General features: G+C 37.0%; 4 protein-coding genes and 1 pseudogene across 4 annotated transcripts; 1 reads left to right on the top strand and 4 right to left on the bottom strand.

Moving 5' to 3' along the window:
- Window positions 1–3,701: 3,701 nt before the first annotated feature.
- On the bottom strand, window positions 3,702–4,663 carry LOC118525953 (olfactory receptor 4F6-like; annotated as a pseudogene).
- Window positions 4,664–10,430: 5,767 nt separating this feature from the next.
- On the bottom strand, window positions 10,431–11,347 carry LOC118525945 (olfactory receptor 4K14-like). The gene is given in 2 exon segments (XM_036076877.1): window positions 10,431–11,140; window positions 11,143–11,347. Coding segments are annotated over 2 exon segments (912 nt in total). The 5' UTR covers window positions 11,345–11,347.
- A 20,181-nt stretch (window positions 11,348–31,528) lies between these two features.
- On the top strand, window positions 31,529–32,558 carry LOC118555063 (olfactory receptor 4K15). Its single transcript, XM_036122919.2, has one exon. It carries the CDS (start codon window positions 31,584–31,586, stop codon window positions 32,556–32,558), a length of 975 nt encoding a protein of 324 aa, XP_035978812.2. The 5' UTR covers window positions 31,529–31,583.
- Window positions 32,559–42,133: 9,575 nt separating this feature from the next.
- On the bottom strand, window positions 42,134–51,681 carry LOC144378897 (olfactory receptor 11G2-like). The gene is given in 3 exon segments (XM_078054327.1): window positions 42,134–42,962; window positions 42,964–43,111; window positions 51,666–51,681. Coding segments are annotated over 3 exon segments (993 nt in total).
- A 3,449-nt stretch (window positions 51,682–55,130) lies between these two features.
- On the bottom strand, window positions 55,131–62,789 carry OR4K13 (olfactory receptor family 4 subfamily K member 13). The gene is made up of 2 exons (XM_036082553.1): window positions 61,870–62,789; window positions 55,131–55,176 (listed from the first exon to the last, which is right to left on the bottom strand). The coding sequence occupies exons 1-2, from the start codon at window positions 62,784–62,786 to the stop codon at window positions 55,131–55,133; spliced, it is 963 nt and encodes a 320-aa protein (XP_035938446.1). The 5' UTR covers window positions 62,787–62,789.
- Window positions 62,790–72,089: the final 9,300 nt, after the last annotated feature.

Genomic DNA, 72,089 nt, shown 5'->3' with positions numbered 1-72,089 from the left:
ATTTGAAGATTTTTTTTTCTGCTTCTCCCTCTCCCTCTGCCCCTCCCCCTGCTCATGCTCTCTTGTGTGCTCGTGCAAATAAATAAATAAATACAATCTTTAAAAAAAATAAAGTTTCTTTTGTATATCTTTCCCTTTCTTTTACTTGAGCCAACATATAGTGTGACATTCGAAGTGAGTTTCTTACAGCTTATACTTGTTTATTTTATCCATTCTGGCAATCTCTGCCTTTTAATTGGTATATTAATTAAGATCATCTATATTTAATGATATGCTTGGGCTTAACTCTGATTTTTATTTTCAATTGTTGTATTTCCCACTTGACCTCAGATTGAACACTGATAAGCAATAAATCTGTCCTACTTTGTTTACTGTCTTGCTTTTGTTTTGTTTTGTGCTACTGTTAACATGGCCTCCATAATACTGTCTCCTTTACTTGCTATTTTTAATTTTTTGAAATTTATTTTTATATTGTTTTGGTATAAAATTTGATAACTTATTTTGTCTTCCTGTAATGTGCTTAGTTACCTCACACACACACACACACACACACACACACACACACAAATGGGCTTCCATTTTTGGGTTGCCGGTTCCATTATATTTTCTGACTCCTACCTATTGCTGATGAGAAAAATCAACAAAGTATTCCACAATTTTTGTTTCTCTATCTCCACCATTAAAAATGTTTAATTTATCAGAGAATTAATCCTTCCATACTATTTTTTCATGTGTACTCTCATTTTTAGGTCTTAAATCTATAATACAATGTATTAAATTCTAAACAACAGTATAGCCGAAGGGTCTTCAAACAGCTCTTAATTGCATGGAGAATCCTCTAGATATCTCAGGAAGTGCTTGTACATACAACATCTTATAAAAGTTTGCATACTTAAAATCATTTTCTTTAACCCTGATATATTTGAAAGATATATTGGCTATACATTAATTTTTTTTCAATTTAAATTCAATTAGCCAACATATAGTATATCATTAGTTTCAGAGGTAGAGTTCAATAATTCATCAGTTGTATATAACACCCACTGCTCATTACATCACGTGCTCTCCTTAATGTGCATCACCCAGGTATCCCATCCCCCCACCCACCTCCCCTCCAGCAACCCTCAGTTTGTTTCCTAGAGCAAAGCGTCTCTCATGGTTTTTCTCCCTCTCTTATGACATATATTAATTTTTATATCACATTTTATTTCCTTGAGTCTTTTGGAAATGTAGCTCCATTGTCACCTTCTTTGTATACTACTATCAAGAAGTCAGATGCCAACCTGATTTGCTCTCCTGTTTAGGTTGTTCAGTTATTTTGATGGGAGGCTCAGAAGATACTATATTTTAAATATATAATAATTTTTCTAGGCTATGCCTTGGAATTAAGCATCTTATACCAATTTTCCCAAGTTCACTGTTATTTCATTATGTAGATTCTAGCCTTTTATTTGACAAATTAATAAAAGTTTGAAATGTTAATTCTGTTATATTGTCTCACTTTCAAATTATACAAATATTGAGTATCACTTGCCTGGTTCTATACAACTTTCTGAAAAAATTTTATCTCCATCTTAAATTAGGTTTCATTTTCTTGGTTCTTTGAATCCTTATATCCTGTACCCTTCATTGTATTTCGGCCATTCTGATCTTCTTTAGGTATCTAGGAGCTGGTTCCTTATTTATCTATTGATGTCCAGCAAAACTATCTTTAGAGCAAACTAACAATTCTAACCAGTGTCCCTCATACCCCGTTTCTTCATAGTAAGACAAACCTTAAACAAATTTTAACAGCTGCAGCTTGGGTGATTTCACAATGCTTCATACTGCAACATATAATAGTATGATTTTGGAGTTACACTGAGTGAAGTATTTTATTCCCTGAACAACCCAGGAGCATAAGGGAACATCTGTATGATTCCAAAATTTCAAGCAAGTAACAATTTGCCTGGCTCCGTTCTGTAAAGCCTCTCGTGGTTATTTTTTTTGTTTTTTCCTGCTTTTTGGAAAAGGAATTTGTGGGTTATTTTTTTTTTTTCATCATTATAAGTGTACTTTTTAATCCCCATCCCCTATGTCACCCATCTCTCATCCACCTCCCCTCTGGTAACCATCAGTTTGTTCTCTATAGTTAAGAGTCTATTTCTTGGTTTGTCTCTTTTTTTTTTTCCTTTTGCTCATTTGTTTTGTTTCTTAAATTCCATATATAAGTGAGATCATATGGTATTTGTGTTTCTCTGACTTATTTTACTTAGCATTATACTCTCTAGCTCTGTCCACATTGTTGCGACTAGCAAGATTTCATTCCTTTTGATGGCCAAATAATATTCCCTTGTAATATACACATCTTCTTTACCCATTCATCTATCAAATGACACCTGGACCGCTTTGATAGTTTGGCTAATGTAAATTATAATTTTGTCTTGTCCAAATTTTTTCTGAGTTTCAGTTGGCTCTTACTCTTTATTTCTAAATTTTTAGTCATTTTCAGTCAAAGATTTTGAATTTCTATTTCATATATCCTTATACATCTTGTGCTGCAGATCTAATGACATTTCATTTATGATGCAATATTATTATATATTTTTCTCTGCTTCATGGCTGGAATCAATATCAGCTTGTATCTGGGTTCCAAAAGAAACAGATTTTAACAGAAAATTAAACTGACATTACAGGTTGCCTCATAAATAACTCTCACAAAATTTTCAAAATGGGGAATTGTGCCTAAAAAGACTTAAGATGTTTAGCCTCAGAAGGAATATTTTCCTTAAAGCTAGAAGATATATCATCATGTTTAATTTTCAACCATGAAAAGAGGAGACATTATGGAAGATATTTCATTCTGCACAATCGTAGATTATTAACAAGAAATATAATATGAAATACATAGGGAAGCAAATTCCATCTCACTGTAAGAAAAAAAATTTCAACAAGTAAAGTTTTTCAAAAGGCATTGTTTTGATTTGTGGGGTGATGAACAGTTAGGCCCACAAGTCTAAAAGCAGAGGCTTTATGCTTGAGCTTGGAGTGGTGTTCAGTAATGCACTGTATCCATGGTCGAGCAATACTACATAGGAGTTCCTTCTTTTTAATTTAACATTTTCTAAATGCCATCATAGTTCTACTCTCTTTAATGAATATAATTTCTTAATTCATATCTTTTTACTGTCACTACACATTTAAAGGAAATAGTTAAAAGCAAAGTTGAGAGGAAAAAGATATAACTTTGCCCACTTAGAAACCAGCTATAATTTTAACTATTTCTTCATCCACTGGATTGTTTTCTGCATATGTGAATGAGACAATATTTAATCTATGACAAAAATTATATTCATGTAACTGAGTGTATCTATTAAATAAAGGAAAAAAGTTAACAGCACCTTGAATTAACTTAACAAGCCTAATTTGCTTGCCAAAAATAACTTATAAGAACCAATCATTCTCTTTACATGAGAATATTTTTCAACTCAGTGACAGAGAAAAGTATCAGCTACACCAGTAGCTCTGCAAATGTGCCTTGAAATTCTTAAAACTTTACAAGATTCCATAGACTAGTCAATATATAAGCCACACAAAAAGTGTACTTTCAGGATATTAAAATCTTAAAAAATACAAGATAGCCTTAAATATATATATATAAATATATATTCCATTAACATGGAATAAACTATCCAAGAACTTTGAGCTGCTGACAGAACCCTTTAATACTTGTGCATACTACTTGTTTTCTCCTGAGTTATTTTGAAGATCATCCTCAAACTCCATCTTTTCATTGCCATCTTCATGTCCTTATCCCTCAATGTATAGATAATAGGATTCAGAATAGGTGTAATCTTAAAATCCAAAATGGCAAGAAGTTTATCCACTGACATGGTGGGAAATAGCCACACACAAACAAAGATGCATGGTCCAAAGAACAAAATCAGCATAGTGATGTGAGCTGAAAGAGCAGAAAAGGCCTAGACAAGCCACCTGAGGAATGTTTTCATATAGTGACCAGGATGAAGGTATAGGAGATAAGCAATAGGAAGAAGGTGCCCATGGAAATGAACCCATTGATGGCAATAACCACAAATTCCATTCTGTAGGTGTCTGTGCAGGCACGTTTGATAAACCAAGGAAGTTCACAGTAAAAGGTATCTATCTCATTGAGACCACAAAAAGGCAAATGGACAACAAAAGCTAACTGGGCCACTGAATGAATGAAGCCAATAGCCCAAGCACCAGACAGAAGCAAAATGCATATCTGCGGGTTCAAGATAGTCAGATAGTGGAGGGGCTTACATATGGCCACATATAGGTTCAAGGCCATGGAGATGAGCAGCACCATCTCAGATCCACCCAGGACATGAAGGACAAATATCTGGATGACATATCCCTGAAAGGATATGGTTTTGTGCCCAGAGAACAAGTCATGAATCATCTTAGGAACGATTAAGGTAGAAAAACATAAATCAATAAATGAGAGACTGGCTAAGAGGAAGTACATGGGGGAATGTAAATGAGGGTCTAAGGTCACTGTAAACACAACAAGAAGGTTTCCCAGAATGATTGTTACATAAAACACAGGAGAGAAAGCAAGGAGAAAATGCTGCACTGGTCTGTACATAGAAAGTCCCAGGAATACAAATTAAGACTCTTCAGAGTAATTTGCATCATACATTGGCTTTGTCTAATGATACCTAAAGGACCAAAACCAAAATAAGAAACAAAGAATTGATCAAAAATTATATTTAAAAACACTTTTAAGCTTAAAAGCCACCTGAGGAACATTTCCATACAGTGACCAGGATGGAGATACAGGAGATAAGCATTTTAACATTTAACCTCTATTAAATCTGATTTTAGGAAGAAATCATCATTAACAGCCATAAGGTGTTTTTAAAAAATAATGTGTTAACTTATCCAGTCAGCTAATATACTTAATGATCATAACTAATATTCCTAATGAGCACCTACCATTTGCCTAGTACTATATCAAGTTCTGAGGTAAAACACTAATCCTGACTGCAGGAGGTTTACAGGCTAATGGTGGAACTAGACATTAATAGCTTTAAATACAGATAGAACTCTGATAACTGAGTTAAAGAAATGAACTAGGGAGAATGTGTTTCTTAAGAAGAACCATAAAACTGCAAGTGTCACTTCCTAGGTCAAGATCCTCTGGGCCCTCCTAATGAAGGAGGGAGCAATACCAGAAAACCCAATGGTTGGACATACATTTCTTTCTATGAAAGTCTCCCTAACATTTTCTTCTTCAAATTGCCTGTGAGATCAAGGAGGAAGACAGAAATGAAAAAAATTATCTCCCCATGTATAGGAATGGAATTTGACTTCAAATGGAAATCCTTAAATTTGGGGGCTCCCCTTTGAGAATTTAGCATTTAGAAATTACATTAAAAGATTCTTTACACAAAATAATTTGATTTAAAAGCTATTTAAATATTGATGTTAAAGAAAAACATTGATACCTCACAGAGAATTAAAAGAGGAAGCAGCTGATCTCTTAATGACTGCAGGTAAGAAGAAATGTTTAAGAGGCCTTCAACTTCACAGCAACTTTTCAGTGACTGACTCTTCTGTCCATAAACAACACATTTTATGAGGTCACAGTTTTGATTTAATATATCCTCATGATGTATTTCTGAGAATGCATCCTGGTCCATTAAGAGAGACTTCTCACGTAAGCAAATCCTTCTAACGAAGCCTTAATAGCAACTACTCCTGCAGATGGATAATGTCAACAACTATCCAGTGATTCTCAGTCATGATTGTGAATTAGAATTACCTGAAGCTGCTTAGTGTAAAAAGCACATTTCTGGGATTCATTCCCAGAATTCTAATTCAGCAAAGCAATGATGGATTCACGATCTTTGCATTCTGAAAGCATCCCAGGTGATTTTAATGCAGGCAGTCTTCAAATTACACTTCGAAAAACACTGTATTCTGTATTTTAATTACCTTATTTCAAAATAGGAAAATGAGTTTCATAAACACTTCCTCAAAATTCAAAGAAGTTCCTCCATTTAAAATCTATGGCTGCCTGTGCACTGACAATGACAAATTCCCTACAAAAGCCCATAGTTTGGGGAAAATTGGTGACTTTGCTCACTCAAGTTTCATTAACATATCAAGGAGGCATGTTTATCCACTCCAGACAACTAAACTTCAGCAATTTCTGCACCTAAGTGATGGTGCAAGAGTCCACAACCATCCTCATGGATCTGGCCAAAGGAAGACAGAGAGTTGAGCAGAGATTGGGGATGAGACAAGAGCCATGGATACTTCTAAAAAGTCAGAAACACTTGTGGGATCTAGCATCCATTTCAGCATTTACTATAGGACTGGTTCTGTGCTAAACATGCTGTGTGTGTATGTGTGTTATAATAGGACAAATACAGAATCCTCAGAAATGGGAGAAAAACTGAAATAAGGGAAGCCTTACGTAACCATCAGGACTGGATTAAGTCTCCCTCTCCTATGCTCTCAGGGATCATGTTTATCTCAATCATAGCTCTCACTTGACAGCATATTTTGTGACCATTTCCTTGCTTTTATTCCACTACACAGAGAATGTGTGTTCTTAAATACTCTATGTCCACTACTAGCTCTGTTCATCATGTCATCTGAAATACAGCAGGTGCTTGACATTTATTAATTGAACAAATGTATAAACAGTATTAACACATCTTGATAAAAATGGCTATGTCTAAAGTCTAAAAAGTCAAAAATCAGTATTACACCAATAAAAACTAAGGAAATTAATCCTAAGGTAGACAGATTTACTTTTAAATTCTCTTTCTTTCTATGTTTTTTTTCCCCATGTTACAGGCACTATGGAAGCACTGCAGAATATAAAAGGGCTATGATGGGATTCTCCTCCCAAAAGAAGGAAGTCTCAGATGAAATGGAAGACACTAAAACACTAGCCCCGTCTCTGAGTCTTGTTCTCATTAACTCTCTGGAAGCCCTCAATTTTGGCATTTTCATTAGAATGACCTGTAAAACAGTACTAATCACCCCCTCACTGAAACAACCACAGCTTATTTTCCCATTTTTGGGACCAGACTGACCACAACTGCTGTCTGACCCACACAACTCTGAAATCACTGCCATGTCCCTGACAGATGGTTGCCCAAGGTTAGGACTCATTCCCTATTTGTATGTACTGTGAAAAGATCACCACAATACAGGCCCCAACTACATGGCCAGGAGGACGGAGGGCTATACCAGAAGCCTATCCAGAGAACACTCAAGATGGCCATTATGTGGGCCCACCAAGCACGTGCCTTGCAGCAACATCCCACAAAGTGGGGGCACTGCACGAGGAGAACACGTGGGGCATGATCTTCCACAGCGAGACCCTGAACTAAGACGCGATCCGGATCTTCTCCACGACCCGGCGCCGCCTCTACCCCCGCGTGCTGATGGCCCACCTACCTGATGGAGATCCAGTGTCCCCGACAAGTGGCTGGTGACAGCTACGGAATCCTCATCTGGAAGCAGGGCATGTCTCCCAGGAGTCCCCGCTGGCAAGCACACCCACGTTTGTCAGGAAGGCCTCTCCGCCCTTCAAGGAGTCCACGCCCACCTGCCGTCTCACACAGGCAGCCAGGCTTGCCCCCAGTGTGTTTTCCACCAGTGGACGACCCTGCCCCGAGGCCCTCTGGACAACATCAGCCGTCCCTGCCAGGTGGCGCAAAAAACATACAAGCACAGAGGCCGGAAGGCAGGCAAGCCAGCGCCGCACCACCTCCCGAACACTGTTGGCAGCTCTCCCAGCAGCCCCCGCGGCCCTGGCCAGGACTCCCTGCTGCGCATGCGCATCGCCCACCCCAGGCTCCACCACAGCCTGGAGCCCTTGCATGTTCAGCACACCTGGGGCGGTGCACACACAGTGATGCTCCGCCAGACAGGTTTCTGGGGCCCACTCCCTGCCTTAGCTCAACATTGACACTTGATGCTGTTTCTTTTGATGTTTAGTTCAAGATTTCAGAGGCAGCAGAAATGCCCTCCCAGCTGGGCCTTATTTGGCTGGAGGGCGGGGGCAGGGGTCGGGATAACCAACACTTTTTTTTCCCATTTCTTCAGAGGGAAACTCAAATGTCCCCGCAAAGGTTTAAAATAAAGGCATTAAGAGGAAAACAGGAAATAGACTCCCATAGAAATGATATCCATTTATAACAGGATTTAACCGATAAAAACACAATATATATTTTCCTCCTTTTTTTATTTCAATGTATTCTAGGATGTTTATAAATAATAATTTTAACCTTCAGATTTTAAGCCTTCTTTTGCTCTCTTCAACAATTTAAGAGAAGAGTAAGGTGTCATGTTCCTAAAAGCTATTTTGGTATCCACTCTTTGTTTTAATTGAACTATAATTGACATACAGTATTCTATTAGTTTCAGGTATACATCAGAGTGATTCAATATTTTTATAAATTACGAAATGATCCCCTCAGGAAGTCTAGTTACTGTTAACTTACAAAGTTATTACTATATTATTGACTATATTCCCTATGGTGTGCATCACATCCCTGAGACTTGTTTTATACTGGAAGTTTGTATCTCTTAATACCCCTCACCTACTTTGCCTAGCCCCCACCCTCCTCCCATCTGACAACCACCAGTTTGTTCTGTGTGTCAAGTCTGTTTCTCCTTTGTTTCTTTCTTTTTTAGATTTCACATATAAGTGAAATCATACAGTATTTGTCTTTCTCTGACTTATTTCACTTACTGTAACACCCTCTGGGTCCATCCATTTTGTTCTAAAATGTACCATTTCATTCTTTTTTAATGGCTAAATAATATTCCATTATATATATATAATATATATGTGTGTGTGTATATATATATATATATAATATACATATAAAATTATATATATACACATCACTTCTTTATTCATCTCCCTTGGACACAGGTTACTTCCCTATATTGGCTATTGTAAATAATGCTGCAGTGAAAATAGAGTGGAGCTTTTAAGTTCTTTAAATGTTCACATATATGGGTGTAATTGGTCATAAAATTTGACAACTCCAAAGTCTATAAAATCAAAACATAGTATTATTACAGTAGCAAGCAAGAGGACTCCTGAGAAATTTATCCCAAGGCAGTTTTAAATCTGTATTCTTTTAGTGTTTATGAAAATGTATGAGATTACAGTCATAAGAGAAGCCAAAAGTAACCAGGAGCATGCTTCTCCTTATTGAAAACATTGTCCAAAATTATTGAAAGTTTCATCCAGTTACTCAAGTAATCCAATCATTGCCCAATTCTCTCCTTCTGTTTGATGTTTCAGAATCAACATATAAGAAAATTGAATTCTTTGACCATTAGTTTAGTTAATACAAAAGTTAAATCTTGCTTATGATTATCTTTTTAGCATCCAAAGACATTTAAAAACTCAGCATAAGATCTGACTCTGTGGTACTCAAACACACTTCCTAATAGATGACTCCGCAAGGGACAAAATCAACTCAGTAAGAAACAATGTAGATGTAGTGTTTATTTAAAGTCTGTTGGTTAAAATTTATTAATTTCCTATTCCAATGCATTTTAAATAATAACACAATAGCTTAATTTACACCATGAAATATTGAGCCATAAAATACAGATTTCTCTCATGTGAAAAATAAATAACGGATTTTCACTGGCATACATTCAGTTTTTCAATAAAAAGTTTAAGCATAGTACACATTCCCAAGAGAAAGTATACTTTTTAAGTCAATAGGATCTTGAAATAGTGTCTTTTTCCTCCTCTCAGACTTTGAAAACCAGGAGAAAGATTCACAGGGCATTTTATTCTCACACTTGCTTCCTTCTGCTGAATGTCTCATATCTTGAATGGTTACGAACTGACAGCTCTTGCTGTATTGAACTACGATTGGGAAATTAAAATTCATTTTCTATAAATATTGTAGACAAAATAAACTAAGAAGAGGAACCTGGTTTAACAAAGACAGAAAGAAAATTGCCAAGTCCATTCCAAAGTGAATGTGTGAGTTGAATGTGTATGTACATGTATGTCTGTTTACATAAAGTTATATTACATAGTAATTACTATACGATTATACTAATATTACATTAAAATGCAGTTATATTATACTTATAAATTATATTTATAATATAAAATGATATAATAAAATTATAATTATTGTAATATAATATAAATCTTAGAGTATAAGGTAGTGATACTATAAAGTTATATGATAAAATTTTATTTAAAGTATAAAATTATATAGAATAAAACTATATACATGATTTTTTTTATAATCCACAACTATTTCTCTGCACTATAACACAATACAAATTATATCAATAAAACTTCAGAATGAAATCTTTGAGCAGAATCCTACTAAAGAAATGATATCCCCTGAATGAATAAGAACATGTAGGTCTATGGAAAGCTGGAATTCAGTGAGAAGTCACATGTTGGTTAGTTTCTTCACAGCTGTTTTCATCTCTTTATTTCTCAATGTGTAGATAAGGGGGTTCAAGAGTGGAGTAAAAATGGTATAAAACACAGACAGGAGCTTGTCCACAGAGAACCGACTGAAAGGCCACACGTAAATGAAAATGCAGGGCCCAAAGAAGAGTGTGACTACCATGATGTGTGCAGAGCAAGTAGAGAGTGCTTTGGATACCCCACCAGCAGCACGCTGTTGGACAGTGATGAGGATAACAGTGTAAGAGACCAAGAGGAGCAGAAAACAGCTCATGGAGAGCAACCCACTGTCTGAGATCATAAGTACACCTAAGACATAGGTGTCCATGCAGGCAAGCTTGATCACAAGAGGATGGTCACAGAAGAAGCTGTCCACCTCATTGGGACCACAGTAAGGTAAATTCACAGTAAAGGCGACTTGACTGATGGAGTACACAAATCCAATGACCCATGAAACCAACACCAGCCCCATGCAAGTCTGCCGGCTCATCATGGTCATGTAATGCAAAGGTTTGCATATAGTCACATATCTGTCATAGGCCGTGGAAACCAGAAGTACCATCTCAGCCCCACCAATAAAGTGCAGGAAGAAGATCTGAGCCATACATCCCCCAAAGGAGATGAGCTTTCAATCACTAAGAAAGTCCCTGATCATCTTGGGGGTGGCAAACGAGGCTAGCCATATGTCTAAGAAAGATTTCCCAGCAGGAAGTACATAGGAGAGGAGGGCAAGTGGGGGTCAGAAATTACAGTGACCACAATGATGAGGTTACCCAGCACAGTGGCCACATAGATCCCAGAGAAAAGTATAAAGAAAAAATGCTGGAGATGTTGTGAAGTGCAGAGTCCATACAGCACATATACTGACACCAAGGAATAATTCTGCAGCTCCATTATCTCAAGTTTCAGATTGTGTTCTGAATCTATATAAAGAAAAGAGGGAGACATGTAAGTCAACTACCAGACATATGAAAGTGATCACCCAAATTTTATCTGAATATAATTTTAATTTGTAAGACATAATATAGAACACAATACAGAGATGATTAAAGCCAAGCACAACAACAGAGTTTGCTTGTCTCCCATGTTAAAGCTGCTTAGAATCTTCCTTTTTAAATTTTTTTAAAATCCATTTTATTAAGATAAAAAGTACCTACCTGCCAAAATTCACACATTTTAAGTGTAAAACACAATGTTTCTGAACAAATTTATGGAGTTATGCAGCCATCTCCACAACCATTGCTTTGATATCTTGACACTCAAGACACTTTCTGGGACTTGTGGTAGTAGTGGAACTATCTTTTCCTTCCATATTCATTTGCTCATTCACAAGCTCACTCATCCAGACCATGGTTATGTAACACCAGCAGTTTCCCATTCTCACTTAACTCAGTTAATAAAGCAGTCAGTATAAAGGGAAATAAATCAATTAACCTAAGGCTCATACAGTTCCCCCGAATCCACATTTTATTACTGCTCTTGTCATCTCTCTTAATCAGTTGGGTTTGGGATTAAAAAGCCAATGATCCAATTCCTTTGTAGATTTATTGTGTATAAACTGACTACTTATGACAGGATTTTAGAATGGCTTCAATGAAAGAAATATTTTTCAAGATCTTTAAACAAGGACCAGAGCATAAAACCTATGCTGCAATAAATGGGCGGGAGGGGTAGCTTTCACAGTGTTCGTGAGTACTGATAAGTTCAGCATTTGATTAAGAATATAGTTCTGAGCTTCCAGATGAACTGGGATGGGATGGATAGGTCTCACTATCAGTTTATCGTGAGAACTGAGGTGGTACCCCAGTCTTCTCACTAAGAGGAAGATATTGTATAAACATTTTTATAAAGACATTGAACAGAATTCTTCATGAGTAATTTCACAAAAGATAGAACTGTCCTTTGTATGAACTTTTACTATGTTGGCCCTTTACAAAATTGAAGATTATAACATGAAATAATAGTTTGGTAAGGCTTCTTACAGGGAGCTAAAGTTACATATTCCACATCTGAAATATGCTAATGATGTGAACATGATACAGTGATAGAATTTAAAAATCTAGAGGAATTCATGGTTATTATATCTGTTTTAGTCCACTTGAATAGCACCCAGGCTCAACCAGGTTTTTGTAAGGATAACAGGGACTCAGATTCTTTTGTTCCTCTTGAAGTTTTCTTTTATTTTTCTGAATATTTTTTTTATTATGTTATGTTAGTCACCATACAGTACATCATTAGTTTTTGATGTAGTGATCCATGGTTCATTATTTGCGTATAATACCCAGTGCTCATTACAACACATTTTCTAAATGGGTTTTCTGTTTCTTTCTTTGTTGCAAGACTTTTTAGGAATAGGTGCTACCCCTCTTTAGAAATGGGATTATATATCTGAAGTGAAACACTGCTGTGGACATGATGGAAATAATCACAATTCAGGATCTCTTCACAAGTTTTGTTTGATGACACTGACACCAGCTAACATACGTATTATAGACCATAATGGCTGTTTTTTTATTGGTATACATTTGCTCCGTGGCCATGAAAATTTTCACATGTAAACCTAAAACATAACTGGATTTCATTTAGTGTTTTCTAGAGATTAAGTAGAAAGTCAAAACAAATGGAAAACTCAGGAAACAAAAACAAGAAATGTTTAATTTACTATTGAATTAAAGATACTCTAAAGTTAGATATTGGTGACAGATGCACAATTCTGTAAATATACTAAAAACTACTGAATTATATACCGGAAATGAGTGAACTCTATGGATGCTAAAAGAAGTGGAATAAATGAACTTAAATAGGGCTCTGATTTCAGAGAACACTTTATCATTTACAAAGGCATTTTAAGGATTATTAAATGTTAAATTTATATTCAGAAACAAATGAGGTTGATTTTGTATACCTACAAATGCTACTTAGGAAACAAATACAACAATGACAAAATTTTATTGAATACTCTAATGAAAGTGAGTAACAGAATGCCTGTATGGGTACAAAATGGTGGTAACTATATTGCTTGTTTATTTTCATGATTACATGGCTGACTGGGAACTGTGGGTGCCTACCATCGTGCAAGAGTATTGTACGACATTATCATTAACCCAGGACATGATCAAAATTCAAAACTCAAAGTACAGTTTCTACTGAATGCTTATCACTTTCACATCAACATAAAGTCAAAAAAATTATAAGTTAAACCATCATAAGTGGTGGACAATCTGTGTATCTATTTCCCAAGTTTACTTATTTTTAAGTAGAAATAATTGGCTATTCCACCGTTTGGCTATTATGGACATTGCTGCGAATGGGAAGAAATCAGAGAGGGAGACAAACCATGAGAGACTCTGGACTCCAGGAAACAAACTGAATGGTTACAGAAGGGAGGGGTGTGGGGGGATGGGGTGACTGGGTGATGGGTATTTTTTTTGAAAGATTTTATTTATTTATTTGACAGAGGGAGACACAGCTAGAGAGGGAACACAAGCAGGGGGAGTGGGAGAGGGAGAAGCAAGCTTCCTGCAGAGCAGGGAGCCCTATGCAGGGCTCGATCCCAGGACCCTGGGATCACAACCTGAGCCAAAGGCAGACACTTAATGACTGAGCCACCCAGGCGCCCCTGGGTGATGGGTATTAAGGAGGGCACGTGTTGGGATGAGCACTGGGTGTTATACGTAACTAATGAATCCTTGAACACAAAAACAAAAACTTATGATGTACTATATGTTAGTTAACTGAACATAATGAAAAATAAAAAATAAATAAAATTTTTAAAAAATTAAAAAAATAATTGGTTATAATGAATTCTTCATTATTCACAGAAAAAGTTTAAAAGTTCCATGTGTACCTAAAATATGCCAATGCATAAAGTGACAAAAATTATTTGATGACCAAATCTGAAATCTATCCTTTCGTATTTCTTGGAAACCAGAAGAGGGAAAGTAAAATTTGTGTATATCTAATAATAAAGATTAAAAAATCTATTATCAGTATTTCATTTGCTAGCCAAAAGTTTTCTTATGTACTTCTCCCCGTGATTTGCATCATGAGAAAGGCATTGTAACAGGAAGAGTAAACGTATTCTAACAAAGAAGAAAAGAACTGCTTAACAAAAAACAGAAGGCTTGTAACTGTCCTCATTCTGGATTCAGTATTTCAGTTATAAGACATAAGTTAGTGGCTATATGCATAGAAATTAACTCTGAATGCTAAATCCTAGTGCAAACGGAGTTTCAGATACAGACACACAGTCATTTTAAACCATGATAATGCTTATTAGCTAAGGTTTCTTAGAAATTCACACTTTATGGTTCATTCGTACAATGTCAAATAAGATAATGATCTTTTAAATTTGACTTTTTATATCTTTTTATACAGTGTCAAAAACTTTAAAAATACACAATAAACATTAATGCAGTCATGACATTTTTGATAGCATTTTTTTTCCTTTTAACTCTGCCTTGCTGGTGAAAATTGGGGGGGTACTGATAGCTCTCTTGAAAAATCAAGTCATTTTGCTGCTCTGATCCTCAGTATTCTCAACTTGGGGGGGGGCTATGGCACAAGGGGAAAATGAAGAGGAGGAGGAATGAGAACAGCAGCAGGAGGAGGAGGGAAATTAGAATTTATGAGTGGCTATTTGACTTGCAATTCTTTGTACTGCCAGAGATACATTCTTCCACTTTCAAATTCTTCACCATTGGATCTACTTGGGTTTTGGGTGATCAGCCATAGCCTATCACATTAAGTTTGACCAAAAAAAAATCTTAAAGTCATAAAGTTAAAAAAAAAAAAAAAAAGACTGATAAATCTGACTACATACTTTTCCACAGAGGTTTTGTTGTTTTAAAAGCCTATTATAAAATTAAAAATAAAACTAGGTGAAAAGCAGTACTATTCATAGGGGTTACATCTTTAATTTGTAGAGAACTCTTTGAAGCCAATAAGTAAGTGCCCAACAAGGCAGTAGAACAATAAAGTGATAAAGAAAAACATCTTAAAAGCAGAAAGACAAAAGAAGTCCCTAACTTAAAAGGGAAGACCCATAAGGCTAACTGGAGATTTCTCAAAAGAGTTGGCAAGCCAGAAGGGAGTGGCATGGCATATTCAAAGTACTGAATGGGAAAAATCTGTAGCCAAGAACACTCTATCCAGCAAGGCTGTCATTCAGAATAGAAGGAGAGATAAGGAATATCCCAGACAAACAAAAACTAAAGGAGTTCGTGACCACCAAGCCAGCTCTGCAAGAAATAGTAAAAGGAACTCTTTGAGTGGGAAGGAGAGACCAACAGTGACAAAGACTAGAAAGAAACAACAGAAAATCTCCAGAAACAATGACAGAACAATAAAATGGAACTAAATACATATCTATCAATAATTACTCTGAATATAAATGAACTAAGTGCTCCAATCAAAAGACACCATAGGGTGTCAGAGTGGATGAAAAATATGACCCATCTATATGCTGCCTTCAAGAGACTAATTTTAGACCTAAAGACACCTACAGAGTGAAAGTGAGGTGATGGAGAAATGTTTATAATGCAAATGGATGTCAAAAGAAAGCCAGAGTAGCAATACTTATATCAGACAAACTAGACTTGAAAAAAAGACTGCAAACAAGACATGAAGAAGGGCACTATATCACAATAAAGGGGACTATCCCAATAGAGGATGTATCAATTGTAAATATTTATGCCCCCAACATGGGTGCACCCAAATGTATAAAACAATTAAGAACAAACATAAAGGAACTCATTGATAATAACACAATTATATGGGGAACTTTAATACTCCTCTTCCATCAATGGACAGATCATCTAAGTAGAAAATCAACAAGGCAACAATGGCTTTGAATGACACACTGGACCAGATGGACTTAAGAGATACATATTCAGAAGATTCCATCCTATAGCAGAATACACATTCTTTTTAAGTGCATATGGGATATTCACCAAAATAGATCACACACTAGGTCACAAATCAGGCCTCAATAAGTACAAAAATATTGAGATCATACCATGCATATTTTCAGACCACAATAGTATGAAACTTGAAGTCAATTACAAGAAAATATTTGGAAAGACCACAAATACATGGAGGTTAACATGCTACTAAACAATGAACAGTTCAACCAGGAAATCAAAGAAGAAATTTAAAAATACATGAAAACTAATGAAAATGGAAATACGATGGTCCAAAACCTTTGGAATGCAGCAAAAGTGGTCTACCTTCAGAAACAAGAAAAATCCCAAATAAACAACCTAACTTTACACCTAAGGTGATAGAAAAAGAACAATAAATGAAGCCTAGAGCTAGCAGAAGGAAGGAAATAATAAAGATGAGAGCAGAAATAAATGACATAGAAACTACACTAACAATCAAACAGATCAATGGAACCAGGATCTGGTTCTTTGAAAAAAATAATAAAATTGATAAACCCCTAGCCAGATTTATCAAAAAAAAAAGAGAAAGGACCCAAATAAATAAAACCACAAATGAGAGAGGAGAAATCACAACCAACACCAGAGAAATACAATTATAAGAGAATATTATGAAAAAATATATGCTAACAAATTTGATTACCTGGAAGTGGGTAAATACCCAAAAATATATAAATTACCAAAACTCAAACAGGAAGAAATAGAAAACTTGAACAGACTGGTAACCAGCAAAGAAATTGAATCAATAATCAAAAATCTCCCAACAGGGGTGCCTGGGTGGCTCAGTCGTTAAGCATCTGTCTCTGGCTCAGGTCATGTTTCCAGAGTCCTGGGATCGAGCCCCACATCAGGCTTCCTGCTCAGCGGGAAGCCTGCTTCTCCCTCTCCCACTCCCCCTGCTTGTGTTCCCTCTCTCTCTCCCTCTCTCTCTGTCAAATAAATAAAATCTTAAAAAAAAAAAAAATCTCCCAACAAACAAAGGTCCAGGACCACATGGTTTCACAGGGGAATAAACGTTTACAGAAGAGTTAACAGTTTCTCTCCTGAAACTATTCCAAAAAAAAAAAAAAAATTAGAAACGGAAGGAAAACATCCAAATTCATTCTATGAGGTCAGCATTAGCCTGATACCAAAACAAGATAAAGACACCACTAAGAAAGAACTACAGGGCAACATCTGTCGTGAACATGGATGTAAAAATTCTCCATGAGGGGTGCCTGGGTGGCTCAGTCTTTTTTTTTTTTAAAGATTTTTTTTTTTTTTTTTTGAGAGAGAGAGAGAGAGAGAGAAACAGCATGACAGGGGAGAGGGTCAGAGGGAGAAGCAGGATCCCCGCGGAGCCGGGAGCCCGATGTGGGACTCAATCCCAGCACTCCGGGACCATGACCTGAGCCGAAGGCAGTCGCTCAACCGAGCCACCCAGGCGCCCTGGGTGGCTCAGTCTTTAAGCGTCTGCCTTCGGCTCAGGTCATGATCCCAGGATCCTGGGATCAGCCCCGCATTGGGCTCCCTGCTCCGCGGGAAGCCTGCTTCTCCCTCTCCCACTCCCCCTGCTTGTGTTCCCTCTCTCGCTGTGTCTCTCTGTCAAATAAATAAAATCTTAAAAAAAAAAAATTCTCCATGAAATACTAGCAAACCAAATCCAACAGTACATTTAAAAAATCATTCACCATGATCAAGTGGGATTTATTCCTGGGATGGAAAAGTGATTCAATATTTGCAAATCAATCAACCTGATAAACCATATTAAAGAAAGGATAAGAAACATATGACTCTTTCAGTTCCTGAGGGAGCTCTGTCAGCCCGTGATCCCATCGCCCGCTCCCCACTGCCCCGCGATTTTCGCACGGGCTTAGAGGCAAGGGACAACAAAAAATGGCAGAGCGGAGCCAGACCGTGCCTGAGGCAGAATAAAATGTTTCACAGAGTTCAAAATTGCTAGAGATCCAGCCATCCTCTGCCAGACAGCAGAAAGGAGAAAAGAAGAGGCAATGATATGGGAAATGATGATGCCATCAGAGGGAATGTGAGCAAATATATGGTGCTTCCGTCTGGATACTGTGGACAGTCCAAGAAAGGACATCTTATCTTCCATACTTGCTTTGAAAGTGGAGATGGAAGAAAAGAATAGCAGTAACTCTCTGAACAGAAAAGCGACCACTTTTTGGAAGGTAGGACGTGCGGAAAAGTGAATCCCAGGCGATATTCAGGAAGATAGGCGGCGGGGGAGGGGACCTCTGTCAGCCTACCAGCAAGTGATAGAGCAGCAGAGCACAAAATTTAGAAGTCGGCTCCGCTGAGGGACCTCGCTCCAGTGGCTAAGCGGGGGGGGGGGGGGGGGGGGGTGTGGAACCCTCACGGGACAGTGTGGCCTCAGGACCCTCAGGGTCACAGAAAGACCGGGGGTGCCTGAGTGTGGCAGAGCTCCCAGGTATCACATTGGGGAAGCTGGCTGTAGAGACGGAGCTGAGGAGTGGGCTCTCAGCTTGGGGTTGCCATAAATCGTGATCCACGGCACAGTCGAGCCACTGCTCCTCCAGCAGAGACCCAACAAGCAGCAGATCCGGGGAGACTCCCCTTTCTCCCCCAGGAGGAGCAGCAAGGGAGCACACTGTAGTGATCTGCTGGGTTTGGAGACTCCACACGGGGTCGTGTGCCAGAGATAGAAATGCTCTGCCACAGGCCGGGTGAGCACGGAGTGCAGCCGGAGACCAGGGAGACAGGAGCGATTGACTGCTTTTCTCTGGAGGTTCACTGAGGAGTGGGGACCCAAGTTCTCGGCTCCTCCAGTGGGGATTGGGAGGCCACCATTTACACTCTCATCCTCCAAAGCTGTACAGAAATCTTGCAGGGAACAAAAGCTCCTGAGAGCAAACCGGAGCAGATTACTTAGCCCCTACTGCAAGGACAGGGCAATTCCGTCTCAGGCAAAGACATTTGGGAACCACGGCAACAGGCCCCTCCCCCAGAAGATCAGCAAGAACAGCCAGCCAAGACCAAGTTTACCAATCAAGGAGAACAGGAGAACTCCAGCGCTAGGGGAATACTGCACATAGAATTCATGGCTTTTTTACCATGATTCTTTAGTCTTTCAAAGTTAATTTTTTTTAACTGTCTTTTTTTTTTTTGAATTTTTCTTTTTCCCTTTTTCAACCAACATCTTATCAATCCCTTCTTTTAAAAAAATTTTTTTATTTTTCATTTTTAGAGTCATATTCTATCCCTTCATAGTAGTTACCCTTATTTTTGGCATATATATAAGTTGTTCTCTCTTTAAAATTTTGAGATACAGTTTCTTCTAACAGGATCAAAATATACCCTAATTCTCTAGTGTATGGCTTTGTTCTAGTCTCCTGCCTGATCACATTCTCTCCCTTTTTTTCTTTTTTTTTAAAAACCTCTTCTTTCTTTTTTCAACCAACTTCTTACCAATTCCTTTTATAAAATTTTTTATAATTTTCATCTTCATAGTCATATTCCATTCCTTCATCATATTAACCCTTATTTTTGTACATATATAAGTTTTTCTTTCTTTAAAATTTTGGGAGGCACTTTCTTCTACAGACCAAAATACACCCAAAATCTAGTGTGTGGCACTGATCTATTCACCAGCCTGATCATATTTGATCATATTGTTTTTTTGTTTTGTTCTCTTTTTGTTTGTTTTTATCTTTTTCTTTTTCTTTTTTCTTTCTTTCCCTTTCTTTTTCCCCAGTTTCAGGTCTTTTCTGATTTATTTAGAGTATATTTTCTGGGGACGTTGTTACCCTGTTAGCATTTTGTTCTCTCATTCATCTATTCTCCTCTGGACAAAAAGACAAGATGGAAAAAATCACCTCAAAAAAAAGAACAAGAGGCAGTACCGACTGCCAGAACCTACTCAATACGGACATTAGTAAGATGTCAGAACTAGAGTTCAGAATGATGATTTTAAAGATACTAGTTGGGCTTGAAAAAAGCATGGAAGTTATTAGAGAAACCTTTTCTGGAGAAATAAAAGAACTAACATCTAACCAAGTTGAAATCAAAAAGGCTATTAATGAGGTGCAATAAAAAATGGGGGTGCTAACTGCTACAGAAAATTAGGCAGAAAAGAGAATTAGTGATATAGAAGACCAAATGATGGAAAATCAAGAAGCTGAGAAAAAGAGAGATAAACAACTACTGGATCACGAGGGCAGAATTCGAGAGATAAGCAATACCATAAGATGAAACAACAGAATAACTGGGATCCCAGAAGAAGAAGAAAGAGAGAGAGGGGCAGAAGGTATATTGGAGCAAATAATAGCAGAGAACTTCCCTAATTTGGGGAAGGAAACAGGCATCAAAATCCAGGAGGCACAGAGAACCCCTCTCAAAATCAATAAAAACAGGTCAACACCCTGACATCTAACAGTAAAACTTACGAGTCTCACAGACAAAGAGAAAATCCTGAAAGCAGCTCGGGACAAGAGATCTGTAACCTACAATGGTAGAAACATTAGATTGGCAACAGACCTATCCACAGAGACCTGGCAGGCCAGAAAGGACTGGCATGATATCTTCAGAGCACTAAATGAGAAAAATATGCAGCCAAGAATACTATACCCAGCTAGGCTGTCATTGAAAATAGAAGGAGAGATAAAAAGCTTCCAGGGCAAACAAAAACTAAAGGAATTTGCAAACACGAAACCAGCCCTACAAGAAATCTTGAAAGGGGTCCTCTAAGCAAAGAGAGAGCCTAAAAGCAACACAGACCAGAAAGGAACATAGACAATATACAGTAACAGTCACCTTACAGGCAATACAATGGCACTAAATTCATATCTTTCCATAGTTACCCTGAATGTAAATGGGCTAAATGCCCCAATCAAAAGACACAGGCTATCAGATTGAATTAAAAAACAAAACCCATCTATATGCTGTCTGCAAGAGACTCATTTTAGACCCAAAGACACCCCCAGATTGAAAGTCAGGGGGTGGAAAACCATTTACCATGCTAAGGGACACCAAAAGAAAGCTGGGGTGGCAATCCTTATAGCAGACAAATTAGATTTTAAACCAAAGACTGTAATAAGAGATGAGGAAGGACACTATATCCTCCTTAAAGGGTCTATACAATAAGAAGATCTAACAATTGTAAATATCTATGCCCCTAACATGGGAGCAGCCAATTATATAAGCCAATTAATAACAAAAGCAAAGAAACGCATTGACAACAATACAATAATACTGGGGACTTTAACACCCCCCTCACTGAAATGGACAGATCATCTAAGCAAGAGATCAACAAGGAAATAAAGACTTTAAATGACACACTGGACCAAATGAACTTCACAGATATATTCAGAGCATTCCATCCAAAAGCAACGGAATACACATTCTTCTCCAGTGCCCATGGAACATTCTCCAGAATAGATCACATCCTAGGTCACAAATCAGGTCTCAACCGGTACCAAAAGATTGGAATCATTCCCTGCCTATTTTCAGACCACAGTGCTTTGAAACTAGAACTCAATCACAAGAGGAAAGTCGGAAAGAACTCAAATACATGGAGGCTAAAGAACATCCTACTAAAGAATGAATGAGTCAACCAGGAAATTAAAGAAGAATTTTAAAAATTCATGGAAACAAATGAAAAGGAAAACACAACTGTTCAAAATCTTTGGGATGCACAAAGGCAGTCCTAAGAGGAGGGTATACAGCAATACAAACCTTTCTCAAGAAACAAGAAAGGTCTCAAATACACAACCTAACCCTACACCTAAAGGAGCTGGAGAAAGAACAGCCAATAAAGCCTAAACCCAGCAGGAGAAGAGAAATAATAAAGATCAGAGCAGAAATCAATGAAATAGAAACTAAAAGAACAGTAGAACAGATCAACGAAACTAGGAGCTGGTTCTTTGAAAGAATTAACAAGATGGATAACCCCCTGGCCAGACTTATCAAAAAGAAAAGAGAAATGACCCAAATAAATAAAAACATGAATGAAAAAGGAGAGATCACAACCAACACCAAAGAAACACAAACAAGTATAAGAACATATTATATGCAAATATATGCCAGCAAATTAGATAACCTAGAAGAAACTCATGCATTCCTAGAGATGTATCAACTACCAAAACTGAACCAGGAAGAAATAGAAAACCTGAACAGACCTATAACCACTAAGGAAATTGAAGCAGTCATCAAAAATCTCCCAAGAAACAAAAGCCCAGGGCCAGATGGCTTCCCAGGGGAATTCTACCGAACATTTAAAGAAGAATTAATACCTATTCTTCTGAAACTGTTCCAAAAAATAGAAATGGAAGGAAAATTTCCAAACTCCTTTTATGTGGCCACCATTACCAAAACCAGACAAAGACCCCATCAAAAAGGAGAATGACAGACCAATATCCTTGATGACCATGGATGAAAAAATTCTCACCAAAATACTAGCCAATAGGATCCAACAGTACATTAAGAGGATTCTTCACCACAACCAAGTGGGATTTATCCCTGGGCTGCAAGGTTGGCTCAACATCCGCAAATCAATCAATGTGATACAATACATTAATAAAAGAAAGAACAAGAACCATATGATCCTCTCAATAGATGCAGAAAAAGCATTCGACAAAGTACAGCATCCTTTCTTGATCAAAATTTTTCAGAGTATAGGGATAGAGGGTACATACCTCAATATCATAAAAGCCATCTATGAAAAACCCACAGCGAATATCATTCTCAATGGGGAAAAATGAGAGCCTTCCCCCTAAGGTCAGGAACATGGCAGGGATGTCCACTATCACCACTGCTCTTCAACATAGTATAGGAGTCCTAGCCTCAGCAATCAGACAACAAAAAGAAATAAAAGGCATCCAAATCGGCAAGGAAGAAGTCAAACTCTCACTCTTTGCAGATGATACGATACTTTATGTGGAAAATCCAAAAGACGCCACCCCAAAACTGCTAGAACTCATACAGGAATTCAGTAAAGTGGCAGAATATAAAATCAATGCACAGAAATCAGTGGCATTCCCATACACCAACAACAAGACAGAAGAAAGAGAAATTAAGGAGTCGATCCCATTTATACTTGCACCCAAAACCATAAGATACCTAGGAATAAATCTAACCAAAGAGGCAAAGGATCTGTACTCAGAAAACTATAAAATACTCATGGAAGAAATTGAGGAAAACACAAAGAAATGGAAAAACTTCCCGTGCTCATGGATTGGAAGAACAAATATTGTGAAGATGTCAATGCTACCCAGAACAATCTACACATTCAATGCAATCCCAACCAAAATACCATCAACTTTTTTCAAAGAAATGGAACAAATAATCCAAAAACTTGTATGGAACCAGAAAAGACCCTGAATAGCCAGAGGAATGTTGAAAAAGAGAAACAAAGCTGGTGGCATCACCATTCCGGACTTCAAGCTCTATTACAAAGCTGTCATCATCAAGACAGTATGATACTGGCACAAAAACAGACACATAGATCAATGGAACAGAATAGAGAGCCCAGAAATGGACCCTCAACTCTATGGTCAACTCATCTTTGACAAAGCAGGAAAGAATGTCCAATGGAAAAAAGACAGTCTCTTCAACAAATGGTGTTGGGAAAATTGGACAGCCACATGCAGAAGAATGAAACTGGACCATTTCCTTACACCACACACAAAAATAGACTCCAAATGGTTGAAAGATCTAAATGTGAGACAGGAGTCCATCAAAATCCTCTAGAAGAACACAGGCAGCAACCTCTTTGACCTCAGCCGCAGCAACTTCTTCCTAGAAACATCGCCAAAGGCAACGGAAGCAAGGGCAAAAATGAACTATTGGGACTTCATCAAGATAAAAAGCTTTTGCACAGCAAAAGAAACATTCAAGAAAACCAAAAGACAACCGACAGAATGGGAGAAGATATTTGCAAATGACTTTTCAGATAAAGGGCTAGTATCCAAAATCTATAGAATGTATTAAACTCAATACCCAAAGAACAAATGATCCAATCAAGAAATGGGCAGAAGACATGAACAGACATTTTTCCAAAGAAGACATCCAAATGGCCAACAGACACGTTAAAAAGTGCTCAACATCGCTCGGCATCAGGGAAATCCAAATCAAAACCTCAATGAGATATCACCTCACACCAGTCAGAATAGCTAATATTAACAAGTCAGGAAACGACAGATGTTGGAGGGGACGCAGAGAAAGGAGAACCCTCCTACACTGTTGGTGGGAATGCAAGCTGGTGCAGCTACTCTGGAAAACAGTATGGAGGTTCCTCAAAAAGTTGAAAATAGAGCTACCATACGACCCAGCAATTGCACTACTGTGTATTTACCCCAAAGATACAAATGTAGGGATCCGAAGGGGTACGTGCACCCCGAAGTTATAGCAGCAATGTCCACAATAGCCAAACTGTGGAAAGAGCCAAGATGTCCATGGACAGATGAATGGCTAAAGAAGAAGTGGTATATATATACAGTGGAATATTATGCAGCCATCAAAAGGAATGAGATCTTGCCATTTGCAACAATGTGGATGGAACTGGAGGGTGTTATGCTGAGCGAAATAAGTCAATCAGGGAAAGACTTGTATCATATGACCTCACTGATATGAGGAATTCTTAATCCCAGGAAACAAATTGAGGGTTGCTGGAGTGGTGGGGGATGGGAGGGATGCGGTGGCTGGGTGATAGACATTGGGGAGGGTATGTGCTATGGTGAGCACTGTGAATTGTGCAAGACTATTGGATCACAGATCTGTACCTCTGAAACAAATAATACAATATATGTTAAAAAAAAAAAAAAAGAAGAAGATAGCAGGAGGGGAAGAATGAAGTAGGGGAAATCGGAGGGGAGACAAACCATGAGAGACGATAGACTCTGAAAAACAAACTGAGAGTTCTAGAGGGGAGGGGGGTGGGGGAATGGGTTAGCCTGGTGATGGGTATTAAAGATGGCACATACTGAATGGAGCACTGGGTGTTATATGCAAACAATGAATCATGGAACACTACATCAAAAACTAATGATGTGGGGCGCCTGGCTGGCTCAGTCGTTAAGCATCTGCCTTCAACTCAGGTCATGGTCCCAGGGTTTTGGGATGGAGCCCCACATCGGACTCCCTGCTTGGCGGGAAGCCTGCTTCTCCCTCTCCCACTCCCCCTGCTTTTGTTCCCCCTCTCACTGTGTCTCTCTCTGTCAAATAAATAAAATCTTTAAAAAAAAAAAAACTAATGATGTAATGTATGGTGATTAACATAACAATAAAAAATTTAAAGAAAACAAGAAGATATGTCCCCAAACTGGAAAGTACAATCTGAGTCAAGAAACTAGTTCTTTAAGAATTCATTCAACCTATTTAACAATTTAGGATGTTGATTTAGCTGATCTCTAGTGTTCATATCAACATCAAAATTCTATGTGAGAATAAGAAGAAAATTTTCTTTATCCTTTTATATTCTGTTCTTAAATACAAAATAACCTCAGGGAAGGAGAACATCAGAATTTCACCCAACAGCAAATATTTTTCCTAAAAATTTCAACTAAAAAATTTCAAATTTTTGGAGATGACTTTAAGTCGCTTCACTAGAACCTACTCTGTAGGATATAGTGCTTCTACTGTAACATGGCTCTCACTGCCCTACACTAGAAACTTTGCCTTGGAAACTAAGCACTTCTAGAACTATAAAAACACCAAGACGTTTGCACTGCTATGTATCATGCAAAGGCACAAATATCTTCTCATCAATTTTTGACTCTCCTGGGACCTAAATTGTGCTAAAGCTCTCCTGAAGCAGAAATGAACAACCAACAAATTCATTCATTGCTTTTGTTGTTTCCACCATGTTACATTTTTCTCCAACAGGACAAAACATTTCCATTAGTCCTGCTCCTTTCTCCATTTGTAAAATCCTCAAGGTAATGCACTGTAACTCTTGTGCACAAACTCTCTAACATAATTAGCCCTAATGAAGGTGATTTCTACTATCACAACTCTCTTCTATCACCAGTACTACACTGCAATCCAGTGATGTCAAATCACTAATTAGCTTCTAACAATTTTAATGGCTTTTCTTCAATCTATGTGTTGAGGATACTTCAAGGTATAAATGATGGAGATTAAAGTCTGGAAAGACATGGGTTCACCAACATTTGCACCCCACCCAATGGATCCTGAAGAATATTGCTTCTCCCAGTTGGTACAATATAAGGCTAGGGACAAGAAGCGCACTGTTGTTCTGCAGCCTCCTAATTTGGTCACAACAGAGAACAGAGAACGACAATTTCCCTCACCCTTTCAATTAATCTTCTATGTCCATTTTGGACATATTCTATGTCCATTTTGCCATTAGCTGCCCAAATATCTAAGTCTGAGAAGTGACTGATGGCCATATTTTTTTGCTAAAAGCAGGATGGGTTTAGCCTTTTAATTGAATATACTTTTATTTCAGTACAACCTTTTATACTTCTGTCACTGAATTAACTTTTGTGGACGGGTCATGCTTTCAAAAGCCAGAGAATTAGAGAATATTAGAATTAGGAAGGAGACTTCTTCCCTCTTTTTTTGAAGAGACACAGAGCACCTTGAAGGGTATGTGATTTGCCTAAAATTGTGACATTATTTATTGAGAGGCAGAATTTGAACAGATATTTTTTATAACTCAGGCTACAATTTCTTTGAACATTATCTGTTGATTTGGACTTCAGGCTATTTTAAACCTTATAATTAGAATGCTCTTTGCTAATTCATGACTAGAAAATACAAGTAACATGAAAATCCAAATATCTTGCTTGATATATATTCTTTTTGTGAGAAAAGAAAAAAAGAGGATAGCCCATATATGATTACTATCTTTTACAATCTTATTAATACTATGGTAAATTCTTTATATTGCTATTACACAAAATGTTTGATTCAATTATTTAATGATCATACATAACACATCTCTGAGAAGCAAGGAACAAAGTTATCTACACTTTGAGATGAAGGGAAGAAAAAGCCTAAATATTCCCTAAACATGGTTTTGATAAAATGATACAATATTCCAATACCTCTCTTTACAGACCCCAAATCACATAACAATTACTATCCTACTAAGTGATACTTCCTAAAAAATATTCTTGCTGATCTTTAAAAGAAAACTTAAATGAAACTGCTGTAGATTGTTGCTGAAACTTCCCCTTATGAACAATGTTAAAACTCTGAAGAATTTCATCCATATTTCTGGACTTGTCGGATGAGGCTAAGTTGAAAAAAAGCATTTTCCTAATATATGTGGGTAAATATGCTATACTTGAAGCTGCAGTGGAGACTAAGAAATGATCCTCTTCATGTGATCCTAAGTTGCAGATGATTGGTATTGATTTCTAGAGGTCTCTGAAAGTTATTTGTAATCATCTAGTTTACTGCTATTGAAAACAGAAGCAAGATAGCTACAGTTAGGCTGAATTCTTTGCAAAACTGTGAAACAGGAAATTTTGCTTTAGCATGTCTTCCTTTTTGTCTACTCCTTTGTCTCCTTAGATTCCTGAGGGATCCAAGTACTCCCCCAGCTACTCCGGACCTAAATTCAAATACTGCATTCAGCCTTCTCTCACCTCTATGAAGACAGTCCATCCTGGCTATGGACACCCATCCTCAGTCTACTCCCTTCTTATTTAAAAGTAAACTTTATGATTAATCTCTACAGAGCAAGGTCTATTTTCTTAGGAGATGTGGAAGTAACAACTAAATACCTGCTAAGCGTTAATGACTACAAATTATAGGATATATCACACACCCCATTTCATCTTAGGTGAGTGAAAGCACTTTGTCAGTATCCTTACAAAGACCACACACTAGCATTTGTCTCCAGTGAGTGTTACATCTTTGATCCAGATTTAGAGAGGGAGGGTAAAGGGAGTGGCAATGCTGGAAAACTTGTGAAAGATGCATCTTTGATCTGAGAAAGATTGCTGGCCTCTTGTAAACAATACTTCTACTTACTTGATTTAAATCCACCAGTCATAATATCCAAGACAGTAGTAGTAGGAAAAGATTTATTTGACAGAATTTCAAAAAGGAGGGACCTGAGGGTCACCTAGTACAACCTTGTATGCATGCATTAATTTACTTTCAAATACTACAAGAAATGAAAGATTGGTCTTTGCAAGAACACATCTACTAATTAGAAACTCATTCCTGGATGAATCAGGTCATACATACTACCTTTGAGCATATAAAATTATCAGAAAATACTCTGATTTGAAACAATACATTTATTTTATTATTTTTAAAGATTTTTTATTTATTTGACAGAGAGAGAGAGTGAGAGAGCACAAGTAAGGGGAGAAGCAGAGGGAGAGGGAGAAGCAGGCTCCCCGCTAAAGAGGGATCCCGACTTGGGGATCAATCCCTGGACCCGGGGACCATGACCTGAGCTGAAGGCAGATGCTTAACCAACTTAGCCACCCAGGCGCCCCTACTTTTTTTTTTAATTTATTTTTTGAGAGAGACAGTGTTTCTGAGTGGGTAGAGGGGGAAAGGAGAGGGAGAGAGAGAGAATCCTCAAGCAGATTTTGCAGTGAACGTGGAGCCCCATGTGGGGCTTGACCCCACAACCCTGAGATCATGACCTGAGCCAAAACCAAGAGTCAGACGCTTAACTGACTGAGCCACCCCGGCCTCCCTAACATAGATTTAAAAATTTTAATAGCTTTACTTTTTCACTATTTTACAGCAGTTTTATTTGGTGTAAAAAGACAGCCTATTTCATTTAATATATGTGCTGCCAAAGCGAGCACACCTATTTCATTTAAAAGGAATGTGCTAGCCAGTGAAGGAAAATGAGGACTCACCAACTTCACTAAATAAAAAAGGGATGAATATCAGTCAGTGATCTCTCAGGAGGCAAGTTACAAACCTAACTGTTCTATCACCAGTGCACAGCTCAGTGCCCTGAGAAGGTGGGCATGTACTTACTTACAGATCAAATCACCTTAAAAAGAATGCATTTATATCAGAACTAAAGAATTTCTATTTAGAGTACACTTATTTAGAGTTTCTGTTGCTCATCGTGTTAGTTTCCTATATTAAGAATCCCAGCTCTTGACTAAATCAATTTGCCTACTACTTTCCTCCATGGAAAACAGGGTCTTTTCTTTTTCCGAGCCCCCCAAGAAGCCACTGACATGGAAGCATAGAGCTTTGCAGAAGATTTATTGGGAGGATGATTCCTGTGGTGATTTTCTCACAAAAGTGGATTATGTGTTTTATTCCTAAGGTACCAGAAAGTCTTCTCTGCCACCCCTTTCTGCTGTTTCTCTAGAAGGTCTCCCTGAGAGACTCATTCCCTGTGCTTAATATTAGGCTTTGCTGTTTCTGACAGGATACATAAGAACTCCTATCAGTTGGTCTTGTTGGGTATCATTTCCTTGCCTGCTTCTAGCCATTCATTACAGTATTTGTGTCAAGGAGTCTAAGAGTCAGGGTATTTCCCAGGGAGGACAGGCCATGCTGTGAACCTAGAGTTAACTTAAAAACAGGCTACCAAGAAATGAGGAGGAAGGGAGAAACACACTGAGGAGAATATGGTGGCTCCTCCAAGACAAACTTACTCCATTGTATAATTTTACCTCCAGCCTGTTCTGACTTCAGACTCTGCTGTTAGTCTCTTCTGAAAATCCTAGAGCCATAGTTTTGATATAATTGGTAGTGATATGTGAATCAATTCTTTGGGGGAATTTTCTGGAGAACTGGAGATTTGAAATATAGGGGTGAGTCCCTGAATTTGGTTCCTGGGAGTTAAAATTATTCATCACATGCCCTGTCTTTATGTGTAAATCCTCCAATGAAACTCAAGGAAACACTAGGCAACTTGTAATTAGATTTAAGAAGACATTAATATCAAAAAACTGCAGATAACTAGAAATCAGTAAAATAAAAGACACGCTCTTCCAAAGACCTGATTTAGATGTAGAAAGAGATATTTGTTTACATTTCACATTTTATTTTTCTTATTCACTATACAATGTTTCCAAGTTCTAGATAGATTTTAAAAGTATAGATAACATAAAAGGGAGAAAGTGTTGATAAAATAGAATGTAGAATAACTGCGTAAAAAAGAAGAAACATTGTTTTTTCATGGTCTGGACTTCTTATTATGAATACTACTGTACAATATAACTATAATTTTTAAAAGCCCCACCAAATTAAATGAAATGTCAGTCATAATTCAATAATACATCTATGGCTATTAGCAACAATACTGAGCTTAATGAAGCTTAACATCAGGGAATAATTGAAAAGAACAAATGCACTAGATTCCTTCATAAAACAGAACCCCAGGAAGAGATGAGTCACAACTCTAGGAAGAGTTCCAATAAGCTCTAGGTCTTTGGGTTTTGCTAGGTTTGTATTTTAGTTCATTCAATTTTAACTGAATAGAGAAGGGAATAAGACCTAATCACTCAAGGCAATGATTTTGCCTATGAGCTCTCACACAATGTAATGGTGTCTCTTTAACTCCTCGTTTATTTTTTATTAATAAATAAAATATGCACAAAAGTACACATGGCAGATCTTGCACATCTTGCAAGTTTTCACAAAGCAAACACTTCCATGTACCTATCAACCACATCAAGAAACAGAACATTACCAGCACTTCAGAAGCCCTTCCTGTCACCTTCCTTCCCTATTCCTCTTCCAGGATAACCACTCCAGGAGCTTTTTTAATATCAGTGATTGGTGTAGCCTATCTTTGAACTTTATTTAAATAGGTTCATACAGTATACACATTTTTGTGTTTAACTTTTGGGGTCAACATTGTGAAATTGTCTTCCTCTGTGTTAGCCATTCAAAAAATTGTTATATAATTTATTGTAGAAAAAATGATTCAGATTTTGTCTCTGTAATTTCTTAGACTGGATTTCTATAATGTCAAGAAAACATTTCAGATTTTCAATTTCATTTGTAAAGTAAGTAGATGACATTCCTCAAATTCATATAACTGGATATACCAATGTCAAACATCTCCTCAAAACTCTCCCCTCCATCCCTCTTTATTATTATTATGCTGCCTAAATAATTTTTAATGATGCATGAAAATTCAGATACATAAATATAAGTAGAAATTAGAATCTCTAAGGAAGGAAGTGGGACAGGGAAATGAAACCCATGCTCACTGATTGATCTCTGTCTGTCTCCTATTCAGGTAACAAGATAAGTTCCTTCCAAAGTCAATGAATGAGACAAACCATTCCTGGGTGACCGAGTTTGTGTTACTGGGACTCTCTAATTCCCAGGAGCTCCAACCTTTCTTGTTTCTCATATTTTCACTACTTTACTTAGCAATATTGCTGGGAAACTTTCTTATCATCCTCACTGTAACCTCAGATTCCCGCCTACATACCCCCATGTACTTTCTGCTTGCGAACCTCTCTTTTATAGATATATGTGTTGCCTCTTTTGCTACCCCCAAAATGATTGCAGACTTTCTGGTGGAGCACAAGACTATTTCTTTTAATGCCTGCCTGGCCCAGATTTTCTGTGTTCACCTTTTCACTGGCAGTGAAATGGTGCTCCTTGTATCCATGGCTTATGACCGTAATGTTGCTATATGCAAACCTCTCCACTACATGACAGTAATGAGTAGCCGTGTGTGTATTATTTTCGTTCTCATCTCCTGGCTTGTGGGTTTCATCCATACTACTAGCCAGTTGGCATTTACTGTTAACTTGCCTTTTTGTGGCCCAAATCAGGTGAACAGTTTTTTCTGTGACCTCCCTCTAGTGACCAAGCTGGCCTGCATAGACACTTATGTTGTCAGCCTACTTATAGTTGCAGACAGTGGCTTTCTTTCTATGAGCTCCTTTCTCCTCTTGGTTGTCTCCTACACTGTGATACTTATCACTGTTAGGAACCGCTCGTCTGCTAGCATGGCAAAGGCCTGCTCCACACTGACTGCTCATATCACTGTGGTCACACTGTTCTTTGGACCATGCATCTTCATCTATGTGTGGCCCTTCAGCGGTTATTCTGTTGACAAAGTCCTTGCTGTGTTTTACACCATCTTTACTCCCATCTTAAACCCGGTTATCTACACTCTAAGGAACAAAGAAGTGAAGGCAGCTATGTCAAAACTGAAGAGTCGGTATCTGAAGCCTGGCCAGGTTTCTTCAGTCATAAGAAATGTTCTTTTCTGGGAAAAAAAGTAAACTTACACAACTGTGACTACTGTAGCCTTGACTCTAAACAATTACAAATGGAATCACTATGATGTAAAAGTAGATCATTTTGACCAGTGGGAAGGGTAATTATAATAATAAAAGCCAAAGAATGGACCTTACTGATATTTAGATTCTCTTCCTTTATTATGTGCTTTTTTGTTTCTATTTCCTACTTTTTATTTAAAATTTTTTAATATACAGCCTTTGAATACATTGAGAAATGGCATTTACTCATGTATATTAAATAAACTGTACCTCTTCCTCTCAAAACAGTACTGCTCAGATGCCAATTATGGAGTAATAGGTAAATTTCTCTATACAATAGAGAAAGTAGATCTATTTACATATACATGACACACTTAGATAAGACTGCATTTCACACAGTACTAGGTAACTGACAACACATGAAGACAATTCTATGATTGGTGTTAATGGTACAGTAACATGTAAAATAGCAAGGCTATACAGCAAAGCCATTTATAGTCAACACTTTCACAAATCCTTCTTCAATACTGCTGCCTAATACATATTATTCATGGAAAACAACTTGCTGAATAAATTTATTCACCAAAGTATGTTGTATTTAGTTGGAATAATTTTTGTTTATTTTTATAAAAAAAGATTGCATTTATTTATTTGAGAGACAGAGAGTTGAGCATGAGCAGAGGGAAAGGCAGAGGGAGAGAGAAAGGGAGAAGCAGAATCTCTGCTGAGCAGGGAGCCCAATGCAGGGCTCGATCCCAGGCCCCCAGTATCATGACCTGAGCCAAAGGCAAATGCCTAACTGACTGAGGCCCCAGGCACCCTTTAACTTCTGTTTAATACTGATAAAATAATCTGGAGAATTTCATAAATAAGTTATAATTCTTTACCACTTGTCATCATTATTATGGGGGTCTGAAAGCTAATATAAAACACTCTCGTTCCCCATAGGTCTTCATAATTCCTGTCTTCTCAGATAAGGTAGTTTTACATATTAAATGTTGGTAGAAATAATAATTTTCCTATGTGGACTTAGTTAAAATTTTATTTTTATATTGCATAATGCAGGTTCAGAAAATGACAGAACCCTATTTCAAGAACCTTGGGGTAGCCATGAACTTACTCCCTCATGACCACTTATGAAAATGAGATTTTCTAAGAATCCTCACTATAGGTTATTTTAGGCTTTTACTCTTTCATTGTATTCAAGTTTTTCCTATATTTTTCTAGTGTGTTCTAGTTTCACAATCTGTTATAACGTTACCTGTTTTCTAGACTCCAATCCTTAGAATCTCTTAAAGGAATTCTCTAATTGTTATTACTGAAAGAGAAAATAAGTTCTCATTTTGAGCCAGAGAGTACCAATTTATTATGGACCTAAAGGCAAAAGCAATTCTAAGAGGAGATTTACAGGGATACAGGGCTACATATAGAAATAAGAAAAATGTCAAACAAACAATCTAACCTTACATCTAAAGGAAGAACAGTGACAAAGACCAAAGTGAGCAGAATAAAGGAAATAATAAAGATTAGAGTGGAAATAAATGAAATAGAGACAAAAAAATAGGAAGGTTCAATGAAACCAAGAGCTAGTTCTTTGAAAAGATAATTAAAATTGACAAATATATAGCCAGATAATCAAGAAGAGAGGACACAAATAAATAAAATCAGAAATGAAAGAGCAGTATCAACTGATACTACAGAAATACAAAGGATTATAAGAGAATATTATGAAAAATTGTATGCCAACAAATTGGACGAACTAGAATAAATGGATAAATTCCCAAAAAACATATATCTAACATTCTAAAAACATCTTCCAAAGATGAATCAGGAAGAAATTGTAAACCTAAACAAACCAATTAGTAACAAAACTGAAACAACAACCCAAAAATTCCCAACAAATAAAAGCCCAGGACTGGATGGATTCACAGGGAAATTCTAACAAATATTTATAGAACAGTTAATACTGAGGTGCCTGGGTGCCTGAGTCAGTTAAGCGTCCAACTTGATTTTGGCTCAGGTCATGATCTCAGGGTTGTGAGACGGAGCCCAGCAAGGGCTGCGCTCCATGCTGCACATGGGAAATGCTTAAGATTCTCTTTTCCCCTCTCCCTCTGCCCCTCTTCCTCTCTAAAACAAGATAATAAAAGAATAAGGAACAGTTAATACATGATACATTGCATCAACAAGAGAAATGATAAAAACCCTACGATCATTTCAATAGATGGAGAAAAAGCATTTGACAAAGTACAACATCCATTCATGATCAAAACCCTCAACAAAGTAGGTTTAGAGGAAACATACTTCAACATAATAAAGGCCATATATGAAAAACCCACACCTAACATCATACTCAATGGTAAAAACCTGAGAGCCCTTCCTCTAAGATCAGGAATAAGACAAGGATGTTTGCTTTTACCACTTTTATTCATCATAGAACCTGAAGCCCTAGCTGCGCAATCAGACAAGAAAAAAAAAAAAAAAAATAGAGCACCATACTGGTAAAGAAGAAGTTCAACTGTCACTATTTGAAGATGACATGATCTATATACAGAAAACCCTAAAGACTCCACCAAAAGAAACAAAACAAATGAACAAAGAAAAAAAAGAGACAAACAAAAACCAGATTCATAAATACAGAGAAGAAGCCAAAGGTTACCAGAGGAGAGGTGGGTGGGGGCAATAGGTGAAATAGGTAAAGAAGATTAAGAGTACACTTACCATGAATACTGAGTAATGCATAGAATGTTGAATCACTATATTGTACACCTGAAACTAATGTAACACTGTATGTTAATTATACTGTAATTTAAAAATAATAAAAAAATAATTAATACCTATTGTCCTCAAACTATCCCAAAAAAAAAAAAAAAAAGAAGGAAAGCTTCCAAATACATTCTACAAGGCCAAACTAGACACAGAATCCACAAAAAAAGCAAACTGCAGGCCAAAATCCCTCATTAACACGGATGCAACAATCCTTAACAAAATATTAGTAAATGAAATCCAACAATACATCAAAAAAATCATTCACCATGATCAGGTGGGATTTATTCTGGGGAGGCAAGGATGGTTTAGTATTTGTAAATCAATCAACATAATACAGCATATCAAAAAAGGAAGGATAAGAATCATATGATCATCTCAATAGAGGCAGAAAAAGCACATGACAAAGTACAACATCCATTCAGGATAAAAATCCTCAAGGGGGCCTGGGTGGTTCAGTCAGTTGGGTGTCTGTCTCTTGGTTTTAGCTCAGGTCATGATCTCAGGGTCCTGAGATCAAGCCCCAAGTTGGGCTCTTCACTCAGCAGGGAGTCTGCTTCAAGATTCTCTCTCCCTCTGCCCCTCCCCCCGTTCTCTGTCTCTTTCTCATAAATAAATCTTTAAAATAAAACCCTCAGTAAAGTGGGTTTAGAGGGAACATACCTCAACATAATAAAGGCCATAATGAAAAATCCATAGCTAACATCATACCTAATTGTGAAAAACTGAGAGCTTTTCCTCTAAGATCAGGGACAAGACAACAATGTTTGCTTTCACCACTTTTATTCATCATAGAACTGGAAGCCCTAGCCATAGCAATCAGACAAGAAAAAAAAAAAGGCAACCATATTGGTAAGGAAGAAGTTCAATTGTCACTGTTTGCAAATGACATGATGTTATACATAGAAAACCCTAAAGACTACAGCAAAAGCAGTTAGAAGTAATAAATGAATTCAGCAAAGTTGCAGGATACAAAATTTATACACAAAAATTGGTTGCATTTCTATACACTAATAATGAAGTAGCAGAAAATTAGGAAAACAATTCCATTTACAATTGCACCAAAAAGAATAAAATATCTAGAAATAAATTTAATCAAGGAGGTGAAAGACCTGTACTCCAAAAACTATAAAGTGCTGATGAAAGCAATTGAAGATGATACAAAGAAATGGAAAGATATTCTGTGTTCATGGATTGGGAGAATACTGTTAAAATGTCCATATTACCCAAAGCAATCTACAGAGTCAATGCAATCCCTATCAAAATATCAGTAGCTTTTTTTCACAGCAATAGAAAAATACTAAAATTCACATGGAACTACAAAAGACCTTAAATAGCCAAAGCAATTTTGAGAAAGAAGAAAAAAGCTGGAGGCATCACAATTTCAGATTTCAAGATATACTACAAAGCTGTAGTAATCAAACCAGTATGGTATTGGTGCATGTGCGTACACACACACACACACACACACAGATCAAGGAAGCAGGATAGAGAGCTTAGAAATAAAACCATGCTTATATAGTCAATCCATGATGAAGGAGGAAGAATATACAACGGGAAAAACCAGTCTCTTCAAGAAATGGGGCTGGGAAAACTGGACAGCTATATGCAAAAGAATGAAACTGGACTCCTTTCTTATACCATACCTAAAAACAAACTTAAAATGGATTTAAGACCTGCAAGTGAGACCAGAAACCATAAAACTCCTAGAAGAAAACATTGGCACTAATCTCTTTCCCATTCAGCATAGCAACATTTTTTCTAGATATGTCCCCTCAGGTAAGGGAAACAAAAGCAAAAATAAACTATCAGGTCTATAACTAAATAAGCTTTTGCTTCACAAAGGAACCAATCAACAAAGTGAAAAGGCAACCTAGTAAATGGGAGAAGACATCTGTAAGAGATATATCTGATAAGGGGTTAATATCCAACTGAGTGAAAATTTATACAGTTGACCACCCAAATAATCTGATTAAAAATGAAGGGTCAGAATACATATTTTTCCAAAGAGCATGTAAAGATGGCCAATAGACACATGAAAAGATTCATATGTCACTATTCATCAAGGAAAGGCAAATCAAAGCCACAATGAGGTATCACCTCAGATTATATCACTGTCAGAATGGCTAGAATAAAAAAGACAATAACAAGTATTGGTGAGAATGTAGGAAGAAAGGAACCCCTGGGCACTGCTATTAGAAATGTAAATTGGTGTAGCCATTGTGGAAAACAGTATGGAGGTTGCTCAGAAAATTAACTAAAGAAATAACATAGAATCCAGTAATTCCACTATTGGATATTCATTCCCTCCCACCTCCACATCAAAAAACACTGAAAACACTAATTGAAAAAGATATATGCACCCCTATGTTTATTGCAGCATTATTTACAATAGCCAAGATATGGAAGAGACCTAAGTGTTCATGGATAAATGGGTAAAAAAGAGATGATATACATACATACATGTACATACACACAGGGGTGATATACATACACTATAATGGAATATTATAACAGCCATAAGAAAGATGAGATCTTGCCATTTGTGGCAACTAGATGAGCTAGAGGATATTATGCTAAGTGACATAATAAGTTAGATGGAGAAAGTTAAGTACCATATGATTCCACTTATATGTAGAATATAAAAGACCAAACAAACAAACAAGCAAAAAAAAAAAAAAAAAAAGCAGAAACAAACCCATAAATACAGAGAAGAATCTGATGGTAGCCGAGGCGGGGGGGGGGCGGGGGGAAGGGATATGGGTGGAAGGGCTAAATGGGTGAAGGGAAGTGGGAGATACAGTTTTCCAGTTATGAAATGAATAAGTCATGGGGATGAAAGGTACAGCACAGGGAATATGGTCAGTGGTATTATGACAGCATTGTATGGTAACATACGGTAGTTACACTTGTGGCGTACCATAGCATAATGTATAGACTTGACAAATTACTATGTTGTACACCTCAAACTAATGTACCAATGTATATCAATTATACTTCAAGAAAAAAATAAAGATTCCATGGTGTAATGTGGAACAAGCAATAAGCATAATGCTGGCAGTGTTACAGCCTAAAAATGTTAGAGATACTCTTTTCAGGATGCTGTGTACACCCAATCCATTTTACTTTGTTTTCTTTTTCCAAAAACAGCTTTACTGAGGTATAACTGGCATACAAAAGTTGATGGGGATTAAGGAGTACACTTGTGATAAGCACTGGGTATTGTACTAATACTACACTATATGATAACTGGAATTTAAATAAAAACTTAAAAAGTTATCCATATTTAATGTGTATCTCTCGATGTCAGAAACAAGTCTAAATCCATGAAGTCATCATCCCTTTATCCCAAGGAATGTCACATGGGTGAAGTGAATAACTGCTTTAATTCCTTCCTCAAACAGCAATAAGCGTGTGATATTCTGCAAGATGGCCACCATCAGAAATGTTCCTATTATAACATTTTAATTATACCAATACATCAATTTCTTTTAAAAAAAACCTAGAATACTAATGCTAAAAAATAAAGGATGACAAACTGTATCAAATCATTAAAGTATGGTTTTCAAACAGTTACATATGAAAGTGTGAAAATTATTCCTCACATAGCATGGAAGCAAAATTAACCAAAAGCTTTGAAAACATTACCAATAGTTTAGACACAATAAGGCCTTTTTTTACCCATCTCTTGTTTTCTTTATATTTAAAGAACATTATTAGTATATTTCACTATAATTATTATAATAATTCTATTAACTCTATCCTTCCTTTTATGACATATTCCACAATTAGCCTTTTTCTATTTGTTTTTTTCAACAATTTATTTCTCATCCTATTCTGTGACCCTGAACCAATATTTAATATGTCTGAGAATATTTGACAATAAATATTGCAAATAATTTAGTTTTAAAAGATTATATCAAGACTTGACAAGCTGAAAGAAATAATCAAATAGATTTCACGTGAAAATGTGTGATACAAGATAATCTCTTCAAGAATACCAAGATTGCAAAACAAGAAACAGATGATTATGCAGTGACTCACATGGCTTTATAAACTGTGAAACACACCTGAACATACCAAATAGTGTTTGGGGAGGTTTTACTTCAAAGTAGTTATTTGGAACTTGCATATGATTTCATTCTTAACAAATTCCTATTAAAATGTCCAAATAAATTCAAAAGTTGTAAACATGATCTTCACTGAAAAATAATAATATACCCAGAGGAGTGATTTTTGTGACTATGGATTGGACAATGGTTTCTTATACTTGACACCAAAAGCAATAGCACTGATAGGTATTTAATCCAAAGGATACAAAAATAGTGATTCAAAGGGGCACATGCACCCCAATGTTTATAGCAGCAATGTCCACAATTGCCAAAATATGGAAAGAGCCCAGATGTCCACTGATGGATGAATGGATAAAGAAGATGTGGTGTATATATAAAAAATAGAATATTATTACTCAGCCATCAAAAAGAATGAAATCTTGCCATTTGCAACAACATGGATGGCACCAGAGGGTATTATGTGAAATGAAATAATTCACTCAAAGGAAGACAAATACCATATGATTTCACTCAAGTGTGGAATTTAAGAAACAAAACAGATGAACATAGGGGAAGGGAAGGAAAAATAAAATAAGATAAAAACAGGGAGGTAAATCAAAGAGACTCTCAACTATAGGGAACAAACAGAGTTTTTGGAGGGGATGTGGTGGGGGGATGGGATAATTGGGTGATGGGCATTAAGGAGGGCAACTGATGCAATGAGCACTGGGTGTTATATGCAACTGATGAATCACTAAACTCTTCCCTGAAACTAATAATACACTATAGGTTAACTAACTTGAATTTAAATAAAATAAATTTAAAAATATATTTAAAAAGTACAAAAAAGGTCAAAACTTCAAAGGATATATTCAAGAAAGTAAAAAGGCAGCCTACAGATTAGGAGAAAATAATTGCAGATTACATATCTGGTAAGGGACTTATGTCCAAAATATATTATTAATACCTTCTATAGTTCAACAATAAAAAGACAACCCATTTTAAAAGTGCTCAAAGGATTTGAATATATATTTCCCTAAAGAAGACAAACAAATGGCCAAAATAAGCACTTGAAACAATGACCAATAACATTAGGGGAAATGCTAATGAAAATAAAAAGATACTACTTCATACCCAGAAGGATGATTCAAGTCAAAAAAGCAAAAAATAACAAATATTGGTGAAAATACATAGAAAGTTGGGATGCCTGGGTGGCTCAGTGGGTTAAGCATCTGCCTTCGGCTCAGGTCATGATCCCGGGGTCCTGGGATCGAGTTCCACATCAGGATCCTTGCTCATTGGGGAAGCCTGCTTCTCCCTCTGCCTGCCGCTCCCTCTGTCTGTTGCTCCCCCTCCTTGTGTGTGCTCTCTCACTCTGACAAAAACATTAATAAAATCTTTAAAAGAAAAAAAAATAGAAAGTTGAAATCCACATTACATACATTGAGGGTGTGATATAAAAATATTGTAGCTTCTCTGGAAAATAGTCTGACTGTTCCTCAAAATGTTCAATTTACAGTTAACTTATGACCCAGCAATTCTGCTCACAGGGATCTACCCTATGGAAGTGAAAAAAGGTTCAAATTAAGATCATGACTGTTCACAGCAGCATTACTAATAAAAGCCACAAAACAGAAACTACTCAAATGTCCAACTGTTGAATGGATAAAGAAAATGCTTTATAAAAAAGATGGAATGCTATACAGCCATAAAAAGGAATGAAGTACTGATATATGTATGCTATGACGTAAATGAACCTTGTAAACATTATCCCAAGGGAAAGAAAGAAGCCAGTCCCAAAAGGCCACATATTGTATGATTTCATTTATATGATGTCCAGAATAGGTAAATACATAGATATGGAAAGTAGTTGCCAGAATTTGAGAGAAGGGAGAGTAGGGTACAGGGAGAGTTACTGGGTAAAGGCTTTCTCTGTAGGATAAGGAAAATTCTAGTTGAGAGTACACGATATAGTATTCATGAGACTGTGAGTAGAGGTAAATCTAGTAACTCCAGCAACTGCAGCAGTACCTGGCAGTTACTAGTCATTCCACCCTACCTTACAGTAGGCAAAAATAGCGTTTCAGGAAAAGGCAAAGCATGGTTCATCCTAAATAGAGCTCTTTTAAAAGACAATTCTCAGAAGTAAATTTATAATGGAAAAAATTAATGGCAACCATCTGGATTTAAATATTAAGAGTGTTTTCACTAAATCCTGGTGAGAAAGTGGGAAGAAACGCAATTATGATCAATGATGAATCACCTTTCATAAGAATATATCTTGTTCTGTTTTTAGTACTGACACAAGAATTAATATCTTTTTTATTATGTTATCTCACTGATATGAGGAATTCTTAAACTCAAGAATTAACATCTTAATGCTGCTTTCTAAATTTAGCATACAAAACTTTTGACTCACTTGAGAAAATTTTAGAAATAAATGTAAAATAAAGGGCAGATTGACTGCATGTATGCATGTGTGTGTGAAATTAGCAGCAAAATTTTAGCAAGTATTAAATCTAAGTGTCAGAAAGATTAGTGATCATTTTTCCCTTATTTTTATTTGAATTTGATTTTACTATTAATAATTTTCCCTAATAATAAAAATGAAGAGATGGATATAGTTAGGTTTATAAACATTCTATCACAATGACTGTTCCTCAACACAAAAATACTTTTTAAATTCCATTAATACAATTGAATATCAAGCTTTTAATTATTTATTTCACATACATTATATCAGTTGTGAACAAAAGTGCTTCAAATATTTCTTCCATGCCTCTGACTAAATCTCACAATTCTAAATAACTTTCTCAGAGCTGCCTTCATCTCTTTATTTCGAAGACTATAGATCAAAGGGTTGAAAAGTGGAGTTAACACAGAATAAAACAAAGTCACATATTTCTGCATCCCGGCTGGATTGCCTGCTGTTGGGCTTACATATACAACCATGATAGAGCCATAGAACAGGGACACCACGGCCAGATGGGAGCCACATGTGGAGAAGGCCTTATGCCGACCTTCTGCTGAGGGGACCCTCAGCACAGCTCTGATCACCAAGGTATAGGAGCTGGTAATGAAGAGGAAGGTGGAGAAAATGAGGACTGAGTTATAGACGGCACAGATGGTCTCAGTGGCAGGAGCTGGCACACAGGACAGCTTCATAAGAGGTCCTGGGTCACACAGGAAGTGATCAATCTTCTTGGAACAACAAAACAGGGGTTGAGAGATGAGGTAAATAGGCAAGAGGAAGTATAGGAAGCCACACACCCAGCACCCAGCTCCTATTCTGATGCAGCGCTGAACAGTCATGACAGTGGGATAGTGCAGGGGCCTGCAAATAGCAAGGTATCTGTCAAAGGCCATGGCAGACAAGAAGAAGGTCTCAGTGGTACCCATGGAGAAGAAGAAGTAGAACTGGAGGAAGCAGCCATAGAAGGAGATGGTGCTGGTCTCAGACAGCAAGTTGGCTAGCATATTAGGAACAGTGGAGGTGATAAAACAGATCTCCAGGAACGAAAAATTGGCCAGCAGGATGTACATTGGAGTTTGTAGTCGATGGTCCCACCTCACAGCACAGATAATGCAGATTTCCAGTTAGTGTCAGAATATAAGTCCCAGAGAAGACTGAAAAGAGGAGAATCTGTATTTCCCAAGTATAAGGGAAGCCCAAGAAAATGAATTTACTCACAGCGTTAGAGCAATTATTTATACTGGAATATTCATTTGTTTTTAAAGCTGCAAAAATAACAGATTTCCATATTACAAGTAGCCTTAAAGTATTACTCATTAGGGCAGATCCCTTGCGTAGGTTCAAATCATTCTGTGTGTCAGTAAATAACAAAGTACCATAATCCATGCAGTGGCATTCCCATGATTGTCATACATTCATAATTCTGTTCTGAATACAGTGAATAAAAATGAAAACTCTTCTGCCATCCTAAGGTTTACAATCAAAGTTACTTGGTATTGACAATAGTCAAGTGTGTCCCAGGACCTACAATTTTTAGGTCAAGCAGTGGTTGAAGAAGGACTGAATAAACACAGATAAATAATTGTTTGTAACATACAAAGATATTGATGATATTGATACTTAATATTCTTTGATCTATTTGTGAGAGAAATATGTCAAGCTGATTTGAGGACAATATAGATGTAAATGTTTGTAACTTATCTGATTTTAATTTTATTGTGTTACGTTAGGTGAAAATTCATTTAGAATATTAAAATAAAATCTATTAAAATAAAAATCTATTAGAAGGTTTCCCATTTCGGTTCCTCTCTTCAGTAAAAATACACTCAAAAATAGTTACAGGCAATCTGCCTTATTTTACAAAGAAACTTAAGGAACCAAGTCCTATAATATTGTGTTCACATCAAACATTGCCGTAAAAATTACAATCAATTCCTAATCTATGTCAAGATTTTCATTAAGATCACAGTTTATATGAAATACTTTAGTAGATATTAAAGTCCATATATATCATTTATAAAGATATGTCAAAGTTGGCTGTGATCACAAAGGCTATTCCTCAAATTTTGCAATCTCAAGCACAATAAAATTTCCTTGTCTTCTACCCCCTAAAAGTAACAGAAAGAAACATGATACACAGTCTATCACTTGAAGCTTCACTGAAGGAAGGTGTTTTCACATTCACTTACCATAACTTTCCCTGACCTAGGGCCCCAAATCTACACAGAGCAATACAAATGGGGAACTGGCAAATACTTTAAAAGTTCTAATACATTTTTGAAGTAACTTTTTTTTTTTTTTATAAGCTCTCAGGAAAAAACCTGGCCTTGATTCTGGAGAAGGAATTCTTTCATAATTCACATATTAAGTGGTATTTAAAATAATATAAAACCAGAGAGGGCTGGAAGGAGGAAATAGAGGAACTTTGAGTCATGTGAGCTTTACCTTACCTGAAGATACAAGATGGGTATCATAGAAATCTGTATGGTTGAACACCATCTTCTATATCAGAGTAAAACTCTAGTCTCAGATCTCAGAAAAAGAACAAATATAATAGTGTTCCATGCATTACTGTGGGGATTATAGAACTGCTGACCCTTTTAGGAGAACATTATGAAATCAGCCATGGACCTCTTCAGGCTTGCCGTCTTAGAGTTCTCTTGCCTACATAAACTGACAAAGCAACAGGAAACTTGACAGTTGAAAAGAGAATCATAGTCTCATGACCTACACAGAACCAAATGAACAACTGAAATAGTAGGCCCTTTTACTTTCTGTGAAGATCATCTTTGGGGAGTGGCTCTCTAGAGAGGGAATTTATAACACAATGGCCCCATTGAACCTGGTTTCCTATTCTGCTCCTTACTCATCATGCTGGAATTTGTTTCAAATTCAAACACATTTCCTACTTGAATTCAAGGATTTTTATTTGGAATAACAAGAGAAATACAAATACATAAAATGATTTGGGTGGGTATAAGTATGCTGTTTAACTGTGATCAGCAGTAACCTTCTCTCTGATGATAAAGGAAAACTTGTGACTCCGGCAATGATACCTCGTTCCAAGCTTAGAGAAAAGTCTATGGAATATAGGTTAACACAGAGATTAGGAGCCTGTGCACTTAAGCATATTAAAGACTCTTCTCTTTTGTTTCAGACTATTTATCACCTTAACTCCAACTTGTTTGTCCCATCCCAAGCTCCACCACCACATTGAGATATGTATTCTTTAACTATGAGTAAAATTTTTTTTAAATAAAAAAGACATCTATGAAAACTTCCCATGTAGTTAACACTTTGATAATACCTTTTAATGGTTCCATACTATAGCAGTAGCATTATATGGATATACAATCAATATTTTACATAATTACTCCCTAATTGTTGAGCCTTTGGGAATTATAAATAGACTTACAAAGATTCTTAATATAAACTAAACCATACTCTATGATACAAAATTTCCAATTAATACAGTATGATCTAGTAAAGTTTATTTCTTTAATGATCCAACATTATGTGATATGTGAAAGTGATATATTGAAATAACATATTTACCAATTAAACATAGAGTCCCCTGGGTGGCTAAACATAGAGAAAAACATAGGGGCCCCTGGGTGGCTCAGTTGGTTAAACGTCCAACTCTCGGTTTTAGCTCAGGTCACGATCTCAGGGTCGTGAGATCAAGTCCTGTGTCAGGATCCATGCTCAGCGCAGAGTATGCCGTAGATTCTTTCCCTCTTCCTGCCCCTCTGTAACTTCCCCCAATTACTCACTCACTTCTCTCTAAAATAAATAATTTTTTAAAAATAGAGAAAAACATAGGAACACTTGATAAATATAGTAATGGCAATAGATAAAACTATCCATTCTTGATAAAATAAACCAGAAATAAAAAGTATTTCTTAACTTGGTAAAGAATCTATCAGAAAAGACTGGTGAAATCATTTTCTAATAGTAAAACACAAAAAGCATTCTACTTAATCAAACAGAAAAAGGAGATGAATGAATGTCTCTGAACAAGAGTTTGAAGCTGTCAAAGTGGCAATTATCTGAGGGGAATGATACTGAAAGAGGAGGAAACTGAAAAGAAAAAGCCCAAAATCTATGTAAAAGTTGAAAAAAAAAACAGAAAATGTAATAATGGATAAAAACTGTTCAAAACCACAATAAAGCAATCATGTGACTTATGTGTAACATTAAACTATTTGACAAAGTCAGGAGAGTGGGAAAATAGAATCAAAACACCCTGGTTTTTTTTTTTTTTTCAATTGTTTAGGAAGTTTTAAATAAAATTTTAAGTAAACTGTAATAAACTCAGTATGTGGAATGCATTAAAATAAAATTCAAAAAAATCAAATACAGGGAAAATTACATTTAAACTGATAAAGGAGCCCCCATGGGAAGCCAGGCAAAAGCCACCAAAACCAGATTCAAGCAGCACACTAAAGCAACAGTTCCAAATACCAACACTAGAGGGAGGAAGATATCACAAAATGTTTGAGAAGCCCTAGAACCTCTGATCATGTTGACTGGTGGAGATCTCCTCTTGAAAAAAGCCAGTAGCAAAGACTGAGATGGTGGTTGTTTTTCAATTGCCCAAATTCCAGCCAAAAAATCGTAAGCCATACAAAGAAACAAGGAAACATGAGCCAATCAAAACAACATAAAATCCTAGAACTAACACTAAAAGAAGCATATCTATGAATTGCCAGACAGAATTTTTAATAGCTGTCATAAAGATGCTCAATGAACTAAAAGAAAACGCAGATACACAATCAAATGAAATCAGGAAAATGATGCATGGACAAAATGAGAATATCAACAAAGATAAAGAAACTTTCAAAACAACCAAACAAAAATTCTGGAGCTGAAAAATGTAATAACTAGGGGTACCTGGGTGGCTCAGTTGGTTAGGTGTCTGACTCTTGATTTCAATTTCCGCTCAGGTCATGATCTCAGAGTTGTGATACTGAGCCCCGTGTTGGGCTCTTCACTGGGCATGCAGCCCGCTTAAAATTCTTTCTATCTCTCCCTCTGCCCCCACCCCTGCTTGCACTCTCTCTCCCTCTCTCTCTCTCAAAAAAAAAAAAAAAATATATATATATATATATATATATATATATATATGTGTGTGTGTATACATTCATTACAGGGATTCAAAATCAGACTTGACAGGCAGGAGAGTCCGTGAACTGGAAGACACGTCATTTGATATCATGGAACCAAAGGTGCAAAAGACCAAAAAATTAAGAGAATTTCAAAAAGCCTAAGCACCTTATATGCCTGTGGGATCCCAGAAAGGAGCTTAGCTTATCTGATGAAATAATGGCCAAAATTTTCCAAAATCTGAGCAAAGTAATGGACATACAAATAAAAGAATTTAAAGAACTCCAAATGAAGTAAATCTGAACAGAACTACATTGACATTATAATCAAACTGCATAAAGTCAAAAATAAAGAAAGAAATATTCAAAAAAGAAAGAGAGGCATGGAGCAAGATGGCGGAGGAGCAGGAGACCTGGATTTCGTCTGGTCTCAGGAATTCAGCTGGATAGGGATCAAACCATTCTGAACACCTACAAACTCAACAGGAGATCGAAGAAAAGAATAGCAACAACTCTCTGAACAGAAAAGCGACCACTTTCTGGAAGGTAGGACATGCGGAGAAGTGAATCTGAGGCGATATTTGGGAAATAGATGGCGGGGAAGGGGGCCTCTGTCAGCCGCTACCGGCAAGTGATAGAGCCCCGGAGCACAAAATCGAACTTTTAGAAGTCGGCTCTGCTGAGGGACGTTGCTCCAGTGGCTAAGTGGGGGATAGAACCCTCACTGGGACAGTGTGGTCTCAGGACCCCTGGGGTCACAGGAAGACCGGGGGTGCCTGAGTGCTGCAGAGCTCCCACGTATCAGAGCGGGGAAGCCGGCTGCAGAGACAGAGCTGAGGCACGGGCTCTCAGCTCAGGGTTGCCATAAACCGTGATCCGCGGCACAGTCGGGCCACTGCTCCTCCAGCAGGGACCCAACAAGCAGCAGATCCGGGGAGACTCCCCTTCCTCCCCTGGGAGGAGCAGTGTGGGAGCGCACCACAGGGATCTGCTGGGTTTGGAGACTCCAAACCGAGTCGGGTGCCAGAGATAGAAACTCTCGGTCACAGGCCGGGTGAGCACAGAGTGTGGCCGGAGACCAGGAAGACAGGAGTGACTGACTGCTTTTCTCTGGGGGCTCACTGAGGAACGGGGCCCCGAGTTCTCAGCTCCTCTGGGGCGGAGATTGGGAGGCCGCCATTTTCACTCTCGGCCTCCAAAGCTGTACGGAAAGCTTGCAGGGAACAAAAGCTCCCGAGAGCAAACCCGAGCAGATTACTTAGCCCAGACCCTGGCAAGAGCGGGGCAATTCCGTCTCAGGCAAAGACATTTGGGAACCACGGCAACAGGCCCCTCCCCCAGATCAGCAAGAACAGCCAGCCAAGACCAAGTTTACTGATCAATGAGAACGGCAGAACTCCAGCGCTAGGGGAATAATGCACATAGAATTCATGGCTTTTTTACCATGATTCTTTAGTCTTTCAAAGTTAATTTTTTTTTTGAATTTTTCCTTTTCCCTTTTTCAACCAACATCTTATCCATCCCTTTTTTAAAAAACATTTTTATTTTTCATTTTTAGAGTCATATTCTATCCCTTCATAGTAGTTACCCGTATTTTTGGCATATATATATAAGTTGTTCTCTCTTTAAAATTTTGAGCTAGTTTCTTCTAACAGATCAAAATATACCCTAAATCTCTAGTGTATGGTTTTTTTCTACTCTCCTGCCTGATCACATTCTCTCCCTTTTTTTTCTTTTTTTTTTTAAATCCTCTTCTTTCTTTTTTCAAACAACTTCTTATCAATTCCTTTTAGAAAATTTTTTATAATTTTCATCTTTACAGTCATATTCCATCCCTTCATCATATCAACCCTTATTTTTGTACATATATAAGTTTTTCTTTCTTTAAAATTTTGGGAGGCACTTTCTTCTAAGAGAACAAAATACACCACAAATCTAGTGTGTGGCACTGATCTATGTACCAGCCTGATCATATTTGATCATATTCCAGGTTTTTTTTGTTTTGTTCTGTTTTTGTTTGTTTTTATCTTTATCTTTTTCCTTTTCTTTTTTTCTTTTTCTTTTTTCTCTCTTTCCCTTTCTTTTCCCCCTGCTTCAGGTCTTTTCTGATTTGTTTAGAGTGTATTTTCTGGGGACGTTGCTACCCTGTTAGCATTTTGTTCTCTCATTAATCTATTCTCCTCTGGACAAAATGACAAGACGGAAAAAATCACCTCAACAAAAAGACCAAGAGGTAGTACCGACTGTCAGGGACCTACTCAATACAGACATTAGTATGATGTCGGATCTAGAGTTCAGAATCATCACTTTAAAGACACTAGCTGGGCTTGAAAAAAGTATGGAAGTTAATAGAGAAACCCTTTCTGGAGAAGTAAAAGAACTAAAATCTAACAAAGTCGAAATCAAAAAGGCTATTAATGAGGTGCAATCAAATATGGGGGCGCTAACTGCTAGGATAAATGAGGCAGAAGAGAGAATCAGTGAGATAGAAGATCAAATGATGGAAAATAAAGAAGCTGAGAAAAAGAGAGATAAACAACTACTGGATCACGAGGGCAGAATTCGAGAGATAAGCAATACCATAAGATGAAACAACATTAGAATTGGGATCCCAGAAGAAGAAGAAAGAGAGAGAGGGGCAGAAGGTATATTGGAGCAAATTATAGCAGAGAACTTCCCTAATTTGGGGAAGGAAACAGGCATCAAAATCCAGGAAGCACAGAGAACCCCCCTCAAAATCAATAAAAATAGGTCAACACCCCGACACCTAATAGTAAGACTTACGAGTCTCAGAGACAAAGAGAAAATCCTGAAAGCAGCTCGGGAGAAGAGATATGTAACCTACAATGGTAGAAACATTAGATTGGCAGCTGATCTATCCACAGAGACCTGGCAGGCCAGAAAGGACTGGCATGATATATTCAGGGTACTAAATGAGAAAAATATGCAGCCAAGAATAATATATCCAGCTAGGCTGTCATTGAAAATAGAAGGAGAGATAAAAAGCTTCCAGGACAAACAAAAACTAAAGGAATTGCAAACACGAAACCAGCCCTACAAGAAATATTGAAAGGGGTCCTCTAAGCAAAGAGAGAGCCTAAAAGCAACACAGACCAGAAAGGAATACAGACAATATACAGTAACAGTCACCTTACAGACAATACAATGGCACTAAATTCATATCTTTCCATAGTTACCCTGAATGTAAATGGGCTAAATGCCCCAATCAAAAGTCACAGGCTATCAGATTGGATTAAAAAACAAGACCCATCTATATGCTGTCTGCAAGAGACTCATTTTAGACCCAAAGACACCCCCAGATTGAAAGTGAAGGGGTGGAAAACCATTTACCATGCTAATGGACACCAAAAGAAAGCTGGGGTGGCAATCCTTATATCAGACAAATTAGATTTTAAACCAAGACTGTAATAGGAGGTGAGGAAGGACACTATATCGTACTTAAAGGGTCTGTCCAACAAGAAGATCTAACAATTGTAAATATCTATGCCCCTAACATGGGAGCAGCCAATTATATAAGGCAATTAATAACAAAAGCAAAGAAACACATCGACAATACAATAATAGTGGGGGACTTTAACACCCCCCTCACTGAAATGGACAGATCATCTGAGCAAAAGATCAACAAGGAAATAAAGACTTTAAATGACACACCGGACCAAATGGACTTCACAGACATATTCAGAACATTCCATCCCAAAGCAACAGAATACACATTCTTCTCTAGTGTCCAGGGAACATTCTCCAGAATAGATCACATCCTAGGTCACAAATCAGGTCTCAACTGGTACCAAAAGATTAAGATCATTCCCTGCATATTTTCAGACCACAATGCTTTGAAATTAGAACTCAATCACAAGAGGAAAGTCGGAAAGAATTCAAATTCATGGAGGCTAAAGAGCATCCTACTAAAGAATGAATGGGTCAACCAGGAAACTAAAGAAGAATTAAAAAAATTCATGGAAACAAATGAAAATGAAAACACAACTGTTCAAAATCTTTGGGATGCACAAAGGCAGTCCTAAGAAGAAAGTATATAGCAATACAAGCCTTTTCAAGCAACAAGAAAGGTCTCAAATACACAACCTAACCCTACACCTAAAGGAGCTGGAGAAAGAACAGCAAATAAAGCCTAAACCCAGCAGGAGAAGAGAAATGATAAAGATCAGAGCAGAAATCAATGAAATAGAAACTAAAAGAACAGTAGAACAGATCAACGAAACTAGGAGCTGGTTCTTTGAAGGAATTAACAAGATGGATAAACCCCTGGCCAGACTTATCAAAAAGACAAGAGAAAGGACCCAAATCAACAAACTCATGAATGAAAGAGGAGAGATCACAACCAACACCAAAGAAATACAAACAATTTTAAGAACATATTATGAGCAACTCTATGCCAGCAAATTAGATAACCTGGAAGAAACTCATGCATTCCTAGAGATGTATCAACTATCAAACCTGAACCAGGAAGAAATAGAAAACCTGAACAGACCTATAACCACTAAGGAAATTGAAGCAGTCATCAAAAATCTCCCAAGAAACAAAAGCCCAGGGCCAGATGGCTTCCCAGGGGAATTCTACCAAACATTTCAAGAAGAATTAATACCTATTCTTCTGAAACTGTTCCAAAAAATAGAAATGGAAGGAAAACTTCCAAACTCCTTTTATGAGGCCACCATTACCTTGATCCCCAAACCAGAAAAAGACCCCATCAAAAAGGAGAATTACAGACCAATATCCTTGATGAACATGGATGCAAAAATTCTCACCAAAATACTAGCCAATAGAATCCAACAGTCCATTAAAAGGACTATTCACCATGACCAAGTGGGATTTATCCCTGGGCTGCAAGGTTGGTTCAACATCCGCAAATCAATCAACGTGATACAATACATTAACAAAAGAAAGAACAAGAATCATAGGATCCTCTCAATAGATGCAGAAAAAGCATTTGACAAAGTACAGCATCCTTTCTTGATCAAAACTCTTCAGAGTATAGGGATAGAGGGTACATACTTCAATATCATAAAAGCCATCTATGAAAAACCCACAGTGAATATCATTCTCAATGGGGAAAAACTGAGAGCTTTCCCCCTAAGGTCAGGAATGCGGCAGGGATGTCCACTATCACCACTGCTATTCAACATAGTATTAGAAGTCCTAGCCACAGCAATCAGACAACAAAAAGAAATAAAAGGCATCCAAATCAGCAAAGAAGAAGTCAAACTCTCACTCTTTGCAGATGATATGATACTTTATGTGGAAAACCCAAAAGACTCCACCCCAAAACTGCTAGAACTCATACAGGAATTCAGTAAAGTGGCAGGATATAAAATCAATGCACAGAAATCAGTGGCATTCCTATACACCAACAGGACAGAAGAAAGAGAAATTGAGGAGTCAATCCCATTTACAATTGCACCCAAAACCATAAAATACCTAGGAATAAATCTAACCAAAGAGGCAAAGGATCTGTACTCAGAAAACTATCAAATACTCATGAAAGAAATTGAGGAAGACACAAGAAATGGAAAAACATTCCATGCTCATGGATTGGAAGAACAAATATTGTGAAGATGTCAATGCTACCCAGAACAATCTACACATTCAATGCAATCCCAACCAAAATACCATCAACTTTTTTCAAAGAAATGGAACAAATAATCCAAAAATTTGTATGGAACCAGAAAAGACCCCGAATAGCCAGAGGAATGTTGAAAAAGAAAAACAAAGCTGGTGGCATCACCATTCCGGACTTCAAGCTCTATTACAAAGCTGTCATCATCAAGACAGTATGCTACTGGCACAAAAACAGATACATAGATCAATGGAACAGAATAGAGAGCCCAGAAATAGACCCTCAACTCTATGGTTAACTCATCTTTGACAAAGCAGGAAAGAATGTCCAATGGAAAAAAGACAGTCTCTTCAACAAATGGTGTTGGGAAAATTGGACAGCCACATGCAGAAGAATGAAACTGGACCATTTCCTTACACCACACACAAAAATAGACTCCAAATGGTTGAAAGATCTAAATGTGAGACAGGAGTCCATCCAAATCCTAAAGGAGAACACAGGCAGCAACCTCTTCGACCTCAGCCGCAGCAACTTCTTCCTAGAAACATCGCCAAAGGCAAGGGAAGCAAGGGCAAAAATGAACTATTGGGACTTCATCAAGATAAAAAGCTTTTGCACAGCAAAAGAAACCGTCAACAAAACCAAAAGACAACCGATAGAATGGGAGAAGATATTTGCAAATGACATATCAGATAAAGGGCTAGTATCCAAAATCTATAAAGAACTGATCAAACTCAACACCCAAAGAACAAAGAATCCAATCAAGAAATGGGCAGAAGACATGAACAGACATTTTTCCAAAGAAGACATCCAAATGGCCAACAGACACATGAAAAAGTGCTCAACATCACTCGGCATCAGGCAAATCCAAATCAAAACCTCAGTGAGATACCACCTCACACCAGTCAGAATGGCTAAAATTAACAAGTCAGGAAATGACAGATGTTGGCAGGGATGCGGAGAAAGGTGAACCCTCCTACACTGTTGGTGGGAATGCAAGCTGGTGCAGCCACTCTGGAAAACAGTATGGAGGTTCCTCAAAAAGTTGAAAATAGAGCTACCATACGATCCAGCAATTGCACTACTGGGTATTTACCCCAAAGATACAAATGTAGGGATCTGAAGGGGTATGTGCACCCCGAAGTTATAGCAGCAATGTCCACAATAGCCAAACTGTGGAAAGAGCCAAGATGTCCATCGACAGATGAATGGCTAAAGAAGAAGTGGTATATATATACAGTGGAATATTATGCAGCTGTCAAAAGGAATGAGATCTTGCCATTTGCAACGACGTGGACGGAACCAGAGGGTGTTATGCTGAGCGAAATAAGTCAATCAGATAAAGACATGTATCATATGACCTCACTGATATGAGGAATTCTTAATCTCAGGAAATAAACTGAGGGTTGCTGGAGTGGGGGGTGGGGTGGGAGGGATGGGATGACTGGGTGATAGACACTGGGGAGGGTATGTGCTCTGGTAAGCGCTGTGAATTGTGCAAGACTGTTGAATCTCAGATCTGTACCTCTGAAACAAATAATGCAATATATGTTAAAAAAAAAAAAAAAGGAAGAAGAAGAAGATAGCAGGAGGGGAAGAATGAAGGGGGGGAAATCGGAGGGGGAGACGAACCATGAGAGACGATGGACTCTGAAAAACAAACTGAGGGTTCTAGAGGGGAGGGGGGTGGGAGGATGGGTTAGCCTGGTGATGGGTATTAAAGAGGGCACGTTCTGCATGGAGCACTGGGTGTTACGCACAAACAATGAATCATGGAACACTACATCTAAAACTAATGATGTAATGTATGGAGATTAACATAACAATAAAAAAATTTTAAAAAAACATTTGGTACATGTCTACCATGTATCTGAGTTTTAAAGAAATTGTATCTGGCTCTTGCCCTTCTAGAGATGTAAGATAAACAAATAAAAATGCATAAACAGTAAAAAAAAAAAAAAAAAAGAGCCCTATTTAGTTGAAGACAAGCACTTACTAGAATGGAGCATCCTAACACTCAGAAAATAATTCAAATGCTTCTCTGGTTCATATAATCTGGGATAATCTCTGTTAAATTAAAGCTTGAGTTTGTTGGTTTAATGAAAATGGACATGTCTTTTGGAGTTACGGTTTTTATGAGTCTTGTTTGAAACATTGCTCTTTCTCTACTATTTGCTCTTCCAGATTTAAGAAAACTTGTTCTCCTAAGAGATCTATGACTTACAGAGATTTGATAAAATACACCTTTGTGAACAAATTGATTTTTTCTCCCTACCTGAACATTCCAGAAATCAGAAACTCACAGTCAGTATTCTTTCTTTTATGACAATTATACTTATTTCCATAAATTCAATAAGATCTGTTCTCCTTGTAACAAAACATTATTGGAAACATTGGTTATTTTATGAAGGCTTTGACTGGAATGCCATATTTGAGAGAGACATGCATAACCTCCAGATAGGACCAGACAGCTTTAAGGAACTAAGGTTGACTTTATAGTGCCAATGAAGCCCTTGGAAATGTAAGCCTGGTGGTGTCTTCCTTATGGAGTTCCAAGGAGCCTTACCAGGAGAGTACAGAATGTTATTTGCTAGTAGGTGCAGGAAGCTCAGCATATTTGGGGGACCTCGAGAAGAGAGGAAATAACCCAAGTCTACAGGTATTGCAGACAAATCTAATGGCAAGTATTTGACTTGGTTTCTGGCCTCAAAAGACTATTAGAAGTTCAATCTGATATTCCTTATGAATAGATCTAGCAAAGCAGATTTAAAAGAACCTACGTGGCTGATCACTATTCTTGTTGTGCTTATGTAAGTAATTAGGCCAAGTTTGTTAAAACTGGATTTATTTTTTGTTTCAGAGGTACAGGTCTGTGATTCAACAGTCTTACACAATTCACAGTGCTCACCATAGCCCCCCCCAAAAAACCTGGATTTATTTTGCAAACAAATTGGTCTTAATCTAGTACCTTCAATAAAAATGAGGGTAAATTTAGAGAGAAAAAATTATATTCCAATAACACAACTTTATGCATGTTAAATTCTAATTCTGATTGTCTTTGCATGTTTGTTGTTTGCCTATACAACTGACTAGATCCTAAATTCTCCTGGTTTCTTCAAATATCTGTCTATGACTCTCCCAACTAAGGTTTCCCATTTTTTCCCATTCTTTTAACTTGAACAAACCTGGGTTTCATCTCCTCGCTCCAAACAATCCCTCCAGAGCAGAGGCTTTAGGGCCACCAGAGAAGGTGCTATCCTGTGACCCCAATCAAGATATAAATGCAGGAGGACTCCCCAGACTTCAAAAGTACTGAGAATTTATCCCAGTAGGAATAAAAACAGGAGTACCAGACAAAAGAATCTAAATAAGGTTCAACAAGTTAATCAGATGTGTCAAGAAGACCCCTCATCTTTTCTTGAATGATTCCAACAAGCATATCACCAATATGCTGATATTGATCCTGAAGCACCTGAAAACTTAAAAGTGATAAATAGGACTCTTATTAGCAAAGTGCCCCAGATATTCAAAGGAAATTACAAAAAGTAGAGGTAGCTTTAGAGATGGTTACCCGGGCATTGGTAGGGAATGCTTTTAAGTTTTCTACTAAATGGGATCGAGTCCAGAAAACAGAGAAACAAACAAAGAAGTAAAAATAAGACAGCATGCTACTCTGCTAGCTGCTGCCACCTCGGGAAAGTCTCCCAGATAAACAGTAACATTCAAAAGCAAGGTCCAAGCCCCATGCCCAGACACTCCAGAATATTTCTGAGGGCAGGTTTTCCACTTCCACTCCCCTGGCTATCGCTCTTTGCCCCTTGTTAGCAGGAAGCAGCTAGAGCAGTCATTATCCCTATTCCCCACGATTGAGGAATTATTAAATAAGAATGGCGAGTTGAGGCAGGTGCTTGGTTCCTGGACCTGTTTTGAAAGCATAAGCAGACTACAGTTGTATTAGTTGCATTATTAACTTGGCTCTACGTTCTGTTTTGTTCCCTACTTAATTGTGGTTTATGCGCCTCTTAACATCATGCATGATCAATCATTAGCTTTGCCTTTTTTACCACTACTCCCCATTTACCCACTGATTGTAGAAACTTATGGGGGCTGGACAGTAACATTAGTCTTGACATATCTAATCATACCAGGTCCCAGTAATGCCACATTGTCCAGAAGAATGCTTACCTCCAGAGAGTTTCAAGGACATCCCACCAAGTTTTCAAGAAACCCATTACCTTCCTCTCATGTCTATAAGCTGTGCCTAGGCCCAACAGGGCAAGGCAGCTTTGAGAATGATTCCCTGTCTTCTCCTTGGGCTGCCTTCTCATAATAAAGCTTTCTTTGCTTCAAAACCAGTGTCTCAGAATTCGGCTTACAGCACATTGGGAGCAGGACAAGTTTGAGTTTGGTAAAGACTATACCTCTATTTAGACTTTCTGTGGGCAGAAATATAAACCATTTACTATTTTGTGTTTACCTTTTTTCAATCAACACTATTTATAAATTTCATCCTCTTTATTATATGCAGTCATTTTTAAAACCCAATTCCTTTGAGTGACTCTTAGATTTGAAAGTTTCTACATCACTTTTCTTTGACTCAAGTATATGAGAGCAATAAATAAGCCTTTGCATTATTTGTCCATGGAGTCAGCTTCCCAGCCCTCTGTTATATTTTAAACAACTTCTGGATTTGGAAAGGAGGTAATTTACAAATGTGTTTCCAGAATTTGGTTAATACTGTTAGAGGTAGCATAGAATTATAAAGACGTGCACAGCTTCTAAAAACAGACAAGTTGGAATCTGGTCCTTTCCCTTCTAGCTGTGGAAAGTTAGGTACGTTATGAAAGCCTTCTGCCTCCGTTTCCTCATACAGAAAATGGGGATGAAAAGAGCACCTCACTTATAAGACTGAGAAACTCAAAGACTTCCCTAGACAGTCTAATTATTTACTTAATTAATTTTTCAAATACTGTCTTTTAGATACAGACAGAAGAACTGCTTTTGGCCACTCTCTCTTTAGTAGCCTCAAACAAGCCCTACTTTCCTTTATACACACCAACTATCTGACCGATTATGCTCAAAGTAAAATCATCTGGCAGAACAATTCTGAGCAAAGGGTTCAGCCTTGCAAATTCAAATGATGAGAAGTATATATATTTTTAGTTCCTTTTGAAATTTGGAAGGATCATCCATACTTTTAGGGAAGTTAAAGACAACTAAGTCTTGTAAATTTATGGCAGGCAATAGATTTAAAAATCATGAACCATGATTTTGACGTACAGATAATTTCTAGGTATTAGTCTGCCTTGCCTTTTTCAGAATACTCTAACTCCTAATGGTGACTTAACGAGTTGTGATGTCCCCTGGAATTCTAGACTTAGCTGAATTCTAAGCCCTTAGTGGGTGGGAAGCCCTTAAAATAACATTAAAATTTGTCTGTGAAAATAGCTATTTTGGGTAATGCTGAGATGGTAATCAGCTTGACTGCCTCTTTGGAAGGTATAGGCTTCATTTCGATTGCCTATTGGGGGACTGCAAAGACTCCAGACCATTCTTATAAATCCTCCTTCCTAATTCTTGGTTTTTGTTAAAACATGAAAGAGAAACACAGGAGATTGCAGCCACTAGGTGGCAAGCAAGCTGCTTGTAAACTTCTTCCAGTTTTTGCTTAGTTTTAACACCCAACTTTAGATTTCATTTTCTTAGATTTCTTCTACAGTTATAAAAGATTTACTTCAACCCATTGGAAATGTTCATAATCGCGCCAATGAAATTAGCAAATTTTTCCATGTCAAATAAGCCAAGTGTGATTGGTAGTTGTTAACCTCCCAAATATGTGTCATTTTTATAAAAATGTGTAAAATACTCACCATATTGTAGAAACATGTTAAAATCAGTAATTCTCCTTATTAGTGTACAGATGTGTCAGACCTTTTATGACATGTATCTATTTTATTCTTTAGCATTCAGGAAAAATTTCAAAACTGTATTAAGTCCTAGACATGTCATGAGCTAACATATGAAATAAGATGTTGAAAAATAATAGGAGAACATAAGATTATCATAGTTGAAATATTATATTCTAAGCCTGAAAAATTGACTAAAAATTTCAATGAATTAGAGTGTTCAGATCAGTGACTAATTTCAAGTAAATATATATATAAATATATCTCTTTCCTTCATTACAGAAATATCAAAATGTTATGAGTAAAAATGACCTCATAAAAATTAAAATAAAATTAATTCATAAGTTTAATAGTTTCAGTATTTAATGAAGAAAGCTATAAAACATCACTGGGGGATACAAAAGAAGGCCTGAATAAGTGCAGAATTCTAGGTTCTAGGATTAAAAAGACCAATATTGTCAATATCACATTTCTCCCATATCAATGTATAAAATTAATGCATATATAATTACTTAGTATTCATGTTATTTGATAAAAACATTCTAGTTAATATCAATGAATAACTGAACTGGTTTCAAGACAATTTGAGGAAGAATAGCAATGAGGATACTTAATAAATATTAAAATGTAACATAGATTTATAATGATAAACACAACTTGCTATTGAATGAATCTCAAAGGCATTATGTTGAGTGAAAGAAGCCATGCTCAACTTACTCTACACAGCAAAGAAAACAATAAACAAGCTAAAGGGCAACTTGTGGAATGGGAGAGGATATTTGCAAATGACATAACTGTTAAAGAGTTAGTATCCAAAATATATAAAGAACTTATACAATTCAGCAACAAAAATCCCCAAATAATCCAATTACAAAAAGGGCAGAATAGGGGCGCCTGGGTGGCTCAGTCGTTAAGCGTCTGCCTTCAGCTCAGGTCACGATCCCAGGGTCCTGGGATCGAGCCCCCGAGTCGGGCTTCCTGCTCTGTGGGAAGCCTGCTTCTCCCTCTCCCTCTCCCACTCCCCCTGCTTGTGTTCCCTCTCTCGCTGTGTCTCTCTCTGTCAAATAAAGAAAAATACAATCTTCAAAAAAAAAAAGGCAGAATAGACATTTTTCCAAAGAAGACATCCAGGTGGCAACAGACACATGAAAAGATGCTCAATATCACTCACCATCAGGGGAATGCAAATCAAAACTACATGGATACCACCTCACACCTGTCGGAATGGCTAAAATTAACAACAAAAGAAATACTAGGTGCAGGTGAGGATGTAGAGAAAGGGGAATCCTCTTGCACTGTTGGTGGGAATGCAAACCGGTGCAGCTACTCTGGAAAACAGTATGGAGGTTCCTCAAATAATCAAAAATAGAACTACCCTATGATCCAGCAATTACACTACTAGGTATTTACCCAAAGAATACAAAATTACTTAATACACTATTTATACCACCATTATCTACAATAGCCAAATTACGTAAACAGTCCAAACGTTCATTGACTGATGAATGGATAGGACGAAGGAGATATATTATATCTCTCTCTCTATATATATAATGGAATATTATTCAGCCATAAAAAAGAATCAAATGTCACCATTGGCAATGACATGGATGGAGATAGAGAGTATTAATGCCAAGCAAAATAAGTCAGTCAGAGAAAGACAAATACCATGATTTCACTCATATGTGGAATTTAAGAAGCAATGAGCAAAGGGGAAAAAAAAGAGAAAGAGAAGCAAACCAAGAAACAGATTCTTATCTATAGAGAACAAATTGATGGTTACCAGGGGGTAGGTGAGGGGGTGGGTTAAATAGTGATAGGGTTTATGGAGGGCACTTGTTGTGGTGAGTACTGGGTGTTATATGGAAGTGCTGAATCACTGTTTTACACCTGAAACTAATATTACACTGTATGTTAACTAACTGGAATTTAAAGAAAAACTTTTTAAAAAGGTTACTTACTATATGATTCTACTTATGTGACAGTCTAGGAAAGGCAAACTAGGTATAAATAACAGATCGCTTTTTTCAGGGCCAGAAGACAGGAGCGAGAGAGGTGGACCACAAAGGAGCACAGGGGAATTTGAGGGTCGATGAAATTCTCCTGTATTCTCATTGTGATAGTTACATGACTCTGCATTTTTCAATACTCACAGAATTCTACACTAAAGAGTGATTCTTGGGGCACCAGTGTGGCTCAGTCAGCTAAATGTCTGACTCTTGATTTCAGCTCAGGTCATGATCTCAGGGTCGTGAGATAGAGCCTGCGTCAGGCTTGCACAGGACGTGGAGCCTGTTAAAGTTTCTCTCTCTCTGCCCCTCCCCATTCACACCTGCACACACTCTCTCTCCCTCAAAAAAGTAAAATAATAAAGAGAGTGATTATTTTCTATTTGTAAACTATATTTTGAAAATGAAAATAAAAGCTTGATACTGCTACTAAGAATTGATTGTAGACTTTTCAGGAGTATTGATCACCTCTTACCCCCCTGTGGGCTCTGAATCAATTTACCCATGGATTCAGAAAAAAAGGAAGAGACAAATATTAGTGTTATTACTGATAAAGTTGTGTTGGACTTTCAACCATGTACTATAATACTGTCCATGCCACAACATGTTTACAAATTTAGTTCACTCTTTTCATCCAAGGACTGTAAGCTTCCTGAAACCCTGGATATACCTCCTGGCACATTGTGGGCTCACAAAATATGTGAAGCATGGTTGGAGGTACTGTATCTGGGGCAAAAGAGTAACTAAAAGTTAATACACGTTAACTAGGGATCATCTACAAAATGTGTTTTTCTAGCACCAAATAGTCAGGCACTCAGCTACGTGGCTATGTGAGGCATCATCTGTGTGCATTTTCTACATAGAGATTCCCAATATTAACTACAACTATAATAGCAGCAGTAATAACTACAAGCATAATAGAAGTAGTAATAATAATTGTGAAGATTAAAAACATGTCAAAATAATAAAAGAAACATATAAAGAAGTTTTGTAGATAAACTAAGTAGATAAAGAGAATTTATTCATTTTTTCAAATTTGCATGAGGAGAAGTAGTGAAGAGAGGATTTAAATGCACGTCTTCCAGACTGTACATGTCATGTGTTTAACCACTGACAGTGACAAGAAAAGGGGTTGGCTCTTTTTTATTATTATTATTATGTTATGTTACTCACCATACATTACATCATTAGTTTTTCATGTAGAGTTCCATGATTCATTGTTTGAGTATAACACCCAGTGCTCCAAGCAGAATGTGCCCTCTTTAATACAAGGGGTTTGCTCTTTAAAAGTTGTACCTACTGGTTCCTTTTACAGAACTTGAAATAGCTTAAAAGTTCATTCCTTAAAATGTCCACACAAGAGATTATTTCTTCAGAAGCATCATCTACAAAGTATGTTTTGAAGTTATATGTCGAGTCCTTATCTTCTTCATGGCTGCTTTTACTTCTTGATTCCTTAATGTATAAATAATAGGATTTAAGAGAGGAGTGAAAATTGTGTAAAACACAGAGAGAATTTTATCGACAGAATATCTGCTGAAGGGCCATACATAGATAAAGACACATGGGGCAAAGAAGAGAGTCACAACTGTGATGTGTGCTGACAGAGTGGAGAAGGCCTTGGCCAAACCACTGGCAGCACGGTGCCTGACTGAGTATATGATGACCGTGTAGGAGACAAGCAAGAGGAGGAAGCAGACCAGGGACAGGAGGCCACTGTCAGCAACGACCAGCAGTTGTAGCAGGTAGGTGTCCTTGCAGGCAAGTTTGATCACAAGGGGAAGGTCACAGAAAAAGCTGTCCACCACATTGGGACCACAGAAGGGCAAATTCAACATGAAAGCCATCTGACTAGATGAGTGCACAAATCCAACTGTATAGGAGGATAACAGCAGCCAAATGAGCACTCGTGGACTCATGATGGTCATGTAATGGAGGGGTTTGCATATGGCAACATACCTGTCTATTGCCATGGCTACAAGCAACATCATCTCACTCCCACCTAGGAGGTGCATGAAGAACATCTGAGAATAACATCCCCACCAAGAGATGGTCTTCTGTTTTCGGAGGAAATCCACAATCATCTTAGGGGTAGCAAAAGAAGCTAGGATCATATCAATACAGGAGAGATTGATAAGCAGAAAATACATTGGTGTGTGAAGGCGTGAGTCAAAGATCACGGTGACCAAGATGAGGAGGTTTCCTAACACAATCCCAGCATAGACCACAGAGAATCCTAGGAAGAATAGAATCTGAAGAGTCTGAGATTTGGAAAGTCCCAGCAAAATGAACTCAGACACCACCGAATGGTTTGCCCTTTCCATGTTGTCAACTTTATCCCATCATAATCAAATTGAGTGAGAATCCTGGGCAGAAAAGTTGTGGTTACAGAAAGGATGGTTCATGTTGGTGTCTAATTTTGATACTTAGACTGGGTACCTGAACTTAAAGCACCTCTTACTTTTGGGGGGTGACTTTGTTAGTCATTGATTTCTGAAATGTCCCAGAGAAGTGTACCAAATAGCAAGGAGAATTCAGAATATACATTTCTGAAAGACAAAAATAAAAACAGCACATGAAATCACCATTGTATTGTGAACTTGGAATCCAAAGACCTCAATACAACACCTAGCTGAGCTACTCATTGCGGGCAACATAGGACAAGTATCTCCTTACCAGGGTTAAGTTTCCTCCTCAGTAAAATAAAATGAAAACAATCAGACTACATGATACTGAATGCCTCTTTGTGCTATAAAGATGTTCATAAATATGATAATGATGGTGGTGGGTTCTACATTCACAGAATAATATTGTTTCTTAACCTGGAAATGATAAATGTAGAAAATACAGCAAGGATTCTAAAGACCCATATTTTGAAAGAGATTCTGGTAAAGAACTATTAATTAAACCTTAAATTAAGTCTTACTTGTAAGTTTTTGGGTCCTGAGAAATGTATTGCCTCTTCCCTGCTCCATTCTTACATGAAACCCTCAGAGCTCATGCTAGTATCAGTGATGGTCATTGCACACTTGTAAGAGTGAAACCATATAATTATATATATGACATATATTATTATATATATTAACCATGTAAAAATTATTCACTCAACATTTAACATCATTCACATCAAACGTCTCTTCTAGGATTTTAAGCAGAAAGTACCAAGGATGCACAGGTCCACAGAGAAATGGAACTGAATTTATTTCATTTTTAGTTGGTATTCATTCATTTACTTGTTGATGGCTATAAAAAGGATTGTTGTTTGGACTGTGCATTTTTATTTATCACAAGCTTCAAAATGACAAAATGAGGTGGCTTGAGGTAACTGATTTATATGGATAATAGAAATACAGTTCTTTCAGTACAGTCATCTAAATTTATGGTATAACTTTCCCATCAGCCCATGCTTATAACAGCACTGATTTTACTGGTTTTGCTCTAAAAAATTATTTTCATCATTAATGGTTTCTCAATTATCTAGAGTCTTATAAAGCTCCTTCAGTAAATAAAGTATAGCCTTCCTTTTGTGTCATTATTTCTTACCAGAATGGAGAAAATACTTTCAGGGGAATGTGCCTCACGTGAATCCCGGGAATAGCCTTGCATCTCCTTATCCTGTAATCCCATCAATTTCCTGCAACTTACGTTCCCAGTCATCAGAAACAGAAGGAAGAAGCATCATGATGCTGTACACTCTGTTTCTCTGAGACACCCCATGGGTACATTTATCCAACAGAGGATGTATTTTTTCCCCATATACACATATCCTCAAGTCGATTTCCTACTCTGAGAACCTTGGATTGATGCAAAGTGCTAAGTCTTATTTAGTATGTAAAGTTATTCCTTTCTGTGTCTAGAAAGGTTATATCTCCTTTCAGTTTTATGGATAATCCTTTAAAGATTCATACTAATGCTTTTTGAAATCTCATTTTTGAAACTGCATTTCAAGAGAACAGGACAGACTTCAAATATACATGAAGTAGTTATACACATTCTAGCATCTGGAATACTGTATGACTACTCAAATATCTATTGAAGGAGTGAATGAATGAATGAAATATATAATGAATATTCAGGATCTAGATTAAAAACAGTGTTAAAGCAAAATCCATGTAAATTAGGAACTTTAAACATATTTTTAACTGTCAAATTGAATGTGAGCATTTTTAAACAGAAAGAGTAACTATTCTAAAAAAATCGTTAGAAGTATGTATTTTTCCCTAATTTGCTTTAGAAAAAGATCAAAGTAGCTTATACTAATGGAAAAGAAAACATGCCACACATAGCAGGATGATAACTCTTAACAGTTTGTTTCCTGGATAGCCTTTGAGAAAAGTAATATACACATTAGCACAGTGTGTGTGTGTGTGTGTGTGTGTGTGTGTGGTGGGGGTATTAGTATATATTTACATTTATATGCTATTTATTAAGACAATAGTGTTCAATACTATTTATTGAGAGAATGGTGTTCATATGCATAGTTATTTTCCTTGGGTTGTCAATACGATAAAAATATATTCCTATGAGCACATGAAAATCTACAGCATTTTACAACTATATAGAATTCAATATTGTTGATGATGCACAATGTAATTACCCACAAATACAGTTTTCTTTAAGGAATTGAACATTACTCATAAAATTCTGTTTTCATCCTATTATTGTCTTCTTTAAAAACCTACAATTAAATAACTCCATTATCAATCCCCAAGTTCACCAAGGCCTTCACAATCAGCCTCTCAACCACTCTAAATATCCAATACTGTTTTCTAATAGTGCAAAAATACAACTTCTGTTTTGGTAAAAGCAAATTCATGGTTTTCCACATTCCCCATCCATTTTTTCTTATCTCTACATGTTTTCTTCTTTTTAGGTAGACGAATTCCTCTGTCTATATAACCATATTCTTAGGGACACTTGGAGACTTCTCTTCTAAATAATAAAACTTTCCCTAGTACAAAACCCATAACAATTTCCACTATACTTATGGTCCATTTCATGTGCTCTACCAATTTACTTATTCTCTAGGTATACCATGTCCGTTAGGTATTAATATTCTGAAATTGAAGTAACCCTAGAACAAGAGCTAGACAAATCTGTTCTAATTTGAGTTCTCTCATTTCTAGTGTTGTGATTCTTCTTTCCCCAGATCATTTTTAAGCTCCTTGAAAATAGACAAATTACTCATATTCTCCATAATACATGTTATAAAGGCCATCAATAGAGATGTTGATGAAGTGAGTGAAAACATATTTAACAAGAAAAACTTAAGACTTATGTCTCATTAATCAGACCATTTTGTTGACATTCTCAACGAGTGATCCCTTGATTATTTGGGTAGAATGGACAATATTTTTCCCTTTCTTTCAATGGTTAGCCTCACACAATTTGCTCAATTTTATATAATCTAATCATGAACTAAGAGCTTCAAAAATATTGATGCTATTATTGGACTCTGCTCAACTTCTAGAAATCTTAAATATGTAAAAGTATTTAACTTGTAGCCTCACACACACTCCTTTCAACACTATTTATAATTAAGAAATATCGAAACTCTCTAAATAGCTAATTTATTCAGTCCCTGTGTAAAGACCTGCTATGCATCATTATGCAATACACCGAGGATATTTATGGGCTAATTTTAATCAATTAAAAGGAAAGGTTAATTGATCTATGTAGAACATTTTAAGTGATATATATTAATGAGGCAGGAAAATGTTCATAATATATTGTTAAATAGATATAACCCAAATATGAAATTATTTACAAAGAACGATTAGACCTATTTTTAAAGAAAAAGAAATGGTGAAAGTATGCAAAGTCAGAAAAAAGAAGACACTTCAAGAGAACACACTCAAGTAATAAAGATTGAATTGCACTTTTTTTCTACTTTTATCTTTCAATTTTCATTATTGTCTATTACTTTAATAATGGAAAAGAGAAATGCTCACAGAATAATGGAGCTAAATGATATTAGACTTACTACTAGACCAAACAAAATCCATTAAAAAGCAAACAGGTTGCTTAAAAAAAAAACCCGAGAGTTATGGGGACATGTCAAAGGGACACAGGAGCCAATTCAAAGAGCTCCCAAGGGCCAAAGCTGGAACAATTTGAGTAACCAAATAAATAAAGTACTATTGGATTATAACCCAGAATGTAAAATAAAAATTCATGAATCTACACTGGTATAAATAAGTAATTCAACAAATAAATAAGTGGAGAAGAGAAAATTTTCCCATGCAGAAGAATTCTAAATAATTTATGTAAATATTTCATGTTTAAGAGGTGAAGCATAGCACCCCACTCCTTAAGTGGTCAGTGTGCATAACGACTTCCTTCCAAAGAGGACAGTATGAGAAGTGAGGGAAAAGGTAACTTGAGAGTGAAGAAACCTGACAAAGACTGCTTCAGCCAGGTGATAAAAGTCAACATTAGCAACAGTGATTAGTCTCAACATTATGTATCCTTGATAGGATAAAATGGCACTTACCTCTGTGGACTTCCTCCCCCAAATCTATAACCCCAGTATAATCATTAGGAAACATCAGACACATTCCAATGCAGGGGCATCTTATAAGATACCCAACCAGTAACACTCAAAACCTTCATGGTCATCAAAAATGAAGACAGTCCAGGGGCACCTGGGTGGCTCAGGCAGTTAAGCGTCTGCCTTCGGCTCAGGTCATGATCCCAGGGTCCTGGGATCGAGCCCCATGTCAGGCTCTCTGCTCAACAGGGAGCCTGCTTCTCCCTCTTCCTCTACCTGCCGCTCCCCCTGCTTGTGCTCTCTCTCTCTCTCCCTGTCAAATAAATAAATAAAATATTAAAAAAAAAATGAAGACAGTCTGAGAAAGTGTCACAGCCAAGAGGAGCCTAAGGAGACATGAGGACTAAATCTAATGTGCTATCCTGGATAGGATTCTGGAACAGAAAAAGGACATTAGGTAAAAACTAAGGAAATCTGAATAAAGTGTGGGCTTTAGTTAATAATAATGCATCAATATCAATTCATTAGTTGTGACAAATGCACCACAATAGGGGAAACTGGATGTAAGGAATATGGGAACTCGATGTACTATCTATGAAATTTTTCTGTAAATCTAAAAATAAAGTTTGTTAACAACAACAGAAAAGTAAAAAAAAAAAAGAAAAAGAAAAACTTTTTGTAATAATGCACTAGTGATATATAACTGTGGAATATATAGGTTTATTGAAAGTCAAAGAATTTTTCTACTTTTTTTTGTTTCTGTTTTGATAGTTTAACTTGCACTGATTTATAATTTTCCTTTAAAACACATTTTCTTTTTTTTTAAAGATTTTATTTATTTATTTGAGAGAGAGAGCATGAATCGGGGGGAGGGGCAGAGGGAGAGGGATAAACAGACTCTCAGATAAGGAAGGGGCAAGAGAGAAAAGAGAAAAAATTTATGTTTTCAAAGCAATCATTTTGATTATCTGACCAGCATCATCCTTTCCCACAGAAGCAAAGTTCCTTAGCTTTCTTCTTACTATGAACAATTTTCTGGCTATTCTAAAATGGCTGAGGAGAAAGATATATAAACTTTGAAATCAACATTTTAATTCTAATTATAGACTCAGTTAAACTGAGAATTAGAAGTAGAAATTTACTCACAGGAGATCATATGCATCAAATTATGAAGAGAAAAGACATACTGTGATTGATCTACTAGTTGCCTGATCTACAGAGAGCAGTCTGTCCAATTATTTGAGAATATAGGAATGATTTATTCTATTAAAATGTGTTTTTTTTTAAAGTACTTGTAATCTTGGGGCACCTGGGTGGCTCAGTTGGTTGGGCGACTGCTTTCGGCTCAGGTCATGATCCTGGAGTCCCTGGATTGAGTCCCGCATCGGGCTCCCTGCTCAGCGGGGAGACTGCTTCTCCCTCTGACCCTCCCCCCCTCATGTGCTCTCTCTCTCTCTCGCATTCTGTCTCAAATAAATAAATAAAATCTTTAAAAAAATATGTATTTTTTAAAAAAATAAAAAATAAAAAAAATAAAAGTACTTGTAATCTTAAAACAGAAGAACATGAAATAAAAGCAATTACGGCTTAGGTCAGATTTGCCAAAAGTCATGTTCTTGTCCACATGATACTAGTCAATTTACTTTTACAGTTGACTTTTATTTGTCTGCTTCTTGACCAGAACAGGATAAATTGAAGTATTAGGTCTAGTAGGTTTATAAGCACAAGGAATAACATTTCTTTGAAAACAAATGCAAAATTTCATTCAGCCACTTACTTCCTGAGGAGGCACTGTTTGACATGGATTGGAAATGTTCTCAAATGTTTATTGGTAATGATATTGACATCATGAAGTTTGACATGGAAACTCTTTAGCAGATGGACAATAAAATCACTTGAAGTGTATCCAAGTGTACTCAATTATTTAATTTGCCCCATGTTGTCACACTTATAATGAGACTATGCTGTGTGTCTGTATGACAACTAGAATGATAATGCCTTCTAGAACTCTCTGATGTTGTCATAGTGTTTAGCTCCCAAAGGACTTTCAACATTTGATTCTACCTCTGAACAACGGGATTAAAAGCCAATATCTAGAAATGGTTCTATATTGTTTTAATGTATGTTAAAGCTTCCCCTATGACTTACCAGTTCTACAGTGTTTCAGAACATTACTTGAGTCAGACACATTGAAACCTAGAGAGCTTCTCTTTCCAAAAATAATGGTATTTCCCTAAAATAAGGACAAATATGAATATTTTCTCTAAAAAGAGTCATATATATTGAGAGAGTGGTGATAAAGAAATGATGTATTTTGAGACCTAACAATACCCAACTGATGATCAAATACCAATGGGAATTATTAAAGATGCCATGTTGTTTTCCCTGAGTTACAACAGAGAAAACTTTTTCTGGCACTGCATACTTAACCAAAATTGATATGTTTTATCAAGGAAATATAAAACCACTATCAGGTCTGGAGTGTTCTAATATGAAAACTTACTCAAAGAATATTAAAAAAGGATCAATCATAAACATATACCTACCATTTACTGTATACTAATCTTAGGCCTGGCACTATTGTAAGCATAACTGGGCTATCAAAACAGAAGATATAACGATAGAAAGCTGGGGAATTGTAGTCCCACCATTTCCTTACTCCCACCTCCAGTTATAGGAAATGTTTCCTGTGGAGTATCCCCTTGTCTCTCTTCCATATCCAATTGAAAAATACATTTACCCAATACAACCAGCCAGACCTTCATGCCTCTCCACTCCTGTTTGAAGTAACTTTGAATTGCCTGTTTCCATTTTCATTGAGACCACTGCTCCAAGAGTGATAGGACAAGTGATACAGGAGTGCCTGGGTGGCTCAGTCGTTGAGGGCTGACTGTTGATTTTCCCTCTTGATTCTGGCTCCAGTCATGGTCTCGGATAGTGGGATCGAGCCCTGCCGACTGGCTCCACACTCAGAGCAGAAGTCAGATTGAGGTTCTCTCTCTCTCCCTCTGACCCTCCCCCAACTCGCAATCTCTCTCTCTCTCTCTCTCACTTTCTCTCAGTAGATAAATAAAATCTTAAAAAAATAAAAAAGAAATGTGATATAGCCTTGTAATCTAATGTTTCTTGGGTCCTTTTTGTTGATTAGTAACAGTCAAGTGCCTTTCTTATCAGAGGAACTGCTCCACATGAAATACACTGATAGATTCTCCAATATTATAAACCTTCCATTGTATTCTTGGTGGCTGCTTCTGTAAGACTATTATGGAACCATGTATCAGAGCCCTTAACTCACGAAATGAGTGGGTGAGCACTGGAATGCTGCTGGGGCCAACTGCGCTGTCCCAGAGCACCTTGAGGGGGCTGCACAAATTGAGAGCATAGCTCCTGGCTGGGTTTGCCAACACTTGCCAAACAAACCCGAATAAACTCATGGCAAGAGAAGCCAAAAACTCAAGAGACAAGGGTTTGGAAAAGAAGGAAAAATTTAGTTCGGGTGCCTGTAGCGGGTGAGGTGGCAAGCTCAAGCCTTACAATAGACCTCTCTGCCTGCAAGATGGACACCTAGAGTTTTCTAGGAGAGGTTTAGGGGAGTACCTGCAAGACAGCAGGCAAGGATTGTGTGATCACGGGTGCAGGTCGGTATGTGTTTGGCCCCTGATCATGCCAGGGAAGAGGACCTGTGGGGAGTGGTCTTCTGGGCATCCCATTGCTATGAGATAGGGCTTTTTTGGTCTGGAGGTTGGAATATTTCAGTCACTGTCAATGCCTCAAGGTAGCGCAACAAGAGATAACTGTTGAGGTCTAGAGTTGAGCAAGAAGGCTTGCTAACAAGAGGATTAGCAAATCCTAGCGCTGAATAGGTGTCAGTTCCATTGAATTCCCATTTTTAGACCACTGGGGCTCCTGGAAGAAGTCCAGTAAAATCCATTTGCTGCTTCTGTGCAGGCCCTTGTCTTCAGAGAAATCTGCTTAATATCATCGTGAGATGATTTCTCCCTATGGACACTAAATTCACAGTGGTCAGACTAATGTCTTTAGTGGGTCAGAGAGAAGTATGCCCACCCTTTCTCTGTTTGGATGTTTCCATGTCATTTTATTTCTTTATCCCCAATAGCTGGTTCAGGAATCCCTAAAGCATCTGACAAAAACCTTAGCATTCCAAACTCCTGCCTTAGTACTACATCTTTATTGGGTGGTTTCTACATGACTTGTTTTAATCTTCCTCTAAGTTCCCATAAATGTGTGCATGACTAAATGAGAGTGGTTTTATTTTCCAGTTACTTACAGCCAATTTACTTGCCTTAAATTTACTTTATTTAAATTTACTTTACTTAAATTATCACTTTCTAGTACCTTTATAGTATTATACCATTTCACATATAACATACTGAAGTTCTCTACCCTCTTATCTCTGTACTATATTGTCATGTCATACTTTTATTTGAACATATTATAAATGTAATAAATTGTCATTACAGCTTCATTTGACATTTCTGATGGCCATGAAATATTTAATCTTTTATTTGCTCAAAATGTCTTTATTTCACCTTAAAGTTCAAGAAGATAATTTTGGTATAGAATTCTACTTTGAGAGGGTTTTTTTCTTTTCATATTTTATAGATAGTGTGCATAGTTTCTGAAAAAAATTCTAGAATTGTTAATTTCTTGTTCTTCTGTTTATAATGTATCCTTTTTCCTCTAACAGATTTTAAGATTTTATAAACTGCTCATTTTCAGCATTTATTGTATGTCTTGAAGTGATTTTCTTTCTTTTTTCCTGATGCATTCAAACCTAATTTTGGTCTGTGAATTTGTACTTTTCATTAGAATTTTTTAAAACATTATTTCTTCAAATATTTTTTCTGTCATCCCTGAATCCAGTACCAGATGTGTTAGATCATTTGATATTTTTTATAGGTCACTGAGGTTCTGTTAATATGTTCCACAATTTTTTTTGGCTTTTGCTTTAGCTTTAGCTTAAATGGTTTCTATTTTCTATCTGGGGATTTTTTGTTGTTGATATTCTTTTGTCTTTGAAATGGAATTTCTCAGTTTCTATATTGTATTTTACAGCCCTAAAAATTCCATTTGACTCTTTTTTTAATATCTTTTGTTTTTTCTCGCATGTTTATGT

The sequence above is a fragment of the Halichoerus grypus genome, chromosome 8 (genome assembly GCF_964656455.1).
Source record: "Halichoerus grypus chromosome 8, mHalGry1.hap1.1, whole genome shotgun sequence".
NCBI classification, from domain to species: Eukaryota; Metazoa; Chordata; class Mammalia; order Carnivora; family Phocidae; genus Halichoerus; species Halichoerus grypus.
The sequence above is the reverse complement of the archived record's forward strand: the minus strand, read 5'-3'. Positions and strand labels throughout refer to the sequence as shown.

Excerpts from the sequence above, each read along its gene's own strand:
- LOC118555063 (XM_036122919.2), top strand. The coding sequence starts at position 31,584 with ATGAATGAGACAAACCATTCCTGGGTGACCGAGTTTGTGTTACTGGGA.
- OR4K13 (XM_036082553.1), bottom strand. The coding sequence starts at position 62,786 with ATGGAAAGGGCAAACCATTCGGTGGTGTCTGAGTTCATTTTGCTGGGA. Across the intron at positions 55,177-61,869 it reads AAGATAAGGACTCGACATAT|GAGGTCCCCCAAATATGCTG; the intron begins AACTTCAAAACA and ends TCCTCTCTTCTC.